This window comes from Xenopus laevis, chromosome 8S (genome assembly GCF_017654675.1).
Source record: "Xenopus laevis strain J_2021 chromosome 8S, Xenopus_laevis_v10.1, whole genome shotgun sequence".
NCBI lineage: Eukaryota > Metazoa > Chordata > Amphibia > Anura > Pipidae > Xenopus > Xenopus laevis.
The window spans coordinates 93896388-93957351 of record NC_054386.1 but is presented as its reverse complement, the minus strand read 5'-3'; the positions used below and the strand labels follow the sequence as shown (position 1 = coordinate 93957351).

At 39.0% G+C, this 60964-nt stretch overlaps 2 protein-coding genes and 1 long non-coding RNA gene across 4 annotated transcripts; 2 read left to right on the top strand and 1 right to left on the bottom strand.

Moving 5' to 3' along the window:
* The first annotated feature begins 9266 nt into the window (after window positions 1–9266).
* LOC121397673 (olfactory receptor 502-like) lies at window positions 9267–10209 on the top strand. The gene has a single exon (XM_041574814.1). The coding sequence runs from the start codon at window positions 9274–9276 to the stop codon at window positions 10207–10209; it is 936 nt and encodes a 311-aa protein (XP_041430748.1). The 5' UTR covers window positions 9267–9273.
* An 8524-nt stretch (window positions 10210–18733) lies between these two features.
* On the top strand, window positions 18734–50465 carry LOC121397645 (vomeronasal type-2 receptor 26-like). Its single transcript, XM_041574702.1, has 6 exons — window positions 18734–18795; window positions 21489–21780; window positions 43816–44598; window positions 44687–44911; window positions 48531–48654; window positions 49570–50465. The coding sequence occupies exons 1-6, from the start codon at window positions 18734–18736 to the stop codon at window positions 50463–50465; spliced, it is 2382 nt and encodes a 793-aa protein (XP_041430636.1).
* On the bottom strand, window positions 25067–41864 carry LOC121397556. 2 transcript variants are annotated; one of them, XR_005963753.1, is made up of 3 exons: window positions 41627–41864; window positions 26259–26373; window positions 25067–25304 (listed from the first exon to the last, which is right to left on the bottom strand). It is a non-coding gene; the product is annotated as an uncharacterized LOC121397556 (long non-coding RNA). The 2 variants fall into 2 exon arrangements; XR_005963752.1 differs by lacking the exon at window positions 41627–41864 and adding an exon at window positions 27710–28148 and having other exon boundaries at window positions 25069–25304.
* Window positions 50466–60964: the final 10499 nt, after the last annotated feature.

Genomic DNA, 60964 nt, shown 5'->3' with positions numbered 1-60964 from the left:
AAACAACAGGAATAAATTACAAGTGACACAATCAGCAATGCATGGAAGCAAATTTATTGAACAAACCTCATGTGTTTATGAATAGACTACTAACAATGTAAACATACAACGTACCACCTTAATTTATTTAATGCGAGAAAAAAAAATTCCAAAATATCTTTGGTCACCCAAAGAGCCCACAGAGCACCGGAAAAGACATTTCAACAGAGAGCTATGTACTGGAAGAGTGGTCAAAACAGTTGCAGAGTCCTATATCTGTAGTCCATCTCCCCCATGTTTTTATTCATACCATAACTGTTATCTTGTTGTTGCCATCCAGTTTAGACAAGAACTCAATGATACCATGTCCCTTTACTCAAAGAGAAAGTTCATAATTCTTGAAAGCATAAGTGTATTTGTGTAATGGCTATGTCTTTCTTTGTATCTTGTAGTTTGTATAATATTATCTCCAAGATTTCTTGATTCTTGATTAACTTTTACATTCTAAAAATTTTGATTATTCTTGAAACATTTTATATCAATAATGAACAAGTGGTTGACATTGATTTGTGCAATGTAGATGATGATTTTTGTTTGAGAACTAACGTTTTCTTTTTAAAACCCTTGCTTTTATAAGAAAGTAATGGAGCAAACCTTGGAGATTTAATGATGACTACTTCCCTTGGAGAACCACAAATACCAATTATTTGTGCACTGAGAGACAAAATTCAGCACCAGGGGAATATCCACATAAAGTTAATACATTCTATGAGACACAGTCATAAAAGTTAGAGGTTCCTAGTTGGCTCAGTCTTACCCCCCAAAAAATGTTCCCACAAAGATTTATCTGTTCATTGTTGTATATTTTTTTTTCATGTTTTGAGAGTCATGAGAGTTGATGAGAAGCATTCTAATGGGGCCCACCAGCATTTAATTTATTGAAGAACTATATTATGGTGCCATGCTGTAATATGTGCAGATAGTTGTTTAGCACTGAAATAAGCAAGACATGTGGATGGCAGCATATGTTGCTCCAAAACCTTAATATATATTTTAGAATTAATGGTGCCTTTCCAGATGTGCAAGCTAACCTTGTCATGTGCACTAATGTACCCCGTACCATCACAGAGGCTGTGTTTTTAACTGTGCGTTAACAAGCTAAATGGTCCTTCCCTCTTTAGCCCTGAGGGCACGGCATCCATAATTTCCAAAAAAGATTACAAATTTTGTTTCTTTAGAACATAGGACAATTTTCTTCTTTGCCTCAGTCCATCTTAAATGAGCTTGGGCTCAGAGAAGGCCTTGGTGTTTGTGGAGTATTTCTATATATGGCTTATTCTTTGCATCTTAAAGTTTTACTTGCATTTATGGATGCAGCAGCAAACTATGTTTCCAGACAATGATTTTCAGAAGTATCCCTGAGCCCATGCAATGATTTCCACTTCATGGAAAAAAACCCCACCAAGACAGATGAAACTTTAAAATCCCAAAGTCTTTATTGAGAAATAACTTACCAAAACTCTCCTCTTCAGAAAGCAATCAGGAGATCCATCGTGCAGCGCTCGATTTCTCCTCCCTGCCTTCCTTATAGGAGATAGCCAAGGAGGAGAAATTGAGTGCTGCACGATGGATTGTCGCCGTGTCGCCTTTTCTGAAGAGGAGCGCAAGCGGAGTTTCGGTAAGTTATTTCTTAATAAGGGCTTTGTGATTTTAAAGTTTCATTTGTCTTGGTGTTTTTTTAAACATCAAAGATAGCCTCAAGTTGCATGCTAAATCAACAGAGTTATACTGTATGCATGCCATCAGTAGGTATAGCAAATGAGGGAGCAGGCCAGTTCAGTTTTAGTAGGCTCTGTTTAACATGGCATTGTGAGAGGTGCGGGTCTTTATTTCATTGGTTAGGGAAGGGGTGGACACATGTATCTAGATATCATCTATATACTACTCATGAGTAAAGCAAAATGAATTGAGTTTAGTGCTCTTTTGCTTACACAATCTCAAGTTCAGAGTGCTAAAATAGATGCACAATTGAACAATTCATAAAAGGTACTAGTGCCCATACACTTGAGAGTACTTGTAAAGAGTACCAATGTGTCCACCGCTCCAGATCTGTGAATAGTGCACAAGTGTGCCCAGTGGTGTAACTGTACAGGGAAGCTCCAACCACAAGGACTGCTTCCTCCAAAATTGTATAGAACCCCCACCCCCCTACCAGCACTCTTCTACATGATTAGGAGCAGGCAGGTGGGTGGGGCACAAGGGTCAGGGTTGGCTTTGGGCCTGGCCCCTCTAATGATTTTTGCTGTGGGGCCCAGTGCCATGAAATTATACCACTGAGTGTGCCATTTAAAGCTTGTTACTGGGAGCACTAAAATTACACTACTGGACATAGCGGTAGTGTAAGGGTTCCATAGGGGGGTCCCCAATCTTTTATATCTGTAAAGCACATTCAAATAAAAAAAGAATTGGGGAGCAAATTGCAAAAAAAATCATGGGGTGCCAAATAATGACTATTTGGTAGCCCCTATGTCGACTGGCAACCTACAGAAGACTGTTTGGCAGTACATCTGGTTTTCATCCTCCAAGCCAGGAATTCATTAATAAGCACCTGCTTTGAGGCCACTGGGAGCAACATCCAAGGGGCTGGATGTTTCCCCCAATGGTTGGGGATGCCTGAACTAGAAGGTAGCATCTATCTACTACTGACTTGTTATAAGTGTATCACATGCTAATGCTATTAATGTTGTGTGCAAGGGAAAACCAAAAGTGAGACCATCCCTACTCTTAAACGACAAGGAAAGTCTAGAATAGAATAAGGCTAGAAATGCTGTATTTTGTATACTAAACATAAACATGAACTTACTGCACCACAAGCCTAATCAAACAAATAATTTATGCTTTCAAAGTTGGCCACAGGGGGTCATCATTTTGTAACTTTGTTATACATCTTTGCCTGACCCTGACCCTGCACATGCTCAGTGTGGTCTGTGCTGCTTAGGGATCCTCATAAACAAAGCTGCTTGAGTTCTGCATGGCTGGGAAGTAAGACGGGGCTCCCCCTGCTGTTCATAAGTATGATTGTTTCACTGCAGAGCAGTTAGGGACCATCTGACAATTCCTATCCACAGCAGTAAATGAAGGGAGAATTTCACTGCATACAGTCAGGTTTCTTATAAAAACAGTACACATTTTTTAATTAAAGTATATTGGAGATAGGTTTCTTTTTCATTAAATAAAGTAAAAATTGCATTTTATTGTGCCAGATACTGGAATTCTTGGAAAAATGCTGTATTTTTATTAAAAGTGGTCCAAAAAATGCACTTTGCACTATGCACTGCATTTGCAAATGAGCCTTCCTGTATGCCATTAATTAATATAAATACCTAGAATTTACCCAAAAATGTAGGGGTTTATTTACTAAAATCCAAAAATCTCTCACTATTTTCTTATAACCACTTAGACCAAACCCCTGCGCAAATGTTCACCGTATTTATCAATAAATTTACTCGAAAAAATCTGTTGAGGGAAAAGACAAGATAAAATTGTGAAAAAAATCTGAATCGTGCAATGTTTTTGGCTTTGTCACCCAAAACTCTGATATTTTGGGATTATCGCTGTAAAAAACGAATTCTTCGGATTATTGCACAAACCCAATACTGATCATGATATATTCCATTTGTAAAAGGGACATCTGCCATTGACTTCTATATGAACCAGAAAAATCTCACTTTAATAAATAACCCCCTTAATGTTTATGGTTATTATAGTAAACAGCAGGGAAAATAAAGCCAGTGTACAGAAGGAAGGATGTAAAATCATAATCCCATCTGAAATAATAACTATCCCATTGTACCATTGGGAATAATTAGCCCGGAGTATCTGTATTACACAGTAATGAGCTACAAAATCAACAGTCATGTTAATTGACACAACAGTTGTCTCTAAACAGTTGGAAACTGTAAATATCTCATTACGGGCCCAAATATATCATTTCTATTCTACAGATTAAATCTTGTTTCTGAACCTATTTGTATTAAGGCAAATTGAGTGGCATCTCTTAAAAAAGTGAAGCGTTACCCTAATCTACTTTCCAATATACATTAAATTATAAAATACCAGTGGTTTTAAAGGATTTGTAAGAGGCAGAGGCACCTGGCACACTCCGATCCCCATCCTCCAACCCACTCCCCATCTTGCCCCGCCCATGTTCTGCCTCTGGCCTGCCCACTCCGCACCTGACCCCGCCTACTCTTGCCTGACTTGTGTCCCTCTTCCTCCTAAGAGAGTGGCTGCGGAGGAGAGGTTTCTTTTTATTAGCTATAGAGAAAGAAGACCCCACAGTCCGGGACCCCCTGTTCCCCTGCGATTGTGGGGTCTGCTTTGTCTATAGTTACGCCACTGGTGGGATTGTAGTCTCCTGGGAGAAGACAGTTGCTCATTGTTGCAAACAAACAAAACAAACGAAGGCACAGATTATGAAATGCAATATAACAATTCATTGGTCAGTTTTTTTCAGGCTTTTCCCCTAAATACAAATTAGATAAAATCCTAAACCTGTCCGACTGTAATGGGTGATTTTTTTGTTTTCAGAAATTGTATGTCTATATGTGAAAAGTCATCAAATAACTAAGTTACGACTCTTCGAAAGCCAACTTTCTACTTTTTGGGGCATATTTATCAAGGGTCGAATTTCAAATTGGAAAAACGTTGAAATTCGAATTCAAAAAGACCAACCAAAATTAAGTCAAAGTTTTTTTTGGGTTGAATAGGTCCGTTTTGATCGAATAGGTCCGTATTTGGCCGAATTCAAATCGTTCGTATCAAATTAATAGCGCATTCGATCGTATTAAATTTTACCAAAAAAACTTTGATTTTTGAAAGTCCACCAATTAACTCCAAATAGATTCTAGGAGGTCCCCCATAGGCTAAAACAGCAATTTGACAGGTTTTAGATGGCGAATGGTCAAAGTTGAATTTTAAGAGTTTTTTTTTTCAAATCCGAATAGAATTTGGACTCGTAATTCAAATTTTTTCATTCAAAAATTTACCACGACCTTTGCTAAATCTGCCTCTTTATGTCACCGTAGGCGATAATTTTTTTTCATCAAAGAGTTGGAGCAAAGCAAAAATTCACTCCAAAAATGTTGCCAGTTTAACTTAATTTTTTTCTGAATTTGGCATTAAGACCAGTAAAATGTCGATAATAACGTGAAAAAAATGACAGTAACTTCAGCCTGACTGCAGATTTGTAGGGAGTAATTTGGTAGATTCACTAAAGCGGCACTCGATGTAAATCTCTATGTAACTCTGTATGATCACTGTATAATAGTAATAATAATATTTTTATTGAACTGGATCAATGACTAAGGGCTACTCCATCTGTGAGCTTATTGAGCTAATGTCTCTAATTGTTATACAGTATGAGCTAATGTGTCTAATTGTTATACAGTATGAGCTAATGTCTCTAATTGTTATACAGTATGAGCTAATGTGTCTAATTGTTATACAGTATGAGCTAATGTGTCTAATTGTTATACAGTATGAGCTAATGTGTCTAATTGTTATACAGTATGAGCTAATGTGTCTAATTGTTATACAGTATGAGCTAATGTCTCTAATTGTTATACAGTATGAGCTAATGTCTCTAATTGTTATACAGTATGAGCTAATGTCTCTAATTGCAGTATGAGCTAATCCTGCCTATACAAATTACATTTTTTGTTAGTGGAATCATCAAATTAATTGCTGGAAAATGTGAATTCTCAAATGATCAGCTTCAGCCTTAGAGATGAATATCACTCAATCCACGTGGGTTTTATTCAAAGTAAATACAGTATATATTCCATGTGGCTCAGCCTCTCAAGGTTATTTATCTCAGAAGCAGATTTTAGTGACATATTTAAAGTAAGTGAAATCTTTACAATCAATGGTTACAATGTTAATGATGATTTAACTTAACAGGATTAAAAATGAGGGCTATATGGTAAAGTTGTAGGTACTTACAGATAGATTGATAGATTCTGAATTGATACATTATATTATCTACTCAGTTCTAGCTCAGTTTGTGTAGCTCTGACTCTGTTTCTCTTGCTGTGAATAGTTGGAAGAACAGATGTTGCTTCTGAAGGTTGTGATTTGGGCTTTTTATTTAGCCACGGATGTCCCAGGTAAGGCAGCCTAATGGAAATAAAGCTTTTGCTGCTGCAGCTGAGAATTTACAATCTAGGCAAAACCCTATGGGATATTGAAAATGCGAAAGTGTAAAGAATTAGTCTAACATTGGCTTGCCCAATGGCCCAACATATCTGTAATAGTGATGGGCAAATAAATTCGCAGCAAATTTCCACGTTTTGCCACATTTGAATAAATTTGCTGCGAAGATTCGCCAGCAAAAAATCTGCATCAGAATAGTCGCGCTCATAAAAATTGTTGCGCGTCAAAATTATTCAGACACCCATTGACTTTAATGCATTTGGACAAAATATAAAATTTGACGAAGGCATCAAAATTATCGCATCAAAATAAATTTGATGCCCATTGACTTCAATGTGTTTCGTGGTAAATTCGCAACTTCACTCCCTAATCTATAATAATAAAATGCATTCAAGCCATATCGTGATCATGTAATAATCAGTAAGCACTTACGTTATGTAAGATATCAGACACCATTTCTTGTAGATGAGGAGCTGAACTCAATAAATACATTATAAATAAGCTAATTAAAACAATAAATGATTAAATAATAAATAATTATGGGCGAAAAATTCGGCAGGCATGGATTTCTGGTGAATTTCGCCACCCGCAAATGATTTTGCAAAACTGCGGTGAAAATTCGATGCAACAAAAAAAAATTGCTGCGCATCAAAATTGTCGAACGCATAAAAATTGCCACAATTAAAATTATTTGGATGAAAATTTATTTTAATTCATTTGGACATAATATAAAAACTGTCGCTCGCATCAATATTGTCACGCCTCAAAATGATGTGAGTTTTAACAGATTCGCCCATCACTAATAATAAATATGCTAAGTCGTCTCAAATGCAAGAGGTACTGTATGATGTGCTAAAAAATAGAAATCAAAAAATGGTCTATTCAAAAGCCACAGACATCACTTCTATACGTGATACTGCATTTATTTGCATTTGCAGTGCAGTTCACTGCGGCTATTTTCCCTGTAATTGTAATTGTCTCCTCTATAATCAGTGGGAATTATCTCCCGAAAAGCATATGTTGTATCCACATTACTACATTGCTTTATTTCCATTTTTTTTTACACTCATCATATATATATATATATATATATATATATATATATATATATATATATATATATATATATATATATTTTAAGCTACCGAACCCACAAATCGCTTAATAAATTAGTAAAAAAATAAATAATAATAAATAGTAAAATATATTGTCTCAATAAAGGAAAATAGAGAAGAAAAGAATGAATACATTAAACGGAATATCCATCCAAAACGATTTATTTTTTTGCATTGTGAACAAAATAAACTTCGAATCAACTTTCAATGAAATGACACCTTTATTTAAACAACATAGCAGAAGTCATCTGATGAACTGACATTTTATTTTACATTGTATTACCATCCCAGAGACCCAGAAAAAAGAAAGGGACAGACAAAAGCAGCATTCAGTTGAACGTATGTCATGCAAATACAGCTAGGGGACCTGTTATCCAGAATGCTTGGGACCTAGGGTTTTTTGGATAAGGGATTTGGATTCCTTAAATTCTTTAAAAGAACAGTATAACTAACAAAAAAATGTATTTAAAAAAAAAATGAAAATATAGGGGCACATTTACCTATGGTCGAATATCGAGGGTTAATTAATCCTCGATATTCGACCGTCAAAGTAAAATCCTTCGACTTCGAATATCGAAGTCGAAGGATTTACCGCTATTCCTATGATCGAAGGAATAATCGTTCGATCGAACGATTTGAAGGATTTTAATCCATCGATCAAAGGATATTCCTTCGATCAGAAAATTGTTAGGAAGCCTATGGGGACCTTCCCCATAGGCTAACATTGGCCTCGGTAGGTTTTAGGTGGCGAACTAGGGGGTCGAAGAATTTTTTAAAGAGACAGTACTTCGACTATCGAATAGTCGAACGATTTTTAGTTCGAATCGTTTGATTCGAAGTCAAAGGTCGTAGACGACGGTCGAAGTAGCCCATTCGGTCTAAGTGGCCAAAAAAAACTATTTTTCCTCATTATGGGCCCCATAATGTACTGTTGTGCTGAACTGGTAAAACTGGTGTGTTTGCTACAGTAGCTCTACTATAGTTTATATAAACAAGCTTCTGTAGTAGCCATGGGGGCAGCCATTCAGGCACAGGATACACAGTAGATAACAGATAAGTACTACTATAGTTTATATAAACAAGCTGCTGTGTAGCCATGGGGGCAGCCATTCAAGCACAGGATACACAGTAGATAACAGATAAGTACTACTATAGTTTATATAAACAAGCTGCTGTGTAACCATGGGGGCAGCCATTCAAGCACAGGATACACAGTAGATAACAGATAAGTACTACTATAGTTTATATAAACAAGCTGCTGTGTAGCCATGGGGGCAGCCATTCAAGCACAGGATACACAGTAGATAACAGATAAGTACTACTATAGTTTATATAAACAAGCTGCTGTGTAGCCATGGGGACAGCCATTCAAGCACAGGATACACAGTAGATAACAGATAAGTACTACTATAGTTTATATAAACAAGCTGCTGTGTAGCCATGTGGACAGGCAAATAAAATAGAGTGATAACCTGAATCATATGATTTCTTTCGTTCTATTTTTGGGCTCTTTCCAAAAAAGCCCAAAAGTTTCGGATTTTTGCACGAAAAGTCTGAAAAAGTTGGATTTTTAAGATAATTCCAACCCCGACCACAGAAACATCAAAATAGAATAGGGACCTCTGCCATTGAAACAATCTCAGGAGTCTGAGATGGTAGATTTTCGGATTCGGGCTTTTTGCTGCATTGGGCTTTTATAAATCTCGAAAAATATAATTTATTTTTTTTTAAAAATTGAAAATTCTACTTTTGCACCAAAAAGCCTGACCAGGGTTAAGCATAACTTCACCCCCTAAATGTAATAGAGGGAAAGGTCCCCATTTCTATGACCATTAGTGCCAATTTCATAAGACAATTGAAAAAAATCTCTCAATTGTGGTATAAGTGTAAAAAACAGGAATGTAAGATTCCAAAATTGTATAAAGTAACTTCTTTGTCCATTTTATAGGTGGTCTCTTCAAACCTGATGGATAAAGTCAATAAGACATCTGTGGAAGGGTTTATTTTATTGGCTTTTTCAGATCTACACCAGCTCCAGATTCCCTTATTCTGTGCCATGTTGCTTATCTACATTACATGCGTCTCTGGGGACTTGTCTGTAATTTTTCTAGTAAGGACTGAACCTTCCCTTCATACCCCAATGTATATCTTTATTAGCACATTGGCTGCAACGGAAATGATGTTTGTGACTTCCATTATCCCCAATCTTTTAGCTAACCTTATTGCAGGTAAGAACAGAATATCTTTCATTGGCTGCTTCACACAACTGTTTGTCACTGATACACTGGGAACAGCACAATGTTACTTTCTTGCAGTCATGGCTTTTGACCGAAACCTGGCTATTAGCAACCCACTGCATTATTCTTCTATCATGACCCAGACGTTGTGTGTACAACTTGCTATTCTACCTTGGATTGTTGGAATCATTACTGTAGCTATTCCGTTCATCTTTACAGTTATGTTGGACTTCTGTGGCAGTAATGAAGTCAATCATTTCTTTTGTGATTTTGCTCCTCTTCATTCCTTGGCTTGTTCTGATCCCTTCATTGCTCAAGTGCTTGCAAACTCAGGGGCTTTATTTGCTGTTGCTCTCCCATTTATTATAACTGTTGGATTCTACATCCATATCATTATCATTATTGCTAAGATTAACAGTGCCGAATCTAAACAGAAAGCTTTCTCCACTTGCTCTTCCCACCTCACCGTAGCAGGTTTGGATTATCTCACTTCTATCACAGTCTATGTTGTACCAAAGGGCTCTCGTTATGACAGGTACCTTGCCCTTATATTTACTTTCATTACTCCTCTTTTAAATCCATTTATTTATACCTTCAGAAACAAAGATGTAAAGAGAGCTCTTTTCAAATCAAGGAGGTTAAAACTTTGCCAGGGATCATTTTAATTCTAACTGGACACAAAATAAAGTTTCAATAAAACTTATCCTGAATTGTAGTTCTTTTATGCTATCCTAAGTTTTTTTTATTTTGATTTTTGTGAAACATTTGAAATGTCCTTCTTTTTGACATGTACATTTAGGAATGTTGTATACATTATTAAATGCCCTTGCGGGCTTGTGTACTGTGGAAAAACTTGTAGACAGCTCAAAGAATGGATCAGTATGCACCGTGCCTCTATTAGGGTGGCTTTGGAACCCAAACCCAAAAGGTACTCTAAACAGCACATACCAAAGCAACAAGTGGCACAACTTTGGCTACAGGCTAAACATTCAATATCTAATTTTAGGGGGCAGATTTATCAAGGGACAATTGAAAATTCGTATTTTTAAATTCGAATTTCTGTTACGGCTACTGTTCACACCTAAGTCCCAGACTGAAACTAGCCACATTGCTCACCTGTTCACACTCGTACAAACTGCTGAAGGGGCACCAGCACTGTGTCACTCTATGTAGAACATCTTAGAGTGGTCCTGATATGTTTCCGTGTCTCCTTATCTGTTTTGCCTGCTATATGATCCCTGTGTATGCCTTCCCTATGCTCCCTGGGTGTGCCATAATCTGCCACCCCATGTTCCCTGTGTGTGCCATACTCTGCCCGCCCTATGCTACCTGTATGTGCCATAATCTGCCTGCCCTATGCTACCTGTATGTGCCATAATCTGCCTGCCCTATGCTCCCTGTGTGAGCCATACTCTGTTTTCCCTATGCTCCCTGTGTGTGCCATACTCTGCCCGCCCTATGCTACCTGTATGTGCCATACTCTGCCCGCCCTATGCTACCTGTATGTGCCATAATCTGCCTGCCCTATGCTCCCTGTGTGAGCCATACTCTGTTTTCCCTATGCTCCCTGTGTGTGCCATACTCTGCCTGCCCTATGTTCCCTGTGTGAGCCATACTCTGTTTGCCCTATGCTCCCTGTGTGAGCCATACTCTGCCCGCCCCATGCTTCCTGCGTGTGCCATACTCTGCCTTCCCTATGCTCCCTGGGTAAGCCATACTTTGTCTGTCCTTCTCTGCCTGTGTGTGCCATACTCTGCCTTCCCTATGCTCCCTGGGTGTGCCATAATCTGCCTGCCCCATGATTCCTGTGTGTGCCATATTCTGCCTTCCCAATGCTCCCTGGGTGTGCCATAATCTGCTGCCCCATGCTCCCTGTGTGTGCCATACTCTGCCCACCCCACGCTCCCTGTGTGAGCCATACTCTGCCTTCCCTTTGCTCCCTGGGTGTACCATAATCTGTGCCCCATGGTCCCTGTGTGAGCCATACTCTGTTTTCCCTATGCTCCCTGTGTGTGCCATACTCTGCCCGCCCTATGATACCTGTATGTGCCATACTCTGCCCGCCCTATGCTACCTGTATGTGCCATAATCTGCCTGCCCTATGCTCCCTGTGTGAGCCATACTCTGTTTTCCCTATGCTCCCTGTGTGTGCCATACTCTGCCTGCCCTATGTTCCCTGTGTGAGCCATACTCTGTTTGCCCTATGCTCCCTGTGTGAGCCATACTCTGCCCGCCCCATGCTTCCTGCGTGTGCCATACTCTGCCTTCCCTATGCTCCCTGGGTAAGCCATAATTTGCCTGTCCTTCTCTGCCTGTGTGTGCCATACTCTGCCTTCCCTATGCTCCCTGGGTATGCCATAATCTGCCTGCCCCATGATTTCTGTGTGTGCCATATTCTGCCTTCCCAATGCTCCCTGGGTGTGCCATAATCTGCTGCCCCATGCTCCCTGTGTGTGCCATACTCTGCCCACCCCACGCTCCCTGTGTGAGCCATACTCTGCCTTTCCTATGCTCCCTGGGTGTGCCATGAGTGATATCCCTGCAGTGAGCATCAACCATTTGATTTTTTGGTGTGTTACCGCCATTTATGTAGATGTGGTCTTGTAGTGACATGGGTGTGGTTTAAAGTGGGTGTAGTATAAAAACAGGGAGTGGCCAATGCTGGCTTCTATTATTGGCCCTCCACCATGTAGGTCAGAAAAATTCAGGCCCTCGGTACCACAGAAGTTGGACAACACTGATATAAAATTTGAAGGATAACGTGGAGAGTCTCGAAATAGATTTATTTATAAAAAAAAATTTTATATTGACATTTGTTCATTCGTTATCGTTTTTAACTGGTTATGAGAATAATGTGATAACACTGTATGAGATTTTTATAATGTGAGTCAGGTAAGAAATTTTGGTTGGCTGTGATGCTGAAAAAAAAAAACACATAAATAATATCATTGTAAGTATTTTTGTAACATGTAATTTCCTCTAATTATAATTGACAAAATGACATGCTTGCTATTTTATACTTCTGGCGAAAGAGAATAAAATATGGGGCAAGCTCAGTGAACAAACAGAACTCAAGCTGAGCTGTCACACAACTAAACCCTACTGATGCAAAATATCACTGCATTCCTGTTTCTTTTGAAAAGGAGGTTTTAGAGCAAGGAATTCAGTTTTAGAAATGAGTATCCTTCTCTGCTCTGTGATCATTTTGCTGGTGATTCCACATGTGGTAGGAAGTTGGTCCAAGCCCAACTGCTCCCTCACTTTTCACCATTCTCCACATTACTATCAAGATGGTGACTACATTATTGGAGGCATGATAACGGTAATGGTGTCGCAAAAGAACAAGGCATCGGACTTTCAAAGTGTTCCTTTTGACGGATTATGTTTTATGTGGGTAATTCTCTTATTTTAACAAAAAGCTAAGCAGACTTTTTATGCAATTCTATTTACAAATAAGGAAATCATATTAATTTCTTTGGCTAAAGAGTATATCCAATAGCTTGTAAGGCAGCTTGAAGAATATTGCAAATGTCAACATATTCTGCTGAAAAACAGAAAAGACCCAAAGTCATTTACCAATATTGTGTGGGAACTCCTCACAAAAACGTTTAATTTGCACAACAAAAGAAAATGTAATTGTAAGCAACTTTCTATGATACATCAACTCAATATTTTCATTTGTTTTAAATGTATTTGTATTTCATTTCCATCTGACAGCAGTAGTTGACTGTCCATCTGACAGTGTAGAGAAAGGTAGGGTTTCATGTCTATTAATCAGCTAGTTTCTGCTACATTATTTAAGAATAAATGAAAAGTGCATATTTTAAACAGCCGTCCAAATTCTGCCTTTAATAGCAATTACATTTGCAAAACATTTTACCGTGTTTCGCCAAGAAAAAAACGCCTGTATAGTAAAAATGGTTAGAAACAGTTGCACAGTTTGAAAACAATGTTGGGGTGATTGTTCTGTGGCCCTTTGACCGTGGCACAATTGTAATTTGAATAAAATAACTGGATTGCAATTTTCAAATCAATTATATTTGCCCATGTTTCGCTAAGAATAAAATGCCTATAGACTCTAATGGATAGTAAAAATGGTTAAAAAAAAGTTGCACGGTTTGAAAAAAAACGGATTGTTCTGACCATGGCACAATTGTAATTTGAATAAAATAACTGGGACAATGCTTGGAATGATATTTTACTATAATGATTAGGAGACTGTGAGGACTTGCAAAGGGAAAGAAAGTGGAAGTACTCCAGGCTACCAAGAAAAAAATATCCCATTTAAATACAATGGAAGTGCAACTGATTTATCCTATTAATCAATGCACATTCCCTTGTCCCCTGTCTCGCAATAAATTCAGCACCCCCTACCTGCCCATTCTACTAAAGTGGTCCCTTACCTTTAAATGGGTGTTGGTTTGGGCAATCTCTCCCTTTAAAAGCCGCAGCAGCTGGTGGGAAGATCTAGCCCTCTCTTTAAAACTAAACTCAAGGTCAGGAGACACTGATCCCAAGGACTACTGCTTTTATATTACTGACCAGAGGTAAACAGTTAGGGACCACCGTTTGGGGTTTACCTTGACGGGGTAGGGTGGCTTACCAATTTTATGATCATAACTTTGTAACTAAAAACCCTTGTCTTTATACACACATGCACTTGCATATTTATTGAATTTATTGTGAGACAGGGGACCAGGGAATGTGCATTTATTAATAGGATAAATCAGTTGCACTTCCATTGTATTTAAACGTTTTATTTTTTTCTTTGTAGCCTGGAGTGCTTCCACTTTCTCCCCTTCATGGTTACTGTGAGGACTTACCCTGGTGGTCTAGGGGGGCGGCGGGGACACCCGCTACACTTCTCCTCTTCAATGTAATGCCGGTTCCTTAGGGCGCGCACGGCACACATCTCTTCCTTTTATAGGCGCATTGCCGCCGGTGTCACAATGTCAGCACGCAATGGTGCGAAGTTCAAATAATATTTAAAGGGACTTGGCGTTTGACTCTTTGCCCGTTATAGGTTCAATTCTGTGAGTTCCTGGTGCTATTCCTGTACAAATCTGTTTATCTGATTCCTGTTTTGTTTGTGTGTGTTAAATTTGATTATACTCGAGATATGAATGGGGGGTTATTTATAATAAAAATCGAATCTAAAACTCTGAAGAATATTCCCGACCCAAAAACTCAAATCAAATTCAATTTGAATTTGACTATACATGATTTGAGTTATTTTCTCTGAAAAAAGGCTACTAACTAGGTATGCACCGAATCCAGGATTCGGTTTGGGATTCGGACAGGATTCTGCCTTTTTCAGCAAGATTTGGATTCGGCCGAATCCTTTTGCATGGCCGAACCAAATCCGAATCCTAAATTGCATATGTAAATTAGGCGTGGGAATGGAAATCATGCAACTATTTGTCACAAAGCAAGGGAGCAAAAAACATTCTTTCCCACTTTTTCCTTTCCGCCCCTAATTCGCATATTCAAACATGCAAATTAGGATTCAGATTCGGTTTAGTTTTCTGCCAAATCTTTTACGAAGGATTCGGGATCCGGCCGAATCCCAGAAAGTGGATTCGGTGCATCCCTACTACTAACAGCATAAAAATGGTCACTGGACCTCTCCCATTGACATATACATGAACTCGGTAGGTTTTAGGTGGCAAATAGTTGAATTTGAATTCAGGCCAGACTATTATGAATCTCAACATTCCAATTCAAATTAAAACTCGATTCGAAGTTTCAAAAATTCACTATTTGAATTTGAGAGTTTTGACCATAAAAAATTTAAATTCAAATTTTCAATTCAACCCTTAATAAATCTTCCCCCCCAAGGGGGAAAACTTTGAATCAAATTCAATCAAATGTGCTATTCTTTCGATTTGTATAATTCACATTCGGCCCGCATACAGACCTATTCGATTGAAAACGGACCTATTCGACCAAAAAAAAACTTCAACTTAATTTCGGTTGGTCTTTTTGAGTTCGAATTTCAAAGTTTTTTCAATTCGAAATTCAACCCATGATAAATATGCCTTACAGAGCATTTGTTTTTTTAGATGTGTTCAGTGACCCCTATTTGAAAGCTGGAAAAAGTCAGAGGAAGATGGCAAATAATTAAGCCAAATTGAAAAGTTGCTAAGTCATTCTATAACATACTAAACATTATCTTAAAGGTTAGGTATAAAGACCTAGGGGTACATTTACTTAGCTCGAGTGAAGGAATAGAATAAAAAATAGTTCGGATTTCGAAGCATTTTTTTGGCTACTTCGACCACCGAATTGGCTACTTCAACCTTCGACTACGACACGAACGATTCGAACTAAAAATCGTTCGACTATTCAACCATTCGACCGTCGAAGTACTGTCTCTTTAAAAAAAACTTTGACCACCTACTTCGCCACCTAAAACCTACCGAGCATCAATGTTAGCCTATGGGGAAGGTCCCCATATTCTTTCTAGCCAATTTCTGATCGAAGGAACGATTATTCTTTCGATCTTTCGATCCAACGAATAGCGCTAAATCCTTCAACTCCGATATTCGAAGTCGAAGGATTTAACTTCGACGGTCGAATATCAAGGGTTAATTAACCCTCAATATTCGACCCTAAGTAAATGTGCCCCCTAGATTTAAGACTGCAGTCTAAAAATTTAATTTAAAATTTAAAGGATAAGTTAACCTTTAAAATAAGTAAATGTAAAATTGATGAAAGGGCTAAATTACTTACTGCAATTTACATTCATTTACTTTTTTTTAATGATGGGCAAATTTATTCGCCAGGCTCGAATTCGTGGCTAATCTGCTGGCGAATAAATGCACAAAACCGTCGTGAAAATTCGCCGTCGTAAAAAAAAAACGGACGCCGGAGCCGTTTTGCAAATTTTTCGCCATATCACGAATTTCGCGGGAAATTTGCGAATTTTCCTGTGAAGTGAAACGCCCCAAATTCGTCCATCACTATATATAAGATATATTGTTTGCTAAACTTTGCTTCTATCAAAATCAATTGCCATGAGTGGCTACTACTTCTTGCCGTGTCAGCAAACTCCTTATGGACCCATTTACCAGTGCTTTTCAGCCTATGGACATTAACCTGCCTATATTCAGTTGGTCAGTTCTGACACGGAAAATAAATCTATAGTTAGACGCCTTCTGGCTAGATCTAAAGAGGAAACTTGTAGACTGTAATCTACAAGTAATAAAGCAATACTATCTAGTTGTCAGGCTAGCTCAGATGTATCAATGGCACAAAGTCCAACTAAATAAGATATGGCAAAATACAAATTTTCATCTTGAAATTGTGTTGGGTAAAAAGGTTTGCTAATCCCCAGTGGAAGTATAAAAAAGAAGTATAGAACTTAAAAAATATATATTTTTTATTGTTCTAAACACATTGGGGCAAATTTACTAAGATTCGTAGTTGGGCCAGTGTCTGCTTCGCCGCACTTCGCCAGGCGTATTTTTGCCAGCGCTACACAAATTCACTAAAATCCGAAGTTGCGCTCAGGGGTAGCGTAAGGTTGCGAAGTTGCACTAGTGTTAATTTGCCAGGCAAAGCGAAGTTACGCTAGCGATGCTTAATTTGCATACGGCGCCAAATTGAAGTTACAATGGAGGAATATGTAGCATCACTACACAAGCCTGGGAAACCTTCAAAACATCAAATAAAATTGTTATTTTGCCCTACACATGTGCCCACTGTATAGTTAAGGTGCCATGAGTTAGGAAATGTAGGGGGGAAGGAGGGGAGCCCCAAAAAAAAAAAATCGATCTTTTTCAGCCTATCACCCATAAAAAAAGAAAAAACGCCCGCTTTTTTTGAAGCAATCCCTATCTACTTTATTGTACTTTCCCTGGTCTGAGGTGGCGAAGGAAGTCTGGCGTAAAAGGTAGCGTTCAGAAAAATGCGCGCGTCAGTGAATTTGCGTAGTTACGTCCATTGCGCGAAATCACCAGACGTAACGGTGCGAAGTAACACTAGCGAATTTACACCAGTGTCCGTTAGTGAATCGGCGAATTAACGAAAATGCGCTACGCTAGCGAATTAACGTTAGAGTAAGGTGCTTCGTCCTTTAGGGAATTCGCCCCATTGAACCTACTAACCGCGTAATCTAAGAAAAAAGTAATCCCGTTTTGAGAACAAATAATAAACGCATAAAAATCAAGCTGTAAATTAAAAAAAAAAATCTATAGCATTACATTTTCCATATTCAAATATATTCTTTTTTATTGTTTCTTATTTATTTGTTATTGTTTTTCGGAATGTGTCTATTGGAGCATAATTATTTGATCGTACAAATTCTTTCCTATCAATAGACCTGTTCAAAATTATAATGGCAGAAAAAAAAACACAAATTACAGGATAGTGAAAGCAATAGTTTTTTTTTGTAAGGTATAATCATAATGCGGCAAATATGCTGGCCTACACTTAGGGGCAGATTTAAGAAGGGTCGAATATCGAGGGTTAATTAACCCTCGATATTCGACCAGGAACTAAAATCGTTCGACTTCGAATATCGAAGTCGAACGATTTTGCACAAATCTTGCGATCGATCGATCGAAGGATTATTCGTTTGATCGAACGATTAAATCCGACGAACGATTCGAAGGATTTTAATATGGGGACCTTCCCCATAGGCTAACATTGACTTCGGTAGCTTTTAGCTGCCGAAGTAGGGGGTCGAAGTTTTTCTTAAAGAGACAGTACTTCGACTATCGAATGGTCGAATAGTCGAACGATTTTTAGTTCGAATCGTTCGATTCGAAGTCGAAGTAGTAGTCGAAGGTCGAAGTAGCCCATTCGATGGTCGAAGTAGCCCAAAAAACACTTCGAAATTCGAAGTTTTTTTAATTCGAATCCTTCACTCGAGCTTAGTAAATCTGCCCCTAAGTATAGAAGAGTATAAATACAAAGGCAAACTCAGTAAACAGTTGTGTTCCTAGATGGGCTGAGATGAGCTGCACCACAACTGAGCCTTCAGCTTTCCCTCATCACTATTCCTTCTGCAGAGGTTAATCCAAGGGGTTCTTATAAATGTTTTTTATCCCCTGTTTTGTATTTATCCTGCTAATGCTCCCTCATCTGGTGGGAAACTGGATGCAGCCTAAATGTTCTGTCACATTCCCAAGCTCAGACCATTATTATCAGGATGGAGATTACATTTTGGGAGGGCTGATTACTGTCATGACATTAATGTTCCAAGTTGAGTTTGACTTTGAACGGAAACCCAACAATACGTGTAGACTGTAAGTTTTGTGTTGCCATTATCTTGTTATACAATGTATTTCAGCTTGACTAATGACAATCTTCACATTGTACAAAACTAGATAATACATTTGATTCCACAGCAAAAAGAAAACTTGTTGCCTTTCTAGTCTGGCCACCAAAACATTATTTTTAAATGTGTTTTTATTGTGTTGCTAAATAGCATGTTTATTTTTTATACGCTATATTAAAATTCTGAGCCATTTGTGAGACATGGGGGGGGGCGATTTATCAAGGGTCGAATTTCGAGGGTTAATAAACCCTCGAAGTAAAATCGAATTCGAAGGATGTTAGCACAAATACTTCAATCGATCGAATAAAAATCGTTCGTTTGAACGATAAAATCCTTCAAATTGAACGATTCAAAGGATTTTAATCGATCGATCAAAAAAAAACGTAGAAAAGTGCAGGGGAAGGTCCCCATAGGCTAACATTGAACCTCCGTAGGTTTAAACTGCTGCAGTAGGTAGTCGAAGTATTTTTTAAAGAGACAGTACTTCGACTATCGAATGGTCGACTAGTCGAACAATTTTTAGTTCGAATCGAAGTCGAAGGTCGTAGTAGCCTATTCAATGGTCGAAGTACCCAAAAAAATACTTCGAAATTCGAAGTTTTTTTCATTTGAATCCATCACTCGAGCTTAGTAAATGTGCCCATATAAGTTTGTTCCTTTCCAGTCCACCAAGAAGCCAAATTCCACTCAGTAATGGCGACCAGAAACGTGTCTACAAACGTTGCAGCACAAAATACAGTACTTTCTGGCTTCAAAAAATCTGTGGGTGTAAGTTTGCTTACTCTTCATGTCTTGATAAAGGTTCAGAAATATTAGTAGGTTAATAGTGATGGGCACATTTGTCCCGTTTTGCTATGCCGAAAAATTTGCGAATTTCCCGCAAAGTTTGTGAAACAGTGGAAAAATTGCCAAACGTGAATTTTGATGCCTGCGGCAATCCTGGTGATCGCATCAATTTTAGACGCCATCGTTAAAGTCAATGGGCATCCTAATGTTGTCATGCGACTGATTTGACGTGAACGACGTGCATCCAAAATGTTTTGACACCGGCGAAATTTCGTGAATTTATTCGCCAGCAGTGAAATGTGGAAATTCGCAGCAGATTCACCCCTGCCAAATTTATTCGCCCATCATTATAGGTCAACCATATGAAATATATTTCAAAATTTTTCATAATGTGTTTTAAAGCGATGAATAGAATTAATTTTGTATTTAACAAGATCAAATTACAGTACATTATAATGCTAACTAGCAAAAAAATATATATAATTCAAAACATATTCCCTGTATACATTTTTATGTACAATTTTTTTTTAACTTTTCCATTATTGTTAGCACTTAGAACACATTGAGAATGTTACATAGAATTATATTTTCTTATACATATGATATCATTACATATGATTATTATTTGTTTTATTTGTGTGGAGTTCCCCTTAAAAAGCAGACAGGGCACACCAAATCAAAAGAGTCAAAGGGCAGTTTTTGACATGTATTTTTTAGTTTGGCTTATTAGCCTTTTTAAAAAATTCCATATTGAAACTATCATGTAAACTGTATGTAAGAAGTGTACAAGAGTTGGGATATTTTTTTGTGAGCAAAACTGTAAAAATGTATTTCCTTTAAATACCTGCCTGCCACTAGTGATGGGCGAATTTGTCCCAAGAATTTCCTGTGAAATTCGCGAAATGGCGAAAAATTTCCCAATGCATTGATGTCAATAGGCGTCAAAATTATTTTGACAAGCGTCAATTTCTACACCTGTGACAATTTTTATATGTCCGCCTATTTTGTCCAAATGCATTAATTTTGCAAATAATTTTGACGCACAATATTTAAGTGTGCAACTATTTTGTGCAACTTTTTTTCACTGGCAAATTTTCTCGACAGTTTCACAAATGTATTCGCTGGTGGCGAAATGCATCGCAAATTTGCGCTTGCCGAATTTATTCGCCCATCACTACCTGTCACACACATCTTCACAGTTGAAAAAGATACATATATTTTTATGTAGAAAGCAAGCACACTGGCACACAAGACTGTTGTTGCAGGTAACCCCATGCAATAATTTTTAATGCGGAAATTAAATTTTTCGGGGCACGTCCCTTTCTCAAGCATCTAGAGATGGGGCAGATTTATCAAAGGTTGAATTTCAAAGGTATGTGTTTTTTCTAACTCAAATAAATTTGAATATACTCACAATTTGAATGGAAGGTTATTTATGAAAAAAATGTGTCGTCCCCCCCAAAAAAAACTAAAATTTTAATTTTCCAAAGTCTCACGAGGAAACTTCGGGCGACTTCGGAAAACGAATCCTGTGTGTGATTAGTGCCAGCGTTTTTTCATTTTAGCCGGCGCAGATTCAGGGAAGGCGTTTGAGGAGATTGGTCGCCGCAAAAACGAGGCGATTAGTTGCCAGGCGACCAAATCTCCCCAAAACGCCCTGTGTGGCCTGACCTTAGTATTTTATTTGATTGTGTAACTGAGAAAATTCTTGGCAGAGGGATTATTTTGAAGAAAGGCATTGTTCTAATGTAAGAGTAAAGAACATTATTAATAAGATAATTATAATTCTTATAGAGTAAGTGAGTCAGAACTGAGCAGTCTTACAATACATTTTCGGATAGAAAGTTTTCAGATGAATTATGTTTCTTTCCTTAGAATAAACATCAGGAATTATCAGAATCTCTTGGCCTTTGTATATGCTATCACTGAAATAAACAAGAACCCCAAACTGTTGCCCAATACCACTCTGGGTTTCCACGTTGTAGATCCTTGTTTAACCGAAGAAAAGGCAATGACTGGAATGATTGACATTTTCTCTGGAAAAGGGGTTCCCACTCCCAACTATCGGTGTGGTCATTCACCTAAGTTGGTGGCATTTGTGGATGGCATATCTTCTAAGGTGACTCTTCTTATAGCCAGAGTCTTTGGAATTTACAAAATCCCACAGGTAAAAAAATTGACCTTATTATAACTGACATAGTTGTATACAGGAACATTGTAGCAATTTTATTTTTTTTGAATAAAAAAAATAAAAAAGACAACTCTTAACTCCCTAAATAAACAAGATCTCAATTGTTCTACACGAGGACTGACAACTGTCAGAAAATCAAATGTACTTAAAAATATATGGAGAAAAGGATACCCCGTGGGTAACAACCTAATCAATAACCAGCATGCAATAGGCTCTTAAGATTAAATAAGTTAATTCAATAAATAGATTAAAGTGCAGTAATTGTCTCCAAATAAATTAATCAATTGTACAGCTACTTACTTTTAAGTTAATTGATAAAATTAAAGGAAAACTATACCCCCAAAATGAATACTTAAGCAACAGATAGTTTATATCAAATTGAATGACATATTAAAGAATCTTACCAAACTGGAATATATATTTACATAAATATTGCCCTTTTACATCTCTTGCCTTGAACCACCATTTCGTGACTCTATCTGTGCTGCCTCAGAGATCACCTGACCAGAAATACTACAACACTAACTGTAACAGGAAGAAGTGAGGAAGCAAAAGGCAGAACTCTGTCTGTTAATTGGCTCATGTGACCTTACATGTGGTTTGTATGTGTGCACAGTGAATCTTACGATCCCAGGGGGCGGCCCTTATTTTTTAAAATGGCAATTTTCTATTTTTGATTACCCAATGGCACATACTACTAAAAAAGTATATTATTATAATAATGGTTCATTCACATGAAGCAGGGTTTTACACATGAGCTGTTTTACTCAGTATCTTTTAATAGAGACCGACATTGTTTGGGGGGTATAGTTTTCCTTTAATTGCACTTTAGAAGAACCTTATCATTTTTTTCTTATCTTCGTTGGTTTAGACTAACCATGAATTTTTATTGGGCATGATAATTGACTAAACTACTTATGGATATCACGCACTAATTGGCACTTTATAGAATTTTATCAATTAACTTATAAGTAAGTAGCTGTACAATTGATTAATTTATTTGGAGACAATTACTGCACTTTAATCTATTTATTGAATTAACTTATTTAATCTTAAGAGCCTATTGCATGCTGGTTATTGATTAGGTTGTTACCCACGGGGTATCCTTTTCTCCATATATTTTTAAATTTATTTTTTTTGTTAAAGGAAAACTATACCCCCCAAACAATGTAGGTCTCTATTAAAAGATACTGAGTAAAACAGCTCATGTGTAAAACCCTGCTTCATGTAAATGAACCATTATCATAATAATATACTTTTTAGTAGTATGTGCCATTGGGTAATCATAAATAGAAAATTGCCATTTTAAAAAATAAGGGCCGCCCCCTGAGATCGTAAGATTCACTGTGCACACATACAAACCACATGTAAGGTCACATGAGCCAATTAACAGACAGAGTTCGGCCTTTTGCTTCCTCACTTCTTCCTGTTACAGTTAGTGTTGTAGTATTTCTGGTCAGATGATCTCTGAGGCAGCACAGATAAGAGTCACGAAATGGTGGTTCAAGGCAAGAGATGTAAAAGGGCAATATTTATGTAAATATATATTCCAGTTTGGTAAGATTCTTTAATATGTCATTCAATTTGATATAAACTATCTGTTGCTTAAGTATTCATTTTGGGGGTATAGTTTTCCTTTAAGCAGTTCTCCGGTTTGCATTTTCAGCAATCTGGTTGCTAGGGTCCAAATTACCCTAGCAACCATGCATTGATTTGAATAAGAGACTGGAATATGAATAGGAGAGGAAGCTGAACAGAAAGACGGGTAAAAAAAAGTAGCAATAACAATGAATTGTTGCCTTACAGATGGGGTCAATGACCACCCATCTGAAAGCTGGAAAGAGTCAGAAGAAGAAAGCAAATTAAAAACCTATATATAATAAATAATGAAGACCAACTGAAAAGTTAACTGATGGGGTGAAACACCCCTTTAACAATTTCACAGGGCTTTAAAATGAAAAAAGCAGCACACCAGTGCATTAGAATGTTATTCTTCAGGATTACATTCAGGACAGTATGGAAGTGCACAGACTCTAATGAGGAGGAATATCAACAAGTGTGCCCTAGCTATTTGCAGGCAGGGTAAAATGTAATAAAAGACGTATGTTTGCTTTAGGCATAGTAACCCACAGCAACCAACCAGTTATGTGTTTTCAAAAAGCAGCAAAGGTCACCTAATGTTTATGTCCTATGGGCTGCTATAACATAAAAGCTGTGGTGAAGTTGAAGGACAAAGAAAGTAGAGTCTAAATTGCAACCCCCAGTGACTCTACCTTCCCTTGTCCTTTAAAGATTAAAGGGGTGGTTCACTTTTAGTATGGTATAGAATTGCCAATTCTAAGCAACTTTTCAATTGGTCTTCACTATTTATTTTTTATAGTTTTTAAATTATTTGCCTTTTACTTGTTACTCTTTGCTGCTTTCAAGTGGAGTCACCCCATCTAAAAAACAAATGCTCTGTGAAGCTACAAATGTCTTGTTATTGCTACTTTTTAATACTCATCTTTCTATTCAGCCCCTCTACTACTTATATTCTAATCTCTTAATCAAATCAATGAATGGTTGCTAGGATAATTTGGACCCTGGCAACCACATTGCTGGAGATGGAAATTGGAAACTGGAGAGCTGCTGAATAAAAATCGAAATAGCTCAAAAACTACAAATATTAAAAATGCAAACCAATTGTCTCTCTAACCAAAACTAACCAAAACTCTCTAAATCATGCTAAATGTTAACTCAAAGGTACACAACCCCATTAATGTAAAAAGACTAAATTTAGCAGCTGAGAGCTGTTTCAGGACAGAAAAACACACAGATTAATATGCAGATTAAATCAGGTTTTCCTTGCACACAGTGAAATTGTTAGGAACAGTTCAGTGTTAAAATAAAAACTGGTAAATAGATATGCTGTGCAAAATAATGTATAAAGGCTGGAGTTACTGGGTGTCTAACATAATAGCCAGAACACTTCTTCCTGCTTTTCAGCTCTCTAACTGTGAGTTAGTCAGCGACTTGAATGGGGGCCACATGGGACATAACTGTTCAGTGACTTTGCAATTGATCCTTAGCATGCAGCTTCAGATTCAAATGCAAACAGTTATTACCCATGTGGCCTCCCCTCAAGCCACTGATTGGTTTCTGGTGGAAACCAAGAGAGCTGCAAAGCAGGAAGTAGTGTTCTAGTTATTATGTTAGACATCCAGTCACTCCAGCCTTTATACGTTACATTTTTGGCTAACTTACTATATTGAAAATGTTTTCTATTTTGCATAACCTATTTATTTACCCGATTTGTTTAAGCTTCAAATGGAGACTCTATGGTTTGTCCTGCCTATGAATAAAAGAAAAAGTGAATCCAGAGATAGAAACACCTGGAGTGTGAAATCTGTCGAGCTACAACTCCCAGCATCTCTGTAAGGTATACACACCATATACTTGCATGAATTCAAATTACCTCATGTATGGGTCGACACTTAAGAACTCAGATTCGAGTAGCACCTCTAAAAATAAAGTAAAATTTAAAGACAGCAGTTAAATCTCTGCTTCACAATCAAAATATATACAGTATATATATATATATATATATATATATATATATATATATATATATATATATATATTTATTTGTAAATTCTAGTGTATTATAGTTTTTTAATAAAATACATGCCATAGTGTAGTCTCCAACTAGTGGCTCACGAGCAACATCACCAAATCTATTGGCTGTTACTCCCAGTGGCCTCAAAGAAGGAGCATATTTTTGAATTGCGGACTTAGAAGGAAGTTTTATTTGCATAGAAACCAGGTACACTGCCAAACAACTGCCTTTAGACAGCCATTCCATGTAGGGGCTACCTCATAGCCAATCACAGCTCTTATTTTCTACCTTGCGTTGCTAACCAACTCTTTTCACCCATTGAATGTGGCTCACGGGTAAAAAAGGTAGGGGACCCCTGCCATAGTGACATGCAGTATAGTTCAGTGTCTTCATCATCCAATTCAAATAATCTTATGTTTCCACATGGGAATTTATTCTGGCCTTTACTACTACTTTTTATGCCCCCATGTGACTCCATCAAAAGGCTACCACTGATGACAAACATTGCTGTATCAGCCATTCGTATATTTCGTAGTTACCATTACCAGAATGTCTGGGGCATCAAGTAAATATTTATACTAAATATTTCTCAAGCTGACCTAAGTTGTTTTTTTTTGTTGGTACTGTATGAAGGAAAGCAAAAAGGCATTCTCTTCTTCTCACTATTCTCTCGTCCTTAACTGGACTTCAGGCTGTGCCCCCCCCCCAATCAAGCATTCTGGATAACAGGTCCCATAGTTGTACTATGACCTTCTTTGAAAGCATTCAGAAAAAAAAGTTAAATGGTATTTACAAATCTTTGTTAGCACCTGGGTTATAGGCAAACCTACTAGAAGACCACTGATTAAGCAGGCCTTACCACCATCTTTTAGGGTTGGCAACTCTTTCTCTATCAACTTAAAATCTTCAGCTTTTGGTGCACCCTCAAAATGCCTCACCATGGTCCATGACTTAGTTACCACCATTGTTATTATCTGCAAAAACAACAGAAAGTTAAAGAACGACACACTTCATTTTGTTTTATCCAAGTATGTTATATAAGTAATAAAATTTACAGTAATAGCCGTGCTATTTTTCACAGATGTCAGTAAGGTCTTTGTAGACTCTGCTGAATTTGTGATGTTTCCCTGCTCAAAGCAACTTTAAGGCCTTAAGTACATCCCCAATGAATATATGACAGCAAAGGCTTGCTGGTGCACTTTGATCTAGTTTCTTGCTAGTATCTTATCTAGCTTTTCAGATAAGTGTGACATCACACTGTGTACCCTGAATATTTATTTTCTGCATTGTATAAATTAAAGTATTTGCGAGTGTTGTCATATTGCATGCTTGCCTTCAATAAATTCAGCAGCAGTATCTAGTTTATAAACAGACAAGGGCCGGAACTAGGGGTAGGAAGAAGAGGCACCTGCCTCTGTGACATCATGGCTCATGGCTGCACACTGGGGGAGCGAGATGGGAAATGGCTGGACGGATCTGCCAGTTTCCTGGTACAATGAAACAATTTTTTTTAAATGATGTGACACAAAATTCTGTAGCCCTACATGCCATGCTCATGTATAGGGTTGCCATCTTTACCCCAACTAACTCCGGGCTGGGAGGCAGTGCCGCAATGTAGCAGGGGTGGGCTGTGATGTCAGGGATGGGGCTATGAAATGTCAATCAGTGATTGGCTGATCAGTCTCAGGAATACTGCCTGGTTTTCCTATTTGGAAACTGGGCAGGCATTCCTTCAAAAAGCCGGGCTGTTTGGGTCAAAACCGGATACTACTCATGTATGATGTCGTTTATATGATTGAAAATAACCCCTACTTATAAATGGTCATGCCAGCATTTTAAAAAATGTGCATGTCCATTTATCGGGGAACAAAACTCTGGAGCAAAAGTAGCAAAATCTTATAATCCAAGTGTTTTATTATTTGATCACACTACATAAAGTGAATATACTGCAAATTTGCAGTTCTGGGAGTGAGGAGTCATGGTACAAAATGAAACAACACTTTTGCCATTATCTGCCATCAAACAGCTCTTGCAAAAGCCACATGCAGATTGGCAAATTTGGCATTCATGTTTGCGCGGTAAGAACATACAAAGTAAAAAACCAAATAGTTTAGGTACATCATTCACAGGTGGTGTTAAGGGCTGTACCAAAAAGGGCAGGAGTATAGGTGTGCATGTGTCACACATTTACTTCAGAGATCAAAAGATCACATGCAGCAGGTGATGAATAAGTTAGTTTTCTCAGCAACATCACCACAGTGTAATTTCCCTCCCCGTATGCCTACCATTCAGAAACCAGCATTGCTTTACCTACTAGAAGGATATTACTCCTCTGCTTCTGGGCCTGGTCTGTAGTAGAAGCACAATCTGAAGCCTCTGCTTTTAAAATGCAGGGACCTTTGTACAGCCACACAGTGTAACAGCCAATCTGCCCACTTCCCCATCCCACTCAGATCCCGCCCCTCAGCTCCCTTCAGCGACCATTGCATGAAAGAAGAGACTGGCTGCTCTTTCTTCACTGCCTGCTGTACTCTCTATCATGGCTATCTGCGGACTTTATCATTTAGCTGTAATTCATTAAGCTGCACTACAAACCACGCCATCCACCAAAAGCCTGACTGGGTGGATACCTTTGATTTGTTAACTGTTGAATGCAATATAACACACCAACAGTAAAATAGCAGCTATCCCCTGACTGGAAGGTATTCATGTTACATAAAACAAATGCACTATAGCACTGTTCAAACTAGCTGGTTGGTTGTATTTTGCTACTTTGACCACACCCCTTTCTGTGGCCACACCCCCTAATTACCATGTTTGTTTTACAAAATTTGGCAGGTTATGAAAGTTTGAAAATATTTCTCCTTATCTAAACTGTGTTTTGTTACAAAGTATCTTATTTGCACCTGTTTAGCTGTTCTGGGCTCTCTGCTAAAAGCCAATTAAGTTTGTTTCTTTTTCTGGCTGTTCAGTGCATAGAAAAGAGGTACTTTCCAGTACAAATGAGGGACTGCGGGTTGAGCTGTCAAAAGAGGGACTGTCCCTCCGAAAAAGGGCCAGTTGGGAGGTATGAGAATCATGCAAAAATACCTCACAGGGTACAGAGGGGCTACAGGGAGACAGAATAATAAAATGCAAAACCACAAGGGGAACAAAGTGTGGCATTGGGTAGACTAATATATAGCTGAGGCAGAGAACTCCTTGAAATGCTGCACATAGAAACACTGTAGATTATAATGAATAATGCACCCCCGCAGGCCGAGTGCTTTTATACAGGTCACGTAACTCCTCGGTGACTTTTAATATCTTTATAAATTACAGTAGGGGGTGCATTATTCATTATAATCTACAGCCAGCACAAAACGTGAGTACGTAACGCATTTTAGGACATCCTGCAGCGAAATCCCTATCCTTCATGTGATGTCCTATGACTTCAGAGTGGCGCATCGGTTGCTTTTACCGTCAGTCATCGTCCAAATCTGCAATCACACCTCCGTCCTCTACCCTCCCTTCTCAGCCGTCAGTCATACGAACTCATATGAAATATAGCAACGAGTCAACTATTTCATTCTTTATCTTATTTTACTAGGTAGTATGGCCTTACTGATATAAGACTGAAATAACCCAGTTTGTATTTTCACCAGTGATTAGGAATAGGGATGTAGCGAACGTCGGAAAAAAAGTTCGCGAACATATTCGCGAACTTGCGCAAAAATGCGAGCGGTTCGCGAACGGTTCGCGAACCCCATAGACTTCAATGGGAAGGCGAACTTTAACATCTAGAAAAGACATTTCTGGCCAGAAAAATGATTTTAAAGTTGTTTAAAGGGTGCAACGACCTGGACAGTGGCATGCCAGAGGGGGATCAAGGCAAAAATGTATCTGAAAAATCTGCCTGTGTGTGCTTGGAAGAGATAGTGTAGGGGGAGAGCTGTTAGTGATTTCAGGGACAGATGATAGTAAGTTTGCTGGCTAGTAATCTGCTTGATACTGCTCTGTATTGGAGGGACAGAAGTCTGCAGGGATTTGAGGGACATTTTAGCTTAGGTAGCTTTGCTGGCTAGTAATCTACTGTTCTCTTTAAACAACTGCCATACGTTGACCTTGTAGGCATTGTTTGCCCAGTTTTTTTGGACGCAGCCACTGAAGCACAGTTGCCATAAAAAATATGCCATATAAATGCTGAAAATAGTAATTTTTCGCCATACGTTGACCTTGTAGACATTGTTTGCCCAGTTTTTTTGGTTGCAGCCACTGAAGCACAGTTGCCAGAAAAAATATGCCATATAAATGCTGAAAATAGTCATTTTTTGCCATACGTTTGACCTTGTAGGCATTGTTTGCCCAGTTTTTTTGGTCGCAGCCACTGAAGCACAGTTGCCAGAAAAAATATGCCATATAAATGCTGAAAATAGTAATTTTTTGCCATATACGTTGAGTCAACGTATGGCAAAAAATGACTATTTTCAGCATTTATATGGCATATTTTTTCTGGCCTCTCAGTGGCTGCGGCCAAAAAAACTGGGCAAACAATGCCTACAAGGTCAACGTCGTTGACCTTGTAGGCATTGTTTGCCCAGTTTTTTTGGCCGCAGCCACTGAAGCACAGAGGCCAGAAAAAATATGCCATATAAATGCTGAAAATAGTCATTTTTTTGGTCGCAGCCACTGAAGCACAGTTGCCAGAAAAATTATGCCATATAAATGCTGAAAATATGCATTTTTTTGGTTGCAGCCACTGAAGCACAGAGGCCAGAAAAATTATGCCATATAAATGCTGAAAATATAAATTTTTTTGGTTGCAGCCACTGAAGCACAGAGGCCAGAAAAATTATGCCATATAAATGCAGAAAATATGCATTTTTTGGTCGCAGCCACTGAAGCACAGTTGCCAGAAAAATTATGCCATATAAATGCTGAAAATATAAATTTTTTGGTTGCAGCCACTGAAGCACAGAGGCCAGAAAAATTATGCCATATAAATGCTGAAAATATGCATTTTTTTGGTCGCAGCCACTGAAGCACAGTTGCCAGAAAAATTATGCCATATAAATGCTGAAAATATAAATTTTTTTGGTTGCAGCCACTGAAGCACAGAGGCCAGAAAAATTATGCCATATAAATGCTGAAAATATGCATTTTTTTGGTTGCAGCCACTGAAGCACAGAGGCCAGAAAAATTATGCCATATAAATGCAGAAAATATGCATTTTTTTTGGACGCAGCCACTGAAGCACAGTTGCCAGAAAAAATATGCCATATAAATGCTGAAAATAGTCATTTTTTGCCATACGTTGACCTTGTAGACATTGTTTGCCCAGTTTTTTTGGTTGCAGCCACTGAAGCACAGAGGCCAGAAAAAATTAAACCAGTAGGGTTTGCACCCTAGTTTGTAACGGTGGCGGAGGGAGGAGGAGGACGCTAAAGGACAGCTGTGTGTGGAGTCATGAGGCTTGAAGAGAAGGACAGCTGCATAGAAGTCAGAACAAGTCTTCCGGCGTGCAGTAACCCTCCGAGATCCACCCCTCATTCATTTTAATAAAGGTCAGGTAATCGACACTTTTGTGACCTAGGCGAGTTCTCTTCTCAGTTACAATCCCTCCTGCTGCACTGAAGGTCCTTTCTGAGAGCACACTTGAGGCTGGGCAAGACAAGAGGTTCATGGCAAATTGTGACAGCTCTGGCCACAGATCAAGCCTGCGCACCCAGTAGTCCAGGGGTTCATCGCTCCTCAGAGTGTCGATATCTGCAGTTAATGCCAGGTAGTCCGCTACCTGCCGGTCGAGGCGTTCTTTGAGGGTGGATCCAGAAGGGTTGTGGCGCTGCCTTGGACAGAAAAACATTTGCATGTCTGACGTTACAGACTGGCCAAAGGGCTTTGTCCTTGCAGGTGTGCTCGTGGCAGGATTACTGGCACCTCTGCCCCTGGAATGTTGATGAGTTCCTGAAGTGACATCACCCTTAAAAGCATTGTACAACATGTTTTGCAGGCTGGTTTGTAAATGCCGCATCTTTTCGGACTTGTGGTATGTTGGTAACATTTCTGACACTTTATGCTTGTACCGAGGGTCTAGTAGCGTTGCGACCCAGTACAGGTCCTTCTCCTTAAGCCTCTTGATACGGGGGTCCTTCAACAGGCATGACAGCATGAAAGACCCCATTCTCACAAGGTTGGATGCAGAGCTATCCATCTCCGCTTCCTCATTATCAAGGACTGCATCATCCACGGTCTCCTCCCCCAGCCACGTACAAGACCAGGGGTCCCCAAAAGGTCACCACTAGCCCCCTGGGAAGCCTGCTCCTGTTGGTCCTCCTCCTCCTCCTCCACAAAGCCACCTTCCTCCTCTGACTCCACTTCTGGCACCTCTCCCTGCGTTGCAGCAGGTGCCTGGGTTCGTTCTGGTGATTCCGACCAGAAATCGTGCGCTTCCAGCTCCTCGTCACGCTGGTCTACAGCCTCATCTGTCACTCGTCGCACGGCACGCTCCAGGAAGAAAGCGAAGGGTATTAGGTCGCTGATGGTGCCTTCGGTGCGACTGACCATATTTGTCACCTCTTCAAAAGGTCGCATGAGCCTGCAGGCATCGCGCATAAGCACCCAGTAACGGGGGAAAAAAATCCCCAGCTGTGCAGATCCAGTCCTACCACCCAGTTCAAAAAGGTACTCGTTGACGGCCCTTTGTTGTTGCAGCAGACGTTCCAACATAAGGAGCGTTGAATTCCAGCGAGTCTGGCTGTCAGAAATCAAACGCCTGACTGGCATGTTGTAGCGCTGCTGAATGTCAGCAAGGCGTGCCATGGCTGTGTAGGAACGTCTGAAATGGGCCGACACCTTTCTGGACTGGGTGAGAACGTCCTGGAATCCTGGGTACTTGGAGACAAAACGTTGGACTATTAAATTTAACACATGTGCCATGCAGGGCACATGTGTTAAATTGCCTAGTCTCAACGCTGCCAACAGATTGCTTCCATTGTCACACACCACTTTTCCGATCTGCAGTTGGTGTGGGGTCAGCCACCGATCGGCCTGTGACTGCAGAGATGACAGGAGTACAGATCCGGTATGGTTTTTGCTTTCCAGGCACGTCATCCCCAAGACAGCGTGACAACGGCGTACCTGGCACGTCGAATAGCCTAGGGGGAGCTGGGGGTGCACAGGTGTGGAGGAGGAGAAGGAGGACCCAGCAGCAGAGTAAGAAGAAGAAGAAGACGAGGTAGAGAGCGATGGAGGAGTAGAGGTGGTGGCAGAACCGCGTGCAATCCGTGGCGGTGACACCAACTCCACTGTTGTTGTTGAGCTACCCATTCCCTGCTTCCCAGCCATTACCAAGTTCACCCAGTGGGCAGTGTAGGTGACATACCTGCCCTGACCATGCTTGGAGGACCATGCGTCAGTAGTCATATGGACCTTTGGCCCAACACTAAGTGACAGAGATGCGGTAACTTGGCTCTGCACATGTTGGTACAGGTGTGGTATTCCCTTTTTAGAAAAAAAATTGCGGCTGGGTACCTTCCACTGCGGTGTCCCAATTGCTACAAATTTGCGGAAGGCCTCAGAGTCCACCAGCTGGTATGGTAAAAGCTGGCGGGCTAAGAGTGCAGACAAGCCAGCTGTCAGACGCCGGGCAAGGGGGTGACAGTCAGACATTGGCTTCTTACGCTCAAACATGGCCTTCACAGAAACTTGGCTGGTGGCAGATGACTGGGAATGGGAACAGGTGGTCAAGGTGGAAGGCGGAGTGGAGGGTGGTTCAGACGGGTCAAGGAGAGCAGAGGTAGAGCAGTAAGATGCTGGACCAGAAGGAGTGTGGCTTTTAGTTTGCCTGTTGCCTTTGAGGTGTTGCTCCCAAAGTGCTTTGTGCTTGCCGCTCATGTGCCTTTGCATAGAAGTTGTACCTATGTGGCTGTTGGGCTTACCAAGGCTCAGTTTCTGACTGCACTCATTGCAAATTACAATGCTTTTGTCAGAGGCACACACATTAAAAAAATCCCACACTGCTGACTTTTTGGAAGTGTGCGATCTGGCGGTAACAGTAGAAGTTGGCGGCATTGGCGGCAATGGCGGGTGCGTTGGCCGGCTGAACACAGGTGCCGATACATGTTGTTGCCCTACTGATCCCTGCGGGCTGTCCTCCCTGCTTCTTCTAAGTCTTATTCTCCTACTGCCTCTCTGACTCTCCGTCTCTCCATCTGAACTACCCTCCTCTTGCTCTCTTCTACTAGGCACCCACAAAACATCAATCTCCTCATCATCATTCTCCTCAGATGCATCAATTTCTTCTGACACATCACAGAAGGAAGCAGCAGCGGGGACCTCCTCCTCATCACTCATTATGTCCATCTCTATCGTGTTCTCTGCCAGAATTAAATCTGGTGTAAGGTCCTCATCTCCTTCATCTTCTTCTGGCAATAATGGTTGCGCATTACTCAGTTCAAGAAACTCATGGGAAAATAACTCCTCTGACCCCAGTGAAGAAGGGGCACCGGTGGTGGAGGAAGTGTTACGTGGGGTGGCCATAGCAGTGGAGGATGAGGAGGATGTTGTGGTAAAGTTAGAAACGGTAGAGGATGGGGTGTGCTGTGTAAGCCAGTCAACTACCTCTTCAGCATTTTGGGAGTTCAGGGTCATTGGCTTTTTAAAACTGGGCAATTTGCTAGGGCCACAGGATTGCATAGCAGCACGGCCCCTAGCACAGCCTCTGCGTGGCGGCCTGCCTTTGCCTGGCATTATTTTTAAAAAAACAACAACAACAACAAAAACTCAGTTGGTTTTTCTGGAAACGATAATACACACAGCTAGATGGCGGGTTGAAGAAAACAGTGTGCAAATAATGCCTACAAGGTCAACGTATACACTACTACAGCGGTGGATACGGATTACGTAAAATATATGAATGCTGCTTGAAAAAAAGTAACTCAAGTGTTTTTTCTGGAGACGGTAATATTATGGATATTTAGACAGAATGTGAACAAGGTCACACAGCTAGATGGCGGGTTGAAGAAAACAGTGTGCAAATAATGCCTACAAGGTCAACGTATACACTACTACAGCGGTGGATACGGATTACGTAAAATATATGAATGCTGCTTGAAAAAAGTCACTCCGGTGTTTTTCTGGAGACGGTAATATTATGGATATTTAGACAGAATGTGAACAAGGTCACACAGCTAGATGGCGGGTTGAAGAAAACAGTGTGCAAATAATGCCTACAAGGTCAACGTATACACTACTACAGCGGTGGATACGGATTACGTAAAATATATTATGGCTGCTTGAAAAAGTCACTCCGGTGTTTTTTCTGGAGACGGTAATATTATGGATATTTAGACAGAATGTGAACAAGGTCACACAGCTAGATGGCGGGTTGAAGAAAACAGTGTGCAAATAATGCCTACAAGGTCAACGTATACACTACTACAGCGGTGGATACGGATTACGTAAAATATATTATGGCTGCTTGAAAAAAGTCACTCCGGTGTTTTTTCTGGAGACGGTAATATTATGGATATTTAGACAGAATGTGAACAAGGTCACACAGCTAGATGGCGGGTTGAAGAAAACAGTGTGCAAATAATGCCTACAAGGTCAACGTATACACTACTACAGCGGTGGATACGGATTACGTAAAATATATTATGGCTGCTTGAAAAAAGTCACTCCGGTGTTTTTTCTGGAGACGGTAATATTATGGATATTTAGACAGAATGTGAACAAGGTCACACAGCTAGATGGCGGGTTGAAGAAAACAGTGTGCAAATAATGCCTACAAGGTCAACGTATACACTACTACAGCGGTGGATACGGATTACGTAAAATATATGAATGCTGCTTGAAAAAAAGTAACTCAAGTGGTTTTTCTAGAGACGATAATATTATCAATATTTAGACAAAATGTGAACAAGCTCACACAGCTAGATGGCGGGTTGAAGAAAACAGTGTGCAAATAATGCCTACAAGGTCAACGTATACACTACTACAGCGGTGGATACGGATTACGTAAAATATATGAATGCTGCTTGAAAAAAGTCACTCCGGTGTTTTTTTCTGGAGACGGTAATATTATGGATATTTAGACAGAATGTGAACAAGGTCACACAGCTAGATGGCGGGTTGAAGAAAACAGTGTGCAAATAATGCCTACAAGGTCAACGTATACACTACTACAGCGGTGGATACGGATTACGTAAAATATATTATGGCTGCTTGAAAAAAGTCACTCCGGTGTTTTTTCTGGAGACGGTAATATTATGGATATTTAGACAGAATGTGAACAAGGTCACACAGCTAGATGGCGGGTTGAAGAAAACAGTGTGCAAATAATGCCTACAAGGTCAACGTATACACTACTACAGCGGTGGATACGGATTACGTAAAATATATTATGGCTGCTTGAAAAAAGTCACTCCGGTGTTTTTTCTGGAGACGGTAATATTATGGATATTTAGACAGAATGTGAACAAGGTCACACAGCTAGATGGCGGGTTGAAGAAAACAGTGTGCAAATAATGCCTTACAAGGTCAACGTATACACTACTACAGCGGTGGATACGGATTACGTAAAATATATTATGGCTGCTTGAAAAAAGTCACTCCGGTGTTTTTTCTGGAGACGGTAATATTATGGATATTTAGACAGAATGTGAACAAGGTCACACAGCTAGATGGCGGGTTGAAGAAAACAGTGTGCAAATAATGCCTACAAGGTCAACGTATACACTACTACAGCGGTGGATACGGATTACGTAAAATATATTATGGCTGCTTGAAAAAAGTCACTCCGGTGTTTTTTCTGGAGACGGTAATATTATGGATATTTAGACAGAATGTGAACAAGGTCACACAGCTAGATGGCGGGTTGAAGAAAACAGTGTGCAAATAATGCCTACAAGGTCAACGTATACACTACTACAGCGGTGGATACGGATTACGTAAAATATATGAATGCTGCTTGAAAAAAGTCACTCCGGTGTTTTTTCTGGAGACGGTAATATTATGGATATTTAGACAGAATGTGAACAAGGTCACACAGCTAGATGGCGGGTTGAAGAAAACAGTGTGCAAATAATGCCTACAAGGTCAACGTATACACTACTACAGCGGTGGATACGGATTACGTAAAATATATTATGGCTGCTTGAAAAAAGTCACTCCGGTGTTTTTTCTGGAGACGGTAATATTATGGATATTTAGACAGAATGTGAACAAGGTCACACAGCTAGATGGCGGGTTGAAGAAAACAGTGTGCAAATAATGCCTACAAGGTCAACGTATACACTACTACAGCGGTGGATACGGATTACGTAAAATATATTATGGCTGCTTGAAAAAAGTCACTCCGGTGTTTTTTCTGGAGACGGTAATATTATGGATATTTAGACAGAATGTGAACAAGGTCACACAGCTAGATGGCGGGTTGAAGAAAACAGTGTGCAAATAATGCCTACAAGGTCAACGTATACACTACTACAGCGGTGGATACGGATTACGTAAAATATATTATGGCTGCTTGAAAAAAGTCACTCCGGTGTTTTTTCTGGAGACGGTAATATTATGGATATTTAGACAGAATGTGAACAAGGTCACACAGCTAGATGGCGGGTTGAAGAAAACAGTGTGCAAATAATGCCTACAGGGCAAATAATGCCTAAAAAGGTCAACTTATACACTACTACAGCGGTAGTAAAATAAAAAAAAGTAAAATAAAAAAAAAATGAATATTAAAAAAAAAAAATTAAAGTTGGTGCTGCTGAACTACTAGGAGCAGCAGATTAGCACACCAGTCCCACTCCCCAACACTGCTAGACTAATAGCACTGGGCTCTTATAGTAGTAGTAGTAGTAGTAGTAAAAACAACAAAAAAATAAATAAAAGCAGTCCTTACAAGGACTACTGTTATTGCAGCAGTCAGCAGATGAGATCAGAAGCAGGACAGCTGCCCACTGCAGCTACATACAGAGCACTGCAGTAGAAGGTAGATTACTAGCCAGCAAAGCTACCTAAGCTTAAATGTCCCTCAAACCCCTGCAGACTTCTGTCCCTCCAATAACAGAGCAGTATCAAAACGATTACTAGCCAGCAAACTTTCAACTGTCCCTGAAATCACTAACAGGCAGCAGCTCTCTCCCTACACTATCTCTTCAGCACACACAGGCAGAGTGAAAAAACGCTGCAGGGCTTCGGTTTTTATAGGGAAGGGGAGTGGTCCAGGGGAGAGCTTCCTGATTGGCTGCCATGTACCTGCTGGTCTGGGGTGAGAGGGCAAAAAAAAGCGCCAACAATGGCGAACCCAAAATGGCGAACGTCGCGCGACGTTCGCGAACTTCCGGCGAGCGCGAACACCCGATGTTCGCGGCGAACAAGTTCGCCGGCGAACAGTTCGCGACATCTCTAATTAGGAACGTACATTCATGAAATACATAACAAGCTCCAACATATATCTTCACTAATAAAACCAGTGCTTTTAGTATAAATAGAATGCCCAACACTTGTGACATATTTTGAAATAGATAAGAGCAGTGTAAAATGCTGTGTTAGCCCTGGGAAGATGGTAATGTAAAAAAATCTTATTTAGATAAACCACTGTCCTTTTCCAGGCAAATATTGAGTGCCAAAAGGTGCAGAAACAACTTACTGAAAAATTCTAAGCTGTATGGAGAGGCACAGTCATGCCGAGTACCACCAATAAGGCAGTCAAACCTGGACTAGTCTGATTAAACCATACAATTTGGCTAGTTGAATAAAAACCTTGTTCAGATTTCAAGAGAATGACTCCTTGAGTGTTCTTTTTGGACAGTTGGGTTGTGATCTATTAGTATTGTGCCATGGAACTGCAACTCCAGGGGCAAGGAGCAAATGTCAGGTAATTTAGCCAAATTGACTAAAACTACAAGGTCAAATTGCTTCATATATGACTATTTCCTGCAATATCTTTGCAGTCTACCTATATTTCAGTGGGAGTCCTTAGAGTATGTCCTTGTCACTAAATACAATATTTCATATAAACTGAAAGACTTATCAGAATAATTACTTTCAAACTACACACCCCACAGGTAGGATACATTATTATAATCTATGACATGTCCATATCATAAAGCTGTTACACCTATTACAGAAGTGGATAATTCTGCCTGTGCAAGTATATACTCACTTAGGCATTCCTATTGTCCCAAGAACCTGTGATTTGGGAATGTGGGCAGGCCAGTTGGTGTTAACTCTTTGTCATTAGAAATGGAAGAAGTCCAGCCAGCATTTGAGAGTACAAAACTGCCAAGCACCAACTTGAAACACAAACACAATTTTTACTTTCCAAAACCCTCCAAGTAAAAAGTAACTTAATTATACTGTATGAAGTAGACTCAAAAAATTAATGCAAAACACAAAATGTTTTTACCAATAATGCAGAGTTCCCCCCCCCCCGAGAATTCTAGCATAATAGCAGGTACCTGCAAAGCAGCATTCACCACAACCTGCAAACAATTTAGTAATGCAGGTACAAATAAACAAATGTTTGTATCTCAGTGGCAAGTTGCATTGGTGTTCCTCTGGCAATGATGCCTGTTATTTCCATTGTGGCAATATTTTCGGTGCCAGATGTATTAGGTGCAAGGTTGCTCTTTGTTTAGGAGAAACATGTACAGTAAATAAGTCCTAGAAATTGCACTTTGCAGGTGTTAATTCCTTGGGTCCCTTTTGTTTCTGCACCCTTTACTCTTTTACATTGCACATTGTTCAGCAAAATGCAATGAATTCTGTTTTAATGCATCAGCTAGTATAGAGGAGTATTTATCACAAGTATTGTTGTGGCATTAACATGCCCAGATTAGCCCACAATCTAGTGTAGTCATAGGCTCTGCAGACCTTTGGTTTGGAGAATAATGCTGCTAGCAACATATTCTTGCCACAGTGGTCACAATTGTAATGGGAATCTGGCTGCATGTGCAACTCCCTTGAGGAATCAATCGTAATACTGGGACTAAAATAAAAAGCCCATCGCTAATACTGTAGAAATAAAAAGGACTGGGAGTAAAAAGCAACGCTGGCAGAAAAAGAATCAAAGCAGCCCACATATAAACTTGCAGATTAGAGCACAGTTTTGATGCTGTCTTAGAACATATTGTAATGAAAACAATATTTTACAGGAAAGCATTATGTGCTCTCTCATTATGTTATAGATATCGATGGTAGTAATAAAATCGATAATATTTTAAAGGGATGCTGATACTGTCACCTAAAGAAATACATTTTATTTAAAATGTCATTTTTTTTCCCAACAATTTCTATGGCCTATCTGGAATAATTTAATGGGGCGTTTTTATTATGTATTAACTACTCAGCCTACATCTCTGAACTTTTCTCCAGGTACTCGCCAAATCACTTTCTACATCCTTTACTGATTTGCTTCTCCACACCTCACTCAATAACACTTCACATCACAATCAAGACTTTACTAGGGCTGCACCTCTTCTCGGGAACTCCCTCCCAGATTACTTCTGACATTTCTCAATCTCTGTAACTTTAAAGGGTACCTGCCACCCAAAGAAATAATTCCAAATCTTCACTTACACTGTGTAAATTAAATACTTGTTTCTTTTCGTCTTAGAATTGCATAATCACAGCAAGCAAGAAGGCACCATTTTGTGGACACTGTTATTAAAGGAAAACTATACCCCCCAACAGGGCCGGACTGGGAGTAAAAAGCAGCCCGGGCAAAAAAAATCAAAGCAGCCCACATGTAAACACACAATGGTTTTATACTCATTCACACATATATTGGGGTAAAAACTGCAAAAATTATGTGCATAAAGAGCTGCCTTTCTCGCTTAACGGTACTTAAAGGAGAAGGAAAGCTACGGAGGCATTTTATTGCCAATAGATTAGCTGCAATAGTGCAAGCTAGAATGCTATACTTATTCTGTAGAATGTTTTACCATACCTGAGTAAAAAGCTCTAGAAACTCTCTGTTTGTTTAGAATAGGAGCTTCAGAATTAATGTGGTGTGACATCACTTCCTGCCTGAGTCTCTCCCTGCTCTGGGCTCAGATTACAGTAGAGAAGGGAGGGGTGGGGGAAGAGGAGCAAACTGAGCATGCTCTTGCCCAGGGCAATGAGGTTTAAGCTGAAGGCAGGAAGTCTGATACAGAAGCCCATGTGTACACAATAGAAGGAAAGAAATGCAGTGTTTCTTTTGACAGGGGACTCAGAGCAGCACTACTTTGGGCGTTTAATGGTGTATTTAGATGGACCTTTCTGATAAGGCTTACTTAGTTTTAACCTTTCCTTCTCCTTTAATGTAAAATATTACAGTCATTAACAAACTATTATTATTACATTATAGTACAGTAACATTTTTTACGAATTTTCGCTAGCGATGTAAACTACGCAAATTCACTAACTTGCGCAGTGTACTGAACGCTACCTTTTACGCTACACTTCCTTCGCCACCTCAGACAGGCGAAGCGCAATAGAGTAGATAGGGATTGTTTCAAAAAAAGTAAATTTTTTTTCTAAGTCCCAAAAAACGCTGGCGTGTTTTCTACATGATGGGTGATAGGCTGAAAAAGATCAAAAAATATTTTTGGGGCTCCCCTTCCTCCCCCCTACATTTCCTGACTCATGGCAACTTACCTAGACAGTGGGCACATGTGTAGGGCAAAATAATTTTTTTATTTGCAGATTTGAAGGTTTTCTAGGCATTTGTAGTGCTGATACGTGTTCCTCCATTGAAATTTGAATTTCGCGCCGTATGCAAATTAGCCTTCGCTAGCGTAACTTCGCTATACATAGCGAATCAACGCTAGCGCAACTTCGCAACCTTACGCTAGCCCTGTGCGCAACTTCGGATTTTAATGAATTTGCGGAGCGCTGGCGAAACTACGCCTGGCGAAGTGCGGCGAAGTTGCGCGCGGCGCAACTTCGCATCTTAGTGAATTTGCCCCTAAGTGCTGTAGTTCCATGAGAATCCAGAACAGTAAATAAGTAATCACCTAAAGGACACAGTGCCAGTTCCAGCAGTTTAACACATGTATGATTCCCAGCCGAGTGGGTGGCAAAATGTTCAAATGTGATTTTTAATAGACACAGTAATGTTCTGATTCACTATTCAGCCCACCCAAGCCCCACACCCTTTTCGTTGTATTGCCAACTTGTAATTTTCAGTACTCTGAGAAATGCCCCAGCAAGTCCCTTCCCTCACCCTTTTCACTCACTGTGTGAAGCAGTGAAACAGACCTTTCTGCAGTCGTGCTGTTTGCCCTAAGCATACCCCCCACCCTGAAAGTATACCAATCCTTAACTGCAACTGTCTTTTATTATCAGTACAGAAACTGTCCTTGTACTTCTAACTGATCAATCATTGGCACTAGGATTGGATCATCTATTGTGGCCTGTGGAGAACCATCGTATTACAGACAGAACAAATCAATAGAAGAATCGCCAGTTTAATGTCATTAAATTAAATGTGAAGCAGTGAAACAGACCTTCTGCAGCCGTGCTGTCTCCTGTACTTCTCCTAATAATCAGCTCTCTGCTGGCAGGCTGCAAACAGCAGACCGTTTCTAATTGATGCTCACTCTGCAATCCACTGATCATGTCTGCTGTCTGCAGCCTGCAGACTTGCCAGCAGAGAGCGGATTATTAGGAGAAATACAACAGGAGACAGCACGGCTGCAGAGAGGTCTGTTTCACTGCTCCACACAGTCAGGGAAAAGGGCGAGGGAAGGGGACTTGCATCAGTGACTCCCGGACAGCAGATCAGGAGCGCCCCGGCCCACTTAGCTAGAAACAGAGCGGCCCCCTCGGGCAATTGCCCGTATGGGCACATGGTCAGTCCGGGCCTGCCCCCCAAACAATGTAGGTCTCTATTAAAATATACTGAGTAAAACAGCTCATGTGTAAAACCCTGGTTCATGTAAATGAACCATTATCATAATAATATACTTTTTTAGTAGTATGTGCGATTGGGTAATCATAAATAGAAAATTGCCATTTTAAAAAAAAAAGGGCCGCCCCCTGAGATCGTAAGATTCACTGTGCACACATACAAACCACATGTAAGGTCACATGAGCCAATTAACAGACAGAGATCTGCCTTTTGCTTCCACACTTCTTCCTGTTACAGTTAGTGTTGTAGTATTTCTGGTCAGGTGATCTCTGAGGCAGCACAGATAGAGTCACAAAATGGTGGTTCAAGGCAAGAGATGTAAAAGGGCAATATTTATGTAAATATATATTCCAGTTTGGTAAGATTCTTTAATATGTCATTCAATTTGATATAAACTATCTGTTGCTTAAGTATTCATTTTGGGGGTATAGTTTTCCTTTAAGTAAAATATTTATTAATGAGCAGAAGACGCTACAGTTTCCCTTGAAAATGTTTAAACTCTTTCCTAACCTCCTGTTTTCTTAGACATTTTAATATTGACAGTAATAACCTGCTCTAATTTGGACAGATTGTTTGTGATCTAAGGGATCACTGCTGACACTTCACTCTGCAACCACCTCATTGTCACTCATTTAGCCAATGCGTTTTTATGCTTTTGGACAGACACACAAACAATATGTCTGATACAGTTACTAATCACAAAGCTCATCTATTCATGTTATTCTACCTGCCATTCCAGCTGCTCAAGCCTTCACTGTTACACTACCCTACTCCAGCCTCTCTTGGCCGAGAGCTGTCTGGAAACAATATTAAAGGAACAATTCACTGTAAAAAAAAAAAAAAACTTTGGTTGGCCAAAAATGTAATCTATATGAACAAAAAAAAACGCTGGACCATGTGCAAACTATTACAAAAAGCTCTAAAATTTATGTTTTTCAGGCAATTAAAGGATAAAATATTTTATTTCATTTTTAATCCATTTGGACTTCTAGAGGTTTTCATTTTTTTTGCTATTAAAGGATAAGTAAACCTATAAAATAAGTGCATGTGAAATTAATGAGGCTGCTATTCTAAGCACTTTTGCAATGTACGTTCATTATTTATTTATTTTTAATTCCAAGATATTAAGGGATACATGTACTGTTAATATAAATGAATTTAGTTACAACAGCGCCACCTGCTGGTCAGTTTCCCACCAGTCTGACCACCAAGTAGTCAAGGAAGTTGTCAGGAGAAAGAAAGAGGCTGCTCTGATGTTCTTCTGCTTAGGAAAGATTTGAGAAAGGTTTCTAATTTTATTCCTAAACAGAAGAACATCAAAGCAGCCTCTTTCTTTCTGGGAGATGGGAAATGGACAATATGTCTAGCCCTATGTCAGATTTCAAAATCGAATATAAAAAATTCTGTTTGCTCTTTTGAGAAATGGATTTCAGTGCAGAATTCTGCTGGAGCAGCACTATTAACTGATTCATTTTGAAAAAAATATTTTTTCCCATGACAGTATCCCTTTAACTATAATAAATCCTCGTCTTTTCAGATCAGTTATGCAGCCATGGATCCAGTGTTAAGTATTATAAATCAGTTTCCATATTTTTACCGCACTGTGCCTAATGAAATTGCCCAGTACGACGCACTTGTAAAGCTGATACGATATTTTTCCTGGACGTGGGTGGGTGTATTGGTTTCAGACAACGAATCTGGCCTTATAATGAGCCAAATGTTGCAGAAGGAGTTTGCACTCAATGGAATATGTTTTGCCTTCCTTGAATTCATCCCATATCACGATGGCTTGGATTATACCAAGAAATTGCAGATTGCCAGATGTCTGAGTCACTCAGCTGCCAATGTTATTATTTCTTATGGTGACAGAGACCACATGCTTACCTTACATCTTATATTGTATGAGTTTCCCATATCTGAAAAGGTGTGGATCATTTCCTTCCAGTGGGATGTTGCCAGTGGATTTGACTATTATTTTTTACGTTATGATCCTTTTAACGGGAGTTTGGCTTTTTCACTTCATGCTAGTTCCATCCCAGGTTTTGAGGATTTTCTATTAGCCCTAACTCCGGATGATTTTCCAAATGATATCTTTATTTATTATGCATGGTGGGAAATGTACTCGTGTGTGTGGAAAACAAACAAAACGTTTATCAAATGCAATGGTACAGAGAAAATGCAGAAAGAATATGAAAATGTGTACAAAGATTTATCATTTTACAGCTACAGTATTTACAATGCAGTGAACACTTTAGTATACACTTTGCATTATTTGCAATTACAGAAAAGGAAAGAAGCTCATGACATAGAGGCTTGGGAAGTGAGTCACAACTAACACAATTTACATTTTTTTTGACCAGCTGTGTATTTTTAACTGTTTCAGTGATACAATGTTTTTCTCTATTTAGATGCACAAGTATATAAAGAAAATCACTATTACAGACGGTGATGGGAATGAGGTGCACTTTGATGAGAATGGTGACATGCCTTCCGACTTTGACATTTTAAATTGGATTGTTTACCCAAATCAAACTCTCGATGGCATCAGAGTAGGAACATATGTACAGAGATCCTCATTCCCAGAACTAAGAATTAATGAAAGTCTAATACGATGGAGTCCAACTTTTAATGGGGTAAGTGATGCTAATTATTTTCATTTCTGTATAGAGAACATGTTTTTCTTTTTAAAAATTTCGAAAATCAAATGACAAAAATACCTTACAATGTTGCTTTGGGGAGTATATGGCTCATCGGTATCTATTGGTAAAGTATGACCAATCAGTCAGTTTTGCATATTTAGTATTATTATTCTATAAGCACTTTTTTGTCTTTATTAGTAAACTATTCCCATGATTTGATTTAAAAGACTGTAGTGCAGGAGTATAACTAAAATACACAAAGGGGCAAATTTACTTATGGTCGAATATCGAGGGTTAATTAACCCTCGATATTCGACTCCCGAAGTTAAATCCTTCGACTTCGAATATCGAAGTCGAAGGATTTACCGCAATTCGTTTGATCGAACAGTACTTCGACTATCGAATGGTCAAATAGTCGAACGATTTTTATTTCGAATCGTTCGATTTGAAGTCGTAGTCGAAGGGTCGAAGTAGCCAAAAAAAACATTCGAAATTTGAAGTTTTTTTTATTCTATTCCTTCACTCGAACTAAATAAATGGGCCCTTAAATGTATTTAATACTAATTTTGTATTTTAGCTTAGTTTTCTAGTTTTAAAGGAGACATATTATGTAAAAAAAACAAGAATGTGCCAGTGCATTAAACTCTTTTAGATATAGAAGGAATGTACTTAAAAAAGTGTGTTTCTGGTTACTTTATTGTAAATTTCTGCAAAATCCCTACTAGTCCCGCCTTTCTGTTCCACTTCCTGCTCCCTGAACTCTCTGACTCAGCTCACTGCTCTGTAGGACAGGAACTGATCAGGAACCCTCCTACTGTGCTTCTGGCAGGGAACGTTAGGACACGCCCACCCCTCATTTGAAACACAGACAGGGACCAGTGAACATCTATAGGGAGCCACAATAAAGGGGCTATTTTTAAAGATAATATTGATTTGTAGCACAATGTGACACCAGCACCACATATTATTCATAATTGCCTACAAAATGAGGGGTTTTCCCCTTTATCCTATATGTCTCCTTTAAACATTCTAAAATTTCTCTATATTATTTTGGCACAATTCTAATTAACTAGGAGGATGCCATACAGGGGAAATGAGTGTTTTCCAGGGCTTTGGGTGTATGTTTTGTCTCACAGAGCCAGAATATATTCTGTAGCATTACATTTAGCCTAGAAAAATTAGGTGGGTGTGAAGCCTGAATATTAAATATCCTACTATTTGGGAGGCATGCATTTTGAGTTGATTTAGGCTAGAATGAGTTACAGAAAAGGAAAGCAAGTTATGGTAATTTATGAAATCACATGTTTTGGGGTCCCTGACCTACAGGCATCTTGGGTCAAATTCAGTAATGAAACTTTTGCTCAGATTTTAATTAAAGGGATACTGCCATGGAAAAACATCAGTTAATAGTGCAGAAATGACATCAGAACTCACCGTTTATAACTGATGACATCAGAACTCACCGTTTATAACTGATGACATCAGAACTCACCGTTTATAAGGATATAATTTACAGCATATTCATGGCTTTTGTGTATTTGTATTATAAAGGCTGTAGTGACTGGATGTGTAACATAATAGCCCGAACACTACGTCTTGCTTTACAGCTCTTGGTTTCTACTGATTGGTTATCAGACAGTAACTAATCAGTGACTTGAGGGTGGGACTATGGGTCATATCTGTTGCTTTTGAATCTGAGTTGAATACTAAGGATCAATTGCAAACTCACCGAACATTTATGCCCCATGTGCCCCCCCCCTTATAGTCACTGACTAACAGAGTTAAAGAGCTGAAAAGTATGAAGTAGTGTTCTGTTATGTTAGCCATCAGGTTACTCCAGCCTTTATAGATGACATTTTTGGCTAAATCTATATTATAAATGTCATTTCCAGCAGAATTCTGCACTGAAATCCATTTCTCAAAAGAGCAAACAGATTTTTTTATATTCAATTTTGAAATCTGACATGGGACTAGTCATATTGTCAGTTTCCCAGCTGCCCCAGTCATGTGACTTGTGCCTGCACTTTAGGATGGAATTACTTTTTGGCAGGCTGTTATTTCTTCTACTTAATGTAACTGAATTAGTCTATTTAGTGCTGTTCTTAGATCATCGAGGGAGCTGTTATCTTGTGTTAGGGAGTTGTTATCTGGTTTCCTTCCCATTGTTCTTTTTTTAGGCTGATGGGGGGGTAGATATCACTCCAACTTGCAGTAAATAGTGACTGAAATGTATCAGAACACAAGTCACATGACTGGAGGCAGTCGGGAAATTGACAATATGTCTAGCCCCATGTCAGATTTCAAAATTGAATATAACAAAATCTGTTTGCTCTTTTGAAAAATGGATTTCAGTGCAGAATTCTGCTGGAGCAGCACTATTAACTGATGTGTTTTGGAAAAAAACATGTTTTTCCATGACAGTATACCTTTAAGCTCATGAAAATTCATCTAATTTCTTTGGCACTTTTGGGAGTGAAATAGAACATCTTTTTCTCATTAAATTTAATCTGACACAATATAGAGTGACTCATAATAGAAAACCATAACATGGACCCAATGAATCCCACCCAAAGTGAGAAATCATGGGAGTATTGTCTTCATAAAAATGAATATTTGGTCACAAAAGTAATATTTCCACATACATTCCCTTAAAGGTACAAAGCATCTCAGAAGCAGTGCTATACAATAATGTCCTTCCAAATCTTTACTTTCTGATATGTATCCCATGGAGGGTGAAAGAAAGCAAGAAAAGTCAAATACTGTATATTATTTAAACAGTTGGTTCCCAACTCCTCAGTTTCCAGACACAATAGCATTAATTTCTTAATATAAAAGACACTTTTGTGCATCTCTTTTCTAAAAACATCAATCTTAACTGTGCTGCACTGTGACCCTTTACTACAAAATGAAATATTTAGGTATTTAGGGGTATATTTATCAAAGAGTGAAGTTAATAGTGAAGTTCCGCCACTAGAGTGAAATTCCGCCACTTTCCATTAATTTCTATGGGATTTTTATAGGCGTATTTATCAAAGGGTGAACTTTCACTTTCACCCATTGATAAATACGCCTTTCAAAATCCCATAGAAATGAATTGAGAGCTGTGGAATTTCACTCTAGTGGCGGAACTTCACTCTTTCATAAATTTACCCCTTAGTCTCAATGATTCCATTCCATTCACAACAGTTCAAACATGGTAATAATGTATTCCATTCTATCATTGTAATGAAGTTTGTCGCTTTTTTCAATCAAATGAGCAGTTTGTTAATGTATCAGGCCTAATTATTCCACTCCCCTGTCCTGTGCTCAAACTGGCATAATGGGAGCAGCAACACTAGGGCAAAAGTGCAGGTGCCCCAATACCCTTATTTAATCACCCTGTTGTTGGATTAATACAGTAATTATATTGCATGGGAGCCAATGAGATGTCATCAGTTTGAAGCTAAATCCATGACCTGATCCAATCCTTAGTCAAGTGTTTTTGTTCAATTTAGACTGATCAATTTAGCCAGCTTTCAATGAGGTATGTAATCATTTTGAGCCATTCTATGGGTCAAAATGCTTAGATTGGCTATTTATTGTGGGTATTAACATTTCTTTTTGCAATATTTAGACCCCACATTCAACTTGCAGTGAAACTTGTCATATTGGATACAAGAAGAAACCTAAAGTTGGATTTGTAGCTTGCTGCTATGACTGTGTTTCCTGCCCAGAGGGTGAGATATCCAATCAGACAGGTGAGTGAGCTAAAGATATAGTAGATAAAAAAAATATTAGGAAGCAAAACACAGTGTGCAAAGTGCACCAAAAGGGTGAATCTGCAATTTTTTGGCACATTTGCAAACATTAGCTTTATTTATTACAGCTGCAGGTAGAACAAATAAAATAATCATTTGGGTGGGTGCCAGAAGTTGCTGCCCTGGCTCAAGTGTTTATAAATGAGCCAACGGATGGGTGGCCAACCTGCAATATTTTGGAATAGCTGAAACAACAAATAAGATATTTGTTCTATCCAGTGGCTGACACAAAATAGGGTACTTAAATGTTTAAGCAAAGTTAATGGGAACAAGGCCCTGGAGCCTTTTAGAATTACTTAAAGAGTTTAGGGGCCGATTCACTAAGGGTCGAATATCGAGGGTTAATTAACCCTCGATATTCGACTAGGAATTAAAGTCCTTCGACTTCGAATATCGAAGTCGAAGGATTTAGCGCAAATAGTATGATCGAACAATCGAAGGATTATTCCTTTGATCGAACGATAAAATCCTTCGAATCGAACGATTCGAAGGATTTTGATCCAACGATCGAAGGAATAATCCTTCGATCAAAAAAAGTTAACCAAGCCTATCGGGACCTTCCCCATAGGCTAACATTGAGTTCGGTAGCTTTTAGATGGTGAACTAGGGGGTCGAAGTTTTTTTTAAAGAGACAGTACTTCGACTATCGAATGGTCGAATAGTCGAACGATTTTTAGTTCGAATCCTTCGTTTCGAAGTCGTAGTCGTAGTCGAAAGTCGAAGTAGCCCATTCGATGGTCGAAGTAGCCCAAAAAAAAAGTAAAAAAAAAATCCAGAAGTCAGAATAACAATACAAAATAAATAAAATATACCATAAAATAAAATATACACATGTGTATTGTTTTCTCTTTATAGGTGGAGAATCCTGTCTTAAATGTTTACTAAACCAATGGCCTAATTCAAACAGAAATATTTGCCTTGATAAAGCCATAACTTACTTATCCTATAATGAGCCATTAGGGGGATCACTGGCTTTTTTATCAGTTCTGTTTTTCATCATGACTTGTTTGGTTCTGATGATCTTCATAAAATACAGACACACACCTGTTGTTAAAGCCAATAACCAACATCTCAGCTACATCCTCCTCGTCTCCCTCAAGATTTCCTTTCTGTGTAATTTGATGTTCATCAGACATCCCCTCCAAGTCACCTGCATTCTAAGACAAACAGTGTTTGGAGTGACCTTTTCGATTGTAATTTCTTCAGTTTTGGCTAAAACGGTAACTGTGGTTATTGCCTTCAATGCCACCAGGCCTGGAAGCAAATTAAGGAATTATGTGGGAACCAGAGTGTCGAATTCCATTGTAATATTCTGTTCTTTGATGCAAATGATAATATGCACCAGCTGGTTAGTGTTCTCCCCTCCATTTCCTTATTATAACATGGAAGATGTCATTGGTGTGATAGTTGCTGAGTGCCATGAACATCCAAGCTATGAATTTTACTGCATTTTGGGATTTATGGGATTATTGGCAGTTATAAATTTTATTATTGCTTTCTTTGCTCGAACATTACCTGATATCTTCAACGAAGCCAAGTTTATTACCTTCAGCATGTTGCTGTTCTGCAGTGTGTGGATCTCTTTTATTCCAGCCTATCTGAGCGCTAAAGGCAAATATGTTGTGGCAGCAGAAATATTTGCTATCCTGGCCTCTAGCTCTGGAATTTTGGGTTGTATATTTATTCCAAAGTGCAATATTATTCTTTTTAGAGCTGATAAGAACACAAAGAACTTTATAACAAAGAACTGATTTGATATAGTTTAGTGGTGTTTAAAATTATTTGCAACTGAAGTAAATTAAAATTGACATAGATGTTAGCAAATATGTAATCAAGATAGATAGATAATAGATAGATAGATAGATAGATAGATAATAGATAGATAGATGATAGATAGATAGACATAGATAAATAGATGATAGATATATAGATAGATAGATAGATAGATAGATAGATAGATAGATAGATAGATAGACAGACAGATAGACAGATAGATAGATAGATGATAGATAGTAGATGATAGATAGATGATAGATAGATAGATAGATAGATGATAGATAGATAGATGATAGATAGATGATAGATAGATAGATGATAGATAGATGATAGATAGATTATAGATAGATAGATAGATAGATAGATAGATAGATGATAGATAGACAGATAGATAGATGATGGATAAATAGATGATAGATAGATGATAGATAGATTATAGATGATAGATAGATAGATAGATAGATGATAGATGATAGATAGATAGATGATAGATAAATAGATGATAGCTATATAGATGATAGATATATGATAGATGATAGATAGATAGATAGATAGATAGATAGATAGATAGATAGATAGAGATATGATAGATAGATAGATGATAGATAGAGGATAGATAGATAATAGATAAATAGGTGATAGATATATGATAGATAGATAGATGATAGATAGATAGATAGATGATAGATAGATGATAGATAGATAAATAGATAGATAGATAGATAGATAGATAGATAGATAGATAGATAGATAGATAGATAGAAAGATAGATAGATAAATAGATAGATAGATAATAGATGACAGATATAGATAAATACATAATAGATAGATAGATAGATGATAGATAGATAATAGATAGATGATAAATAGATAGACAGACAGACATACAGACAGACAGACAGACAGATAGATAGACAGGGGCAAATTTACTAAAGGGCAAAGTGGCTACTGAAGGAGATAGACTCTAGCGCAACTTCGCACTCTAATGCCAGGCGTATTTTCGATCTGGCGAAAGGGTGTTACTACGCAAATTCACTACAATTTTGTTTTTACTGAACGTTACCTCTATCGCCAGACTTGCCTTCACCACCTCAGACCAGGCCAAGCGTAATAGAGTAGATAGGACTTGGTCCAAAAAAAAGTTGAAATTTTTTTACGTCCCATAAAAACGCTGGCGTCTTTTCCTTTTTACAGGGTGATAGGCTGAAAAAGATTGTACATTTTTTTTTGGGTACCCGGCTTCCCCCCTACATTTGATAACATATGGCACATAAACTATACAGTGGGCTCATGTGTAGGGCAATATAACAACTCTATTGTCTTTTATTAAAGTTTCCTGGGCTTGTGTAATGTAATGGATTTGCCGCAACATATATACGTTTATTGAAATTTAACTTCCCGCCGTATGCAAATTATCTAACGCTAGCGCAACTTCACTATGCCTGCCGCAGTAACGCTAGCGAAACTTCGCAAGCGTTCGGCACCGGCGGCAAAACTTCGCAACTTAGTGAATTAGCGTTGTCTGTGCGAAGTTGCGCCTGGCGGAGTGTGGCAAAGGCGGCAAAGCCGCCGCTGGCGAGTTTTCGCCCGTTAGTGAATTTCCCCGATAGATGATAGATGATAGATGATAGATAGATATATGAGAGATAGATAGATGATAGATAGATATTTAAAGTTTGGGTTAGTTTGTGCTACAGTATATTTATTTTTAATTCCATTAAACCTTCAGCTGGCTGAGGTGCTGGGTTTTGCAATGCTCTCCTTCTCAGATGGGAATGCACCCCCATACTTGGCTGCTTCTCAAAAAGATCCTAGATTTCTGGACCCAGATCTACCTCGGCATCAAAAAGTAGCATGGACTCCAAGTAGTCTCCCAGTAGACAATAATTTTTCTTTCTGCATACCTAAGCAAAATATCCAAGCTGCAAGCAAAAAAGAGAGAGAAGAAAAAATATTTTCAGCTTCACCTGACTTCATTGCTTTTTGTTCCTAACAAGCAATTTCATAATAACCAGCTAGCTAGGCATTGGACATTAGGTTCTGCTTTCATTGCATGTAGCATGTAGGAGTTCAGAGGTTATATAAACCTCAGGCTAATTAGGATTAATCAGCTCTTTTGTAATTTACATTCATTATGTACTTTCTTTTTATGTTAAGGGATGCATGTACTGTTAATATGAATGAATTTTGTTACAAAAGCGCCACCTGCTGGTCAGTTTCCCACCAGTCTGACCACCAAGTAGTCAAGGAAGGTATCAGGAGAAAGAAGCTGCTCTGATGTTCTTCTGCTTAGGAAAACAATTAGAAACCTTGCTCAAATCTTTCCTATGCAGAAGAACATCAGGGCAGTCTCTTTCTTTCTCCTGATACATTCCTTGACTACTTGGTGGTCAGACTGGTCAGAAACTGACAAGCGGGTGGCGCTTCATATTAACAGCACATGTATCCCTTAATATCTTGGAATAAAAGGAAAATAAATAATGAATGTTAATTGCAAAAGTTATAGCACCATCGTCAATTTTACATTCACGTATTTTAAACGTTTACTTAGCCTTTAATCTCTAAATATCAGAGTTTGTCACAAAATAGAGGTAAATTGAAATTTGCCATCATCTGTGGAGTAAATAGAGGGTTTAACCTCATAACAGAATACATACCTTCAGGGTGGGCCCTTGGCTATTTATAGATCAAAAGCCAAATGGATTTTTTTCAGATCTTGAAGTAGAGTACTGAATTATACTGAATGTGGGCTTCACTTCTCAAATTAATTCTCGTCCATGAGTTTTCATGTGATCAACCATCCATGAGATACCTTTTTCCCACTGAATTGAATCTGGTCCAATATGTAGAAAAGTGGAGAGATAACATACTGGGGTGGCTAGAGAAGAAAATTGCCCAGTTGGCCACACAAAGGCAACAAATGCTTAAAGATGCTTCATGCTTACTTTCATTTCTTGTAACCCCTCCCATAAAAAAAATTATAAGTGAACAGTAGTGATGATAGGATCTGTCCCATTTTGGAGAAGAATTTGTGAAATTTCTAAAAAATGTGTGTTTTACTCTTTTTTTTTAAACTCCACATGCATTAAAGTCAATCTTTTTTTTTTTGTGACTTTTTTTTATTTCTGCAACTTTTTGTCCAAATACATTTAAGTCAATAGACGATTTTTCTTGAGGTGAAATTTTTGTCTCTGTGACTTTTTGTCCAAATGCATTAAAGTAAGTGGGCATTTTCATCTCAAGTTTTTTCTCAATCCAAATGCAAAAGTCAATGGGCGTATCCATGATGAATCCATGCACACAGCAGTTTCCCTGCCAACCAACTATGACACCAGGAGGGGTTCCCTTGCTGGGCATGCAGTCATCTACAGGGCCATTCCTTACTGATCCACCTGATTTCTTCTGCCAGTCCAGGTACCTGGCTCACAACCAGCTCTGTGGCATAGCTCAATTGGCCATGGCCCCTTATGATGTATCCCCTGCATGATCTCTGTACTGGTGCATGCCCTTCCTAGCCTCATCTGCCCCCTTTGCCCTGACACCAGTCCCCACTGGTGCCCCTGTTGCCATGTGTGCCATGGCAACAGGGGCACACTACAGCTATAGGTGGAAGTTCTAGCAACTGGGAGGGGGTATTGTCCCCTACCACATCATGCCCTGATTCCCTCTGCTTCTCTCAGGATCATTGGGCCCCATTCTGCAACATTTTCTCAAGGGATGAAAATGTAATTTTGCCTCCTCTGATGAAGCACCTAATAGCACGAAATGCATCAGGAAGGAGTGGCTTACACAAGGTAGGGAGACACTGCACTGTGGTGTTTTTGAATGTATTAATATGAATTTTTGCTGTGGATAAAATGCACAAATAAATGTTTTAAGTAAGAAGCTGTTAATGTCCGCCTGTAATAATTATAGGGATAATTTAAATTATCTCCGTTTCGCGAGGTACTATAATAATGTTCCTAGAGTACTCAGAAATAAGAATCTCGACGCAGATGTTAGTTTAACAATTGTTTATTGCCAATGGATAATCTGAATTGTACATTACTGTCTTTTAATGTAAATGGTTTAAACGAACCCAAAAAAAGAGCGCAAGTTTTCCGGGAATGCCTCAGACTAAGGGCGAAAATAATATTTCTTCAGGAAACCCATTTTAAAGTGGGTAGCCAGCCCATTCTCAACAAAAAATTCTTTACGCAGATCTACACCAATAATAATCCAGAGAAGAAAACATTGGGTGTTATGATTATGATTCATAAGGATATACCTTTTATATGTACTGGGGTTTCGAAGGACAAAGCTGGCAGATACATCATAGTTAAAGGAAAATTAGCTAATAACATGGTTACCCTCGCAAACATCTACCTACCAAATCAGGGGCAATTAAACGTACTTACCGATATAGCTACAGAGCTGGAGGCATTCTCGGAGGGCTTGTTGCTCTTGGGCGGTGATATGAATATGACTATGAATCCAGCCCAGGATTCTTCCACGGGTAAATCCCAGCTTTCGTACAAAATTCTGAAAAAGGCCAAAATGATAATGCAGAATTTACAGGTAGTGGATACTTGGAGAAGTGCCCACCCCACAGGGAAAGACTACTCTCATTTTGCTAAAGCTTATTCTAGTTACACTAGGATAGATTACATTTACATGTCCCAGAATTGGCTACACCTAATGAAAGCAGCGGATATAGGCCACATAGCGATCTCAGATCATGCACCCACTACCATTGAGTTCGAAATCCCGAACACTCTCAAACCAGAATATATATGGAGATTAAACGAACAAATACTCCTTACAAAAGAAAATAGAGAAGTAATTCGCAAACATATTGTACAGACCTTTTTGGAGAATGACTCACCTCAGATTAGTCCAGGAGTCCTGTGGGAAACGCACAAGTGTGTTCTACGTGGACATCTTATTGCTTTTTGCTCTAAACTTAAAAAAGAAAGAAATAGAGAGATTGATACGTTGATTCTGGATATTAATAAGCTAGAAGCGACACATAAACAAACGCTGGCGAAACAAGTACAAACCCAATTGGACAGTAAGAGATTAGAACTTAAGTCTCTACTAGATATTAAAACTTATAAGTCATACCTGGGTACCAAACAACGGTTTTATGAGTATAACAGTAAATGCAATCGTTTCTTTATGAACCAATTGAAACAACAACAAAGTAGAACATATATAGCGGGTATAAAGGATAAAAACCAAAAATTACAACAGGGCACAAGACAGATTGCTCAGTGCTTTCATGACTATTATCACACTTTGTATAACATTCAAAATACGCCTAATACGGCCAAAGACATTGATAAAATTAAACATTTTATACAAACTGCCAATTTACCTCGACTAAGCAAAACTCAAGCCCATCAACTAGATGCACCCTTTACGGAACTAGAACTCCAACAGACAATAGAGGATCTTCCTAATAACAAAAGTCCTGGCCCAGATGGTTTTGGAGCGTCTTATTATAAAGTTTTCAAAGAAGACATATGTCAACACCTACTAACATATTGTAACCATTCCAATGAGGATTCTCCTTTCCCCCAACAAGCGAAGGAGGCTCACATCACAGTAATTCCCAAACCCCAGAAGGACCACCATCTATGTGGGAACTATAGACCGATCTCACTTATCAACATAGATTTAAAAATTTATGCCAAGATGATAGCGAATAGAATCAAAAACATACTCCATTCCCTAATACACCAGGATCAGGCGGGGTTTGTTCCAGCTAGAGAGGGTAAGGACAACACCACCAGATTAATCTCCCTTATGTACTCTGCCAAAATTAGAAAAGTGCCCAGCATGCTTTTGACAACGGATGCGGAAAAGGCATTTGATAGGGTCTCCTGGGATTTTTTACGACACACCCTAATAGGCTTCGGTATGGGAGATTATACTATTAAAAAGATATTAGCACTTTATCAAGACCCGACTGCTAGGATTAGAATTAACGGCACCCTCTCTGACCCAGTGTCCATTCGAAATGGCACCAGACAGGGTTGTCCGTTGTCGCCTCTTCTTTTTATTTTAGTCATGGAAGTACTGCTATCTCATATTAGGGCAAATAAAGACATCTCAGGGCTGAAGCTTGGGAAGACGGAGCATAAGTCCATTGCATTCGCTGATGACTTGCTATTAGTTATTACCAGACCCCATATTTCCCTACCTAACGTGGTTCTCCTCCTAAAGCAGTTTGGGGAGGTCTCCAATTTCAAAATTAATGCTAACAAGTCAGAAGCACTGAACATTAATTTACCAGAATGGGAAGTAAACAAAATAAAACAAAATTTCCCCTTCCATTGGGCTGAGAAGACAGTTAAATACCTAGGAACAAACATACCGAGTGAGTTGCGGGATATCTATAAGTATAACTTTGTCCCTTTATTATTGGAATTGGAAGAGTCGCTTAAGAGATGGGACAAGATACAAACAACATGGTTTGGTAGGATCCAGATTATCAAATCTGTATTATTCCCTAAGGTATTATATATGCTTCAAATGTTACCAGTGACAATTCCAACTACTTTTTTCCGGAAGATTGAAAGGGCATTCTCCAAATTCATATGGCATAACAAAAGGCCTAGACAAAAATTTAATAGCTTAACCAGAAACAAACAGCAAGGAGGGTTGGGGGTTCCTGATATATACCTGTATTATGTAGCGATCCATCTGGCACGTATACATCAGTGGCATTTAGGAACAGATACAGGTAAATATTGGTGCACGACAGAATATGACTGCTCTAAGGTACATTTAGCTAATACTATCTGGGCCTCACCCCAGAACATCCCTGCGGAATGCCTCAACCATCCTTTGATTGGGGCTACGCTGCAGGTATGGAGAAAAAATATGTTAACTCACCGGTTGTCCTCTAGGCCTTCCCCCTTACTCCCTCTAATTGGGAATCTCGACTTTACTCCCAGTTTAGACCCCAGAGCGTTTTCCCATTGGGCGACTACAAGGAATAGAGTTTCGCTAATTGGTGATTTTGTGCAGCAAGGTGCTATTTTATCTCTAGGACAAATTTGTGAAAGATACGGAACACTGCCTAGGGACACATGGTGTTATTCCCAATTACGCCACTACATCCACTCATTAAATCTGCGGGCAGTGGAGAGGGAGTTAACTTGGTGGGAGTCACTGATACGTAAGCCTACCCCACTCAGGAGATCCATCTCTATATTTTATAAAGGTCTGCTAGCAGCAAGGGGTAAAGGCGTGATAAAGTCAGAGTCAAGATGGGAAAGTGACTTACGTGTCACCCTAGGACCTGACGATTGGCAAGCTATTTACAAATCAATGCATAAAAGCTCTGTTTCATCTAGAACCCATGAGGCTAACTATAAACTTATAACACAATGGTACTACACCCCACAAAGGTTGAGCAAAATGTTTAGTACATCAACGGACTTGTGCTGGAGATGTTTGTCAGGGGTGGGATCTCTCACACATATATGGTTTGAATGCCCTAAAATTCAACGCTATTGGGGAGATATTTATTCAGCTATTCATTCAATAACCCCTCTGCACCCTCAGATTAATTTACCGGCTCTGATTGCTATGCATTATAACACGGAAACTAAATGTGTAATAAAAAACCAACTACTGTTATTTATGATTCAAGCGGCTAAAGCTCTGATCCCAAAGAAATGGCGAAGCTTAAATGTACCTACTGTTCAGGAATGGATTGTACTAATGGAAGAGATTAAGAAATTTGAAGAAATCAAGACGATTAGACAAGGTTCTTATTTGAAAAATAAATGTTTATGGGACCCTTGGTCACTGTATAAAAGTACTCTTGTGAATTCAACATGATACAAAATGTTTACTTGCTTCTCAAATCGCTCTCTTGGAGATATTCTCTCAGGTTTAAATGTTTAGAAACTTGACTTCATAAGCAACAAGTACCAAGTTTATTAAAAATGTATAAGCGACTTTTCTTTTTCCCCCCCTCTTCATCTACTCGTTTTCCCCTTTATACGTCTTTCTAGTTCCCCTGCCCCTTTTTGAGAGGTGTGAAGTCACATTGATAATACTTATGTTTGATATGCTGTGATAACTGATATGTATTTATTGCGTGTATAACATCTCCCAATCACCCCCTCCCTTTCTTTTTGTATCCCCCCCTACCCTCTATTTCTTTGTCTTTATTGCAAAACCGAATAAATAAAGAATTTAAAAAAAAAAAAAAAAGAAGCTGTTAATGTTTCTAATTAATATGCTTCTTTATAGGTCCGTGGTAAGGCCTCATCTGCAGTACGCAGTGCAGTTTTGGCTCCAACCCTTAAGAGGGATATAAATTAGCTGGAAAGAGAGCAGAGATGTGCAACTAAGTTGATTAAAGGGGTTGAAACCTTAAATTATAAGGGTAGTGTCAGGAATGCCTGATGGTGCTCCCATCCGCTTCAGTGCCTCTTCCAAGATGGCGGTGCTCATGACAGTCATGCACTTGTGACACTGGCGTGCAGACATGTGATGTCCTCACATCGCGTCTGGATCGAAAATTCAAAATAAATAGATGCCGAAGACCTGGGTTTGATGCCTGAGTATAGGCCTTCTTGTAAAGTTCCTGGGTGCGTCTAAATTCTTTTCTTGGTTGATTTAACTGTTCCTGACTCTCTGTTTGTTCCTGATTTTGATCCTTTGCCGCCTGCCTCAACTTTCTGCGTTCTGGATATGACTATGAGCTTCTTAATTCCTTTGGTACCGCGTATTCAACTTCTCCGCTCCCTGCTTCCCCCTTGGTCCGGACTTCACCAGAGTACCCTGGCAGGTAGACTCTCAAGGTTAGGGTTTGTTTTTTCTTGAAAATAAGATACTTCAGAAGGGGACATGATTACTCTTTACAAGTAAATGTAAGGGGCCGTGAGGTTGGGGAATGCACTGCCGGATATTGTTGTGATGGTCAATTCTGTTAAGGCTTTAAAGAGTGGCTTGGATGATTTCTTGGACAGACATATTATCATAGACTGTTGTGATACTAATATCTACAATTAATATAAATATTGGTATATACAGTTAGGTCCATAAATATTTGGACAGCCAACTTTTTTTTCTAGTTTTGGTTCTGTACATTACCACAATGAATTTTAAATGAAACAACTCAGATGCAGTTGAACTGCAGACTTTCAGCTTTAATTCAGTGGGTTGAACAAAAAGATTGTATAAAAATGTGAGGAACTAAAGGCTTTTTTTTTTAACAAAATCACTTCATTTCAGGGGCTCAAAAGTAACTGGACAAATTAAAAAACTGAAAATAAAATTTTAATTTCTAATACTTGGTTGAAAACCCTTTGCTGGCAATGACAGCCTGAAGTCTTGAACTCACCAGATTCTGGGTTTCCTCCTTTTTAATGCTCTGCCAGGCCTTTACTGTCGCAGCTTTCAGTTGCTGTTTGTGGGCCTTTCTGTCCCAAGTTTAGTCTTCAACAAGTGAAATGCAGCTCAATTGGGTTCAGATCAGGTGACTGACTTGGCCATTCAAGAATATTCCACTTCTTTGCTTTAATAAACTCCTGGGTTGCTTTGGGTCATTATCGATCTGTATTATGAAATGCCTCCCAATCAAATTGACAGTATGTCTCTGAACATCTCAGAATTCATTCTTGTGCTTCTGTCCTGTGTCACATGATGGATAAACACTAGTGTCCCAGTGCCACTGGCAGCCATGCACACCCAAGCCATCACACTGCCTCCCAAATGTTTTATACATCATGTGCTATGCTTTGGATCATGAGCTGTTCCACGTCTTCTCCATACTTTTTCTTGCCATCATTCTGGTAGAGGTTGATCTTGGTTTCATCTGTCCAAAGAATGTTTTTCCAGAACTGTGCTGGCTTTTTTAATGTTTTTTTTTTATTTTAGCAAAGTCTAATCTAGCCTTTCTATTCTTGATGCTTATGAGTGGCTTGCACCTTGCAATGCATTCTCTGTATTTAATTTCATGCAGTCTTCTCTTTATGATAGACTTGGATATTGATACTCTACCTCCTGGAGAGTGTTCACTTGTTTGGCTGGTGTGAATGGGTTTCTCTTCACCATGGAAATGATTCTGTGATCATTCACCACTATTATCTTCCGTGGACGTCCAGGTCTTTTTACGTTGCTGAGTTCACCAGTAATTTCTTTATTTCTTTCTCAGGATGTACCAAACTGCAGATTTTGCCACTCCTAATATTGTAGCAATTTCTCAGATGTTTTTTTTCTGTTTTTGCAGCTTAAGGATGGCTTGTTTCACCTGCATGGAGAGCTGAGCTTCTTTGAACGCATGTCATCTGTTCACAGTAAAATCTTCTACATACAATCGCCCCCCTCAAATCAACTCCAGGGCTTTTATCTGCTTCATTAAAAATTACATAACAAAGGAATTGCCCACACCTGCCCATGAAATAGCCTTTGAGTCAATTGTTCAATTGCTTTTGAGCCCCTGAAATTAATTGATTGTGTTAAAAAAAGG

Excerpts from the sequence above, each read along its gene's own strand:
- LOC121397673 (XM_041574814.1), top strand. The coding sequence starts at position 9,274 with ATGGATAAAGTCAATAAGACATCTGTGGAAGGGTTTATTTTATTGGCT.
- LOC121397645 (XM_041574702.1), top strand. The coding sequence starts at position 18,734 with ATGACATTAATGTTCCAAGTTGAGTTTGACTTTGAACGGAAACCCAAC. Across the intron at positions 21,781-43,815 it reads GAATTTACAAAATCCCACAG|ATCAGTTATGCAGCCATGGA; the intron begins GTAAAAAAATTG and ends TCGTCTTTTCAG. Across the intron at positions 48,655-49,569 it reads TGAGATATCCAATCAGACAG|GTGGAGAATCCTGTCTTAAA; the intron begins GTGAGTGAGCTA and ends TTCTCTTTATAG.